The sequence below is a fragment of the Euphorbia lathyris genome, chromosome 1 (assembly GCF_963576675.1).
Source record: "Euphorbia lathyris chromosome 1, ddEupLath1.1, whole genome shotgun sequence".
In the NCBI taxonomy this organism is placed as follows: Eukaryota; Viridiplantae; Streptophyta; class Magnoliopsida; order Malpighiales; family Euphorbiaceae; genus Euphorbia; species Euphorbia lathyris.
This window is the reverse complement of record NC_088910.1, coordinates 108,038,759-108,110,847: the sequence shown is the minus strand read 5'-3', so window position 1 is coordinate 108,110,847 and position 72,089 is coordinate 108,038,759. Positions and strand designations below refer to the sequence as shown.

The 72,089-nt window shown below is 35.2% G+C and overlaps 6 protein-coding genes across 7 annotated transcripts; 5 read left to right on the top strand and 1 right to left on the bottom strand.

Moving 5' to 3' along the window:
- Nucleotides 1-11,148: 11,148 nt before the first annotated feature.
- On the bottom strand, nucleotides 11,149-13,336 carry LOC136213214 (uncharacterized). 2 transcript variants are annotated; one of them, XM_066002815.1, is made up of 5 exons: nucleotides 13,187-13,336; nucleotides 11,945-12,966; nucleotides 11,556-11,618; nucleotides 11,331-11,453; nucleotides 11,149-11,251 (listed from the first exon to the last, which is right to left on the bottom strand). In XM_066002815.1, exons 2-5 carry the CDS (start codon nucleotides 12,107-12,109, stop codon nucleotides 11,195-11,197), a joined length of 408 nt encoding a protein of 135 aa, XP_065858887.1. In that variant the 5' UTR covers nucleotides 12,110-12,966; nucleotides 13,187-13,336; the 3' UTR covers nucleotides 11,149-11,194. The 2 variants fall into 2 exon arrangements, with proteins under 2 accessions (XP_065858887.1, XP_065858886.1); XM_066002814.1 differs by lacking the exon at nucleotides 13,187-13,336 and having other exon boundaries at nucleotides 11,945-13,074.
- Nucleotides 13,337-23,876: 10,540 nt separating this feature from the next.
- On the top strand, nucleotides 23,877-24,365 carry LOC136219027 (lipid transfer protein EARLI 1-like). Its single transcript, XM_066006226.1, has one exon. The coding sequence runs from the start codon at nucleotides 23,877-23,879 to the stop codon at nucleotides 24,363-24,365; it is 489 nt and encodes a 162-aa protein (XP_065862298.1).
- A 21,411-nt stretch (nucleotides 24,366-45,776) lies between these two features.
- On the top strand, nucleotides 45,777-46,640 carry LOC136210548 (14 kDa proline-rich protein DC2.15-like). Its single transcript, XM_066001864.1, has one exon. It carries the CDS (start codon nucleotides 45,954-45,956, stop codon nucleotides 46,443-46,445), a length of 492 nt encoding a protein of 163 aa, XP_065857936.1. The 5' UTR covers nucleotides 45,777-45,953; the 3' UTR covers nucleotides 46,446-46,640.
- Nucleotides 46,641-50,815: 4,175 nt separating this feature from the next.
- LOC136210549 (14 kDa proline-rich protein DC2.15-like) lies at nucleotides 50,816-51,582 on the top strand. The gene has a single exon (XM_066001865.1). The coding sequence runs from the start codon at nucleotides 50,952-50,954 to the stop codon at nucleotides 51,408-51,410; it is 459 nt and encodes a 152-aa protein (XP_065857937.1). The 5' UTR covers nucleotides 50,816-50,951; the 3' UTR covers nucleotides 51,411-51,582.
- A 4,198-nt stretch (nucleotides 51,583-55,780) lies between these two features.
- On the top strand, nucleotides 55,781-56,624 carry LOC136210551 (lipid transfer protein EARLI 1-like). The gene has a single exon (XM_066001867.1). It carries the CDS (start codon nucleotides 55,851-55,853, stop codon nucleotides 56,256-56,258), a length of 408 nt encoding a protein of 135 aa, XP_065857939.1. The 5' UTR covers nucleotides 55,781-55,850; the 3' UTR covers nucleotides 56,259-56,624.
- Nucleotides 56,625-61,524: 4,900 nt separating this feature from the next.
- LOC136210550 (lipid transfer protein EARLI 1-like) lies at nucleotides 61,525-62,328 on the top strand. The gene has a single exon (XM_066001866.1). It carries the CDS (start codon nucleotides 61,590-61,592, stop codon nucleotides 62,007-62,009), a length of 420 nt encoding a protein of 139 aa, XP_065857938.1. The 5' UTR covers nucleotides 61,525-61,589; the 3' UTR covers nucleotides 62,010-62,328.
- Nucleotides 62,329-72,089: the final 9,761 nt, after the last annotated feature.

Sequence of the window (72,089 nt, the reverse complement as noted above, 5' to 3'; positions counted from 1 at the left end):
TTCAAGATTTTTCTCATGCATCAATTTCATTTAAAATGTGCAAATTTTTAAGCGCATTGTCAACTGTATTGCGGGATAGCTAAATGTATCAACTTCAACTGCCTAGGATTCTTTTATTCCTAGAATTAAAAAGCAAACAAAAACAAAAAGCATGAAATCCTAAAATTAAAACAAAAACATGCAACCTAATATAGAAAAACAAAAAGAAATTAAAAACATGCAAATGGCAGAATAAAAAATCATCATATCCTAGTATCTCCTTCCCACACTTACAACATATATTTACTTCCATCATTACATAAAAGTAAAATATAAATTGCAGAAAAGAAATAGGATAGAAAAAACTCCCTCAGGGGTGGCTTTTCAATCCAACCCCGAATTTCCGATACTAAATTTTCAATTCCAAGCTACAGTCCTGAAAATCAATCCGGCGTCGGTGAGTATTCCGATTAGAGGGTTCTGCCAATAGAAAAAAAAACAAACATAAGAATAGAGAAAGCAACAGAAAAGAAAAAGAAAAAACGTTTAAATTTTTTTTTTTCATGTCGGTCTCGGCGAGATGAACAGTGTCTCGCCGAGACGAGACGAATTTTTTTTTTTTTTTGATGTGTCTCGTCGAGACAGCCAGGTGTCTCGACGAGACGACACGAAAAACCCGAAAAAAAATATATATATATATATTTTTTCAGAAAAAAATTTTCGGGAAATTTTTTTTTTTATAATTTTTATATACAAATCTAAACAATTGTTTCAACCTATTCAGTTTACACAGATTATAAACGAAATAGTCCCCGGCAACGGCACCAAAAACTTGATGGTGTTGTTGTCGGGTATTTCGAAATATAATCTAATTATAAATAAAATAGTTCCAAGCAAATTTAATCTAATTATAATCAAAATAGTCCCCGGCAACGGCGTCAAAAACTTGATGCTCGTAAAGTATATAACATTTAATAGGACAAGTGTATCCTATCGCAACAAGTAATATTGTGCTAAGCATGAGATCGAACCACAAAGACTATTCGTTATAACTAGCAAATCTACCTAGAATGATCTAATTGTTTAGAGGGTTGGATAAAAGTTGGGTTTTTGATAACTAATTAACTAATTGAAAGCAATAAAGATAACAAAATAAAGTGAACAATTGACAGGGTAGAAGGTGAATTGACGGATGGCACAATATAGGTTGAGGAATCCTTTGATTAAATCCTATGTATGGGTTTAGGGAGTTCAGATTTATGTTTTACCAATGATTGAAGGTAATTGTCCTAAGTGAAAGACAAATTTGTACGGGATTTGTCTAACCTATTCACATGCATTCGGGTGACGGCTTGATTAGGCATATACCCTAGGTCATGCAAAACATTAGGTTTATTGACAACTAAGGTTAAAGCCGTAGCCCAGCCACAAAGCCTCATTCCTAGTGGTCTCTAGCGAAGTCAGATTTACACAATTTCGGTATAGACGATTCCATGGTCAGGTTCTCATCTATCTATAATCCTATTTAATGTCAGGGTCACAGGCATTAAGCACATTATATACATAAACAGGCTAGTTGATCATTATCAATGTTCATTCTAGCATAAATCCTGTTCCTAACAATTTCTAGGCATTAAGCATGCATAAACTGATCAATCAAAGGTCCTAGATCCCTAATCATACATATTCTTACAATCAATTTCATCCTCATCCCAAATTGGACGGGGATTAATTCATAGACAAATTAATCATAGCAATAGGCATATAAGAATAATGGGAAAAGCTTCAATTAAATATAAAAGGAAAAGATAAGAGGGAGAGATAGAAATCCAAAACCCGCTTGTCGATTCTGATTACAAAAATAGAAGATTTGGAGCTTTTTCCATCAATTGTTCTTGAACAGAAATAACAAAATAGAAAATAAATCTAATCTAGAAACAGGAAAATAAAACTGAAATAAAAGCTAAATCTACATTGTGGAGGAGAGAAAGCCCTAGCGGCTCTCCAATTTATTAAGTGGCTAATCCCCCCCCTAAGGATTAGGTTTAGCTCCCTATTTATAGAGTTAGGGAGGAAACCCTAATGCCTCAAGGGTAAAACGGGACATTTACAAAGTGTTTAAATGGGCTTTTAGGCCCAAATCCGCGCATTCCAGCAAGGGGGAAGGCGCTGGTGCGCCTTGCCCCGCCTCGTCTCGTCGAGACAAGGAGTGCCTCGACGAGACAGGTATTGTCTCGCCGAGATAGGTCCAAAAAGGGGCGATTTTGCTCCGGCTTTTATCTGTTTAGGTCCATGGGCTTCCGAAAAGTGCTCTAATGGTCCCTAATGAATCCCAAAAGTGCTCTGACGGTCCCTGAATAATCTAGAAATGCTCCAATAAGCTTGGGTCTAGTTCGGAAATGCACGAAAGGTCCCTGAAAATCCATGAAAACACCAAAAATACCATAAATAAAGGAAATTACTAATTTTAACTAAAAAGTAATAAAACGATACTGAAATTAAATAGAAACAAAGGGAAAACAAACTAAATTAATCCTAAAAACCCTATATAAATGGGAGCTATCACAACTCAAGTGCAGATTGAAACCACACTTCCAGCACAAAGCCTCATTCCTAGTGGTCTCTAGCGAAGTCAGATTTACACAATTTCGGTATAGACGATTCCATGGTCAGGTTCTCATCAATCTATAATCCTATTTAATGTCAGTGTCACAGGCATTAAGCACATTATATACATAAACAGGCTAGTTGATCATTATCAATGTTCATTCTAGCATAAATCCTGTTCCTAACAATTTCTAGTCATTAAGCATGCATAAACTGATCAATCAAAGGTCCTAGATCCCTAATCATACATATTCTTACAATCAATTTCATCCTCATCCCAAATTGGATGGGGATTAATTCATAGACAAATTAATCATAGCAATAGGCATATAAGAATAATGGGAAAAGCTTCAATTAAATATAAAAGGAAAAGATAAGAGGGAGAGATAGAAATCCAAAACCCGCTTGTCGATTCTGATTACAAAAATAGAAGATTTGGAGCTTTTTCCATCAATTGTTCTTGAACAGAAATAACAAAATAGAAAATAAATCTAATCTAGAAACAGGAAAATAAAACTGAAATAAAAGCTAAATCTACATTGTGGAGGAGAGAAAGCCCTAGCGGCTCTCCAATTTATTAAGTGGCTAATCCCCCCCCTAAGGATTAGGTTTAGCTCCCTATTTATAGAGTTAGGGAGGAAACCCTAATGCCTCAAGGGTAAAACGGGACATTTACAAAGTGTTTAAATGTGCTTTTAGGCCCAAATCCGCGCATTCCAGCAAGGGGGAAGGCGCTGGTGCGCCTTGCCCCTCCTCGTCTCGTCGAGACAAGGAGTGTCTCGACGAGACAGGTATTTGTCTCGCCGAGATAGGTCCAAAAAGGGGCGATTTTGCTCCGGCTTTTATCTGTTTAGGTCCATGGGCTTCCGAAAAGTGCTCTAATGGTCCCTGATGAATCCCAAAAGTGCTCTGACGGTCCTTGAATAATCCAGAAATGCTCCAATAGGCTTGGGTCTGGTTCGAAAATGCACGAAAGGTCCCTGAAAATCCATGAAAACACCAAAAATACCATAAATAAAGGAAATTACTAATTTTAACTAAAAAGTAATAAAACGATACTGAAATTAAATAGAAACAAAGGGAAAACAAACTAAATTAATCCTAAAAACCCTATATAAATGGGAGCTATCACAACTCAAGTGCAGATTGAAACCACACTTCCAGCACAAAGCCTCATTCCTAGTGGTCTCTAGCGAAGTCAGATTTACACAATTTCGGTATAGACGATTCCATGGTCAGGTTCTCATCTATCTATAATCCTATTTAATGTCAGGGTCACAGGCATTAAGCACATTATATACATAAACAGGCTAGTTGATCATTATCAATGTTCATTCTAGCATAAATCCTGTTCCTAACAATTTCTAGGCATTAAGCATGCATAAACTGATCAATCAAAGGTCCTAGATCCCTAATCATACATATTCTTACAATCAATTTCATCCTCATCCCAAATTGGATGGGGATTAATTCGTAGACAAATTAATCATAGCAATAGGCATATAAGAATAATGGGAAAAGCTTCAATTAAATATAAAAGGAAAAGATAAGAGGGAGAGATAGAAATCCAAAACCCGCTTGTCGATTCTGATTACAAAAATAGAAGATTTGGAGCTTTTTCCATCAATTGTTCTTGAACAGAAATAACAAAATAGAAAATAAATCTAATCTAGAAACAGGAAAATAAAACTGAAATAAAAGCTAAATCTACATTGTGGAGGAGAGAAAGCCCTAGCGGCTCTCCAATTTATTAAGTGGCTAATCCCCCCCCTAAGGATTAGGTTTAGCTCCCTATTTATAGAGTTAGGGAGGAAACCCTAATGCCTCAAGGGTAAAACGGGACATTTACAAAGTGTTTAAATGGGCTTTTAGGCCCAAATCCGCGCATTCCAGCAAGGGGGAAGGCGCTGGTGCGCCTTGTCCCGCCTCGTCTCGTCGAGACAAGGAGTGTCTCGACGAGACAGGTATTGTCTCGCCGAGATAGGTCCAAAAAGGGGCGATTTTGCTCCGGCTTTTATCTGTTTAGGTCCATCGGCTTCCGAAAAGTGCTCTAATGGTCCCTGATGAATCCCAAAAGTGCTCTGACGGTCCCTGAATAATCTAGAAATGCTCCAATAAGCTTGGGTCTAGTTCGGAAATGCACGAAAGGTCCCTGAAAATCCATGAAAACACCAAAAATACCATAAATAAAGGAAATTACTAATTTTAACTAAAAAGTAATAAAACGATACTGAAATTAAATAGAAACAAAGGGAAAACAAACTAAATTAATCCTAAAAACCCTATATAAATGGGAGCTATCACAACTCAAGTGCAGATTGAAACCACACTTCCAGCACAAAGCCTCATTCCTAGTGGTCTCTAGCGAAGTCAGATTTACACAATTTCGGTATAGACGATTCCATGGTCAGGTTCTCATCTATCTATAATCCTATTTAATGTCAGGGTCACAGGCATTAAGCACATTATATACATAAACAGGCTAGTTGATCATTATCAATGTTCATTCTAGCATAAATCCTGTTCCTAACAATTTCTAGGCATTAAGCATGCATAAACTGATCAATCAAAGGTCCTAGATCCCTAATCATACATATTCTTACAATCAATTTCATCCTCATCCCAAATTGGACGGGGATTAATTCATAGACAAATTAATCATAGCAATAGGCATATAAGAATAATGGGAAAAGCTTCAATTAAATATAAAAGGAAAAGATAAGAGGGAGAGATAGAAATCCAAAACCCGCTTGTCGATTCTGATTACAAAAATAGAAGATTTGGAGCTTCTTCCATCAATTGTTCTTGAACAGAAATAACAAAATAGAAAATAAATCTAATCTAGAAACAGGAAAATAAAGCTGAAATAAAAGTTAAATCTACATTGTGGAGGAGAGAAAGCCCTAGCGACTCTCCAATTTATTAAGTGGCTAATCCCCCCCCCCCCAAGGATTAGGTTTAGCTCCCTATTTATAGAGTTGGGGAGGAAACCCTAATGCCTCAAGGGTAAAACGGGACATTTACAAAGTGTTTAAATGGGCTTTTAGGCCCAAATCCACGCATTCCAGCAATGGGGAAGGCGCTGGTGTGCCTTGCCCCGCCTCGTCTCGTCGAGACAAGGAGTGTCTCGACGAGACAGGTATTGTCTCGCCGAGATAGGTCCAAAAAGGGGCGATTTTGCTCCGGCTTTTATCTGTTTAGGTCCATGGGCTTCCGAAAAGTGCTCTAATGGTCCCTGATGAATCCCAAAAGTGCTCTGACGGTCCCTGAATAATCTAGAAATGCTCCAATAAGCTTGGGTCTAGTTCGGAAATGCACGAAAGGTCCCTGAAAATCCATGAAAACACCAAAAATACAATAAATAAAGGAAATTACTAATTTTAACTAAAAAGTAATAAAACGATACTGAAATTAAATAGAAACAAAGGGAAAACAAACTAAATTAATCCTAAAAACCCTATATAAATGGGAGCTATCACAACTCAAGTGCAGATTGAAACCACACTTCCAGCACAAAACCTCATTCCTAGTGGTCTCTAGCGAAGTCAGATTTACACAATTTCGGTATAGACGATTCCATGGTCAGGTTCTCATCTATCTATAATCCTATTTAATGTCAGGGTCACAGGCATTAAGCACATTATATACATAAACAGGCTAGTTGATCATTATCAATGTTCATTCTAGCATAAATCCTGTTCCTAACAATTTCTAGGCATTAAGCATGCATAAACTGATCAATCAAAGGTCCTAGATCCCTAATCATACATATTCTTACAATCAATTTCATCCTCATCCCAAATTGGATGGGGATTAATTCATAGACAAATTAATCATAGCAATAGGCATATAAGAATAATGGGAAAAGCTTCAATTAAATATAAAAGGAAAAGATAAGAGGGAGAGATAGAAATCCAAAACCCGCTTGTCGATTCTGATTACAAAAATAGAAGATTTGGAGCTTCTTCCATCAATTGTTCTTGAACAGAAATAACAAAATAGAAAATAAATCTAATCTAGAAACAGGAAAATAAAGCTGAAATAAAAGTTAAATCTACATTGTGGAGGAGAGAAAGCCCTAGCGACTCTCCAATTTATTAAGTGGCTAATCCCCCCCCCCCCCAAGGATTAGGTTTAGCTCCCTATTTATAGAGTTGGGGAGGAAACCCTAATGCCTCAAGGGTAAAACGGGACATTTACAAAGTGTTTAAATGGGCTTTTAGGCCCAAATCCGCGCATTCCAGCAAGGGGGAAGGCGCTGGTGCGCCTTGCCCCGCCTCGTCTCGTCGAGACAAGGAGTGTCTCGACGAGACAGGTATTGTCTCGCCGAGATAGGTCCAAAAAGGGGCGATTTTGCTCCGGCTTTTATCTGTTTAGGTCCATGGGCTTCCAAAAAGTGCTCTAATGGTCCCTGATGAATCCCAAAAGTGCTCTGACGGTCCTTGAATAATCCAGAAATGCTCCAATAGGCTTGGGTCTGGTTCGGAAATGCACGAAAGGTCCCTGAAAATCCATGAAAACACCAAAAATACCATAAATAAAGGAAATTACTAATTTTAACTAAAAAGTAATAAAACGATACTGAAATTAAATAGAAACAAAGGGAAAACAAACTAAATTAATCCTAAAAACTCTATATAAATGGGAGCTATCACAACTCAAGTGCAGATTGAAACCACACTTCCAGTCACTGACCACGTCATTCCCTTGACTACTCTTCCCACCGGTCATACTGATGTCACTGGACAACTTAATGAAGGCTCTCAAAGCTACATAAATGTCACTGAGTCTGGTAAACGAATCATCGACTCAGTGCAGACATTGATCAAAGACCTTCAACAAACTACTCCTCCTGCTGCTGGGTCCTCTACTGTTGAGACTACTCAGCTCTCCCTAGTAACTCAGCTTCTCAACAAAGTTAAGAGATTCAAGGACTTGCTGAGTCTCATCATTACCTTTCAAGCACAGCAAGCTAAGCACGATTCCATCGCAAAGCTGGCTGAGATCCAGCTGACAACAGTTCAACATCTCAACGCTCTTCAAGAACAAGTTCAGACTTTGTCAGCTGCGAACACATGCTATGCTACTTCTGATGAAGTTAAAATGCTCTTTGCTCAGCTTCACACCGAGCAAATCAAAACCAACGAGCAAATAGTCTCCTATTCTCAGTGCTCAGTGGAGCAAATTGGTGAGGCCGTTCGATTGCTGAATCTGAACAAGCAAGAGATGGATACTGACGCTATGAAGCAAAATGAAATGCTGTCTATCACCAGACAAACCTTCAACCACATACGTCACATCAATATTCAGCATCAATACTATGACACCTCCTTACTCAAGACATTCCATCAAGTCGTTGCTGGTCTGACTGATGCACTTACTTGGGTAGGTAAATCTCAAGCTTTCATAGTCAGCATGATCAGCGCTGCTGAGCTTAATATACCCTCCGAGGTCTCAGATAATGGAGTGGCTATCTTTGATGGTGTCAATGAAAGCGCCGATAGACTTAAAGCGCTGTCCACAGAACTGACCAGAGCCGTCTTAACCGACGCCTTTAGGATTCCTCCTCCCGATGCTGACAAAACGGGGGAGAAAGAACAAGCGAAAACACAGCATGAGTCTAGTCAGTCCAAACAGAAGAGAAAGAAATAGATATAGGCTAGCTCAGTATATGCTAAGTATGTAGTCTCTATATGTAGTCTCTATGCATGTCTTGTTCTTTTGTTTGAAAATGCTGACTACCTATATTAATATCAATACTTGCATCTTTTCATTCAAACCCTGAGTTATGAATTATTTTTTTATATACGATGCTGTGTATTAAGTTATTATGTATCTTCAATTACATCAACTATGTTTAATGCCTATAAACTGGTTTATTGTACCCAATACTGATAACATGTTTGACATTGACTTGTATGTTTATAAAACATTGTCTTATAAAACTCATTGAACAACAAATTACTCAGCGCCCTCTGAATGATAAAACCTTCCGCTTAAACACTGAGTAAAATAGAATATGTTCCATGAGCTGACCTATATCTGAAAACTGACCTTAGACTTACTCGATTAAACCTTCAATTGTTTAGAGTAAAACTAAGTCAGTAGCTCAACCCTTACGGGGGAGTTTGCTAAGTTATATTAGGTCAACTATCATGGGGGAGCTCAATACTGAGTTCTTCGCTGAATAGTTTTGCCAACATCAAAATGGGGGAGTTTGTTGAAACACCTTTCCACATAATTTTGATTTGACAAAATTGTTTAAGTATAATTAAAAACATATTCTAAACACCCTAAGTTTAAATGCTTTGATTTATTCTACTAATGTGTTTGTTCAATGTTGAGTTAAAAATTGCTTATAAGACATAAGGATTAAAAGGCCCAAGCCCAATACAAGAGTCAAAGCCCAAGTCAAACGATTCAAGACAACTCGGCCCGCGAATGTCAAAACGTTGTCGTTATGGACAAAACGCAACTCAGCGGAAGAAGGATCTAGAAGACCTTCAGGGAACAACTTCGGAACGAAGCTGCTGAGTTGATTCGACAAAGCGTACAAGACAGCAGCTGGCTAAGGAAAACTTCCAGACAAAGTGTTTCCACTTTGGGTAAAGTTCAGACGACACAGTATGCTGTCTAGTTGACATTACCATAAATGGAGAGACACTCTACCGAGCTGACCAAAAGCTGACCGAGGACAGAAGATACTCAAATCTGATTGGCCGAGAGCTCTGAGCAAGTCAAGATGACAACGACAGGAAGCCGTTTCCCTCCAACGGTTATTTCGAAATTCGAAATGACCGATGTCCAGACGTCTCTATAAATAGTGCCATCAGAAGCTTCATTCAACACAGAACTTGATCAAGCCATTACGCTGACCAAATTTCTATGCAAGTTCTGCAAGCAAAAAGCAAATCAATCTTACACTAAATTTCATATCTTTTGTGTAAAAGTCTAGAGTGATTATTCAATCATCTAAGGTGTCTTAGCAATCATTGTTTAGGACAAACACTTATCATTTCTAGAGATTAGAAAGGAGAGGCTGAGTACTCGGTTATAGTACTCAGCGAGAGATTAGGATTGAGTAGAGGTATAGAGGAAGGTACTCTTGTTATACTCAGTTGCTAAGATTGTAAAAGGTTTGATGCTCTACCGTTAAAGAGCTCAGTAGAGAATTCGAAATCTCGGAACGTGTTCCGGGGACAGGACGTAGGCTTGGAGGCCGAACCTGGATAAATCTGCTGAGTAACATATTTCTAACCTTTAACTCCTTTATATATTTATTGCTTGCTTAAACAAAAACTGACCAAGTAAAGAGGTCAAGCTGAGTTGTGCGCGTTGAATATCCGAGCTCAGGAATAGACTCTAAGTGCTATCTCCTGACTCAAGTAAAGAAACTGACCTAGTCACTAGTTGACTAAGCCAGTATCTTGCTATTCACTCAGCGCCGCTGTCCAAACCTTTTTCTCACGAAAAAGAAGTCTGCCCTAAGCTTAAATTTTTTAAATAGTTCCTAACCCCCCTTGGAACTATACTTGTAACGTTATAAGGGACCAACAACTTATCCCTTAGTGAGTCTCTTGGAGACGCATCAGTAGATTGGCCGACAGATTTACCAAATCAACAACTTCATCACAATGAGCTCTTTTCTTCTTTACCTTTTCAAAACTTAATGTTGTCATGTTCTTTTCCTGCATACATTTGTAAATAATTAGATACGGCGTGTCATAAATTGAATGCTAATATTCAACCAATTACATTATTCATTTTATCTCAATAGATGGCACACTACACAGTTCTTTTGGCCATTCTAAACTGACCCCAATGCATCTTTAACGAACTTAAGTTCACCTTTAAGCGGGCACGACAGATGTTCATCACCATCAATATATGACACAACTTCAATTTTATGGCTTCCTTTGCCCAATGGTCGACCGTGGATTGCTTGCTTCTCTGGATTAAGGTCTGATTGGATTATTCTTCCAAATGCCATAATTTTTTCATTTGCTTCCACTGATAGTGCTACCTGTATGTCGAGTTGTACATAAACTTTGATCTGTTCCAAAAATCGAAAATACAAATAATCAAGTAACAGTACAAATAATCAATTGATACAATTTGCCTCTACATCACTTGCTTTGTCCTTAACTGCGCCAATACCTACAACTTCCTCCTCATGTATTGTGTTCGAGGCCTCTAATACTAACTTTTTCCTTACAAGTTCATAATTGCCTAAAATCTCCCCCATGTTCTCCTCATCTTGATGCATCTACCTTCTCCTGATTTGGCACTAATGATTGTGGGTGCAACTGTTGGTGTTGTATCAATTGTCATCCGCTTTGAGTCAAATTTTTCATCAATCATTCGCACAAGCTTCTCATCAAGATTAACCTCAGATTTTTTTTAATTCCTTTTGATACATTGCATGCAACTTCCTCATCTCTTTCTCCCATTTTTCTCTTTCTTTGGCAAGTAATTCTTGCAACTCCTCGGTTTGCTTCTTTCGCCCCTTCTTCCAAACCGGAAGCTTGAAGAACACTACCAACTTCACTGTACCTACTCCTCTAACTCTACCATCGTGCTCTGGATATCCAATAATTCAGTTAACACATCATTGGATGCCCTTTTCTTTAAAAACACCTTCAGCCTCCTCCTTTTCCAGCTTCAACTACACAATTAGTAAAGATAACATCTGTTGAATAAACGTGATTGCCTAACAGTGTTGATCGAATACATGCTCCACTTACAATTCTTTGTACAACTTCCTCCACTTTAGAGTCTTTATATTTCCCATGCTTATGTTGTCTTGCTTTTACCCAGTAGATATGCCTGCTAATTTTCTCCACTTCATATGTTGACATATCTGAAGTCTGCAACATAGTATAAATGATTGTAACCAATCCAATTAGTAAGAGGCAATCATATAGTAAACAATCAATAATATGTAGGTGTGAAATGGAATTAAACCATACCATTTCAACCCGTATTCCTCGGTAACCCCTGTGAGAGAGCCGATGATTATACTTGTTCTTTTTCTATTTAGAGATTTGCACTTATCAGACTTTCCAAACGATAAACTTAATAAGATAAATCAACCTTACACATTCAGTAACCCATATATGTAAATCAAATGGCAAACCATATGCACATTAGCTAGTCGGTCAGCTACAAATTGATGTCAATAAAGACTTGAAGTTTCTCCATTTTGTAGCCGCCAAAACTAGTACCTCCTTATTTTGACTCCCTAGTAGCACAAATATTTTCTATATAGCACAAATATTTTCTATATAAAATCACACTATTAATAGCAATATAATTTAAGTTAGCAGTAATAAATCAAAGTGTAAGAGTAGAATTTTACCGTTACACAATCCCAAAGTTTTTCTTTATCATCATTGGGCACTTGCCTCCAATCTTTGTATGAGATAACTATCCTCGTGCGTGCTAATACTCCAATATATGATTGCAACCACCCAAACCCTTTACCAATTGGATCTCCATGTTTATTGTACTTTATGTACAACATCTTGTTTCAGATTATGGCATTAGTCAACCATCCCATTGTCACTGTCTCACGCTTTAGCAACTTCAACCCACTAGTTAGGTTGACAACTTTAGGTTCTTCATCCACAATAGATGGTTCAAATTCAAGTGATGTGGCTTGACACTTACTAGTGGTGATAACTGTCTCCTGATTTGTTTCAGATTCCTTGTGCTTTCTTCCAGGAACATTTTGTTTATGTTTCTTTATGTAAAAAGAGTAAAGTCTATTTTACTCCAACTTTCGTATTAGATTCTTTATATTTTCAAATCCTTTACAACAAAACTATCAAAGAAAAATTCCACAAAAATTGTATTAGAATTGGTTAGCGCATAAACTGAAATCAAATTGGAAGAGGATTAAGGAACCAACAAAATGTTAACAAATTATAAGAATGAGAACAAAGAGTAAATTTTGATTAACCCATATTAGAGATGAGAATATTAGCACCATTACCTATCTAGACTTCATCAGGACCATCATACTCAGAGTTCAAGTTCAGGTTACCCATATCCGAGGTTAAATAATGTGTTGCGCTGAAACCAATAATCCATGATTGAGTATACATAGAGCTTGTGGCTATGTTTCATGATGGTTTGACAATAGTCCCATTGTAGTGAAATTTTGGAGAGGAGAAATTTCTAGATATGTGGCCCAAGCCACGACAGTTGTGATATGTTAGCAAAATTTGCTCCTAAATGGGTCGGTTATAAGAGGACGCTCTTAGTTTTGATCGGTAAGTTGTTTCACGGTTCGTAGCTCGTCCACCATGAGTGGATATGTTCTTGGGTTGTCCTCTGCCCCGTCTAGATATGTTCCAAAATTTCTTTAGGAGAAATTCACTGTGGGAGAGATAAATAAGTTCAGGAACCGTATCACAAACTAACTGGCGTTCTTCACTTATAAAACACAAAGCATACAAGTCATCAAAATTGATCGGTTCAAGTCGGGCTTCAATGGCTCAAATAAAGGATTGATAAGATGGACCCAATCCTATTAACACTACGTCAACCAAATCATCTTCATGAACATAATGAAGAGAAATTAACTGATCATAAATACCTTTATATAGGTCGAGATTCTGTCATTCCATCGATGAAGATTCGTCAATTGAGTCCGCAAATTTCGTATTTGCAATCTTGATCTAGACGAATAAGCATATTGTAGCTTATTCCACACATAAGTAGTCACAACACCCGCAACACTTTGTGGTAATAGCTATTCAGTCACTTAGGCAAGGATCCATCTTAACACTTGTTAATCCTTTTGTTCCTATGATTCAAATTCCAGATTAGGGCTATTATCAACTAGCATCTTTGACGGCGGAACAATTGTTCTATCAAGGTGGCGTACAAGTTTGCAACCACAGAGTAAACTAATCAACTAGACTTTTCAAAGAACAAAATTCATCGCATTTAATTTTATAGTAATTTTTTCAGAAATTTTCTATTGACTAAGAACTGAATATAAATACAAGGCCTAATACATTACCAGCTCTCTGAACTTGTCCAAAATAGTAGATGAGTTCCCTAAACTTTGCAAGTGTCTCACCAGCTCCCTAAACTTGTCCATAAAAATAGATTAGCTCCCTGAACTTTGCAAGTGTCTCACCAACTCCCTAAACTTGCTTCTTCTGTAACAACTAAATACAAAAACTTATTAAACCTAAATTCTAAAAATACGTCTTCATCTAATCGAGATGCAATGTTTTCGCTTCTCCTACCTTTCAACCTGTTATAAGAGTTAGTGTTGCAGGTTTGAGAGATTTAATGGATGAGGATCGGGAGTTAGTATTATGATTTTTGTATTTGGTTATTACAGAATAAGCAAGTTTGGGGAGTTAGTAAGATACTTGCAAAGTTTAGGGAGCTAATATACTTTTATGGACAAGTTTAAAGAGCTGGTGATACGAAATAAGCAAGTTTAAGGAGCTTGTGACACACTTACAAAGTTCAGAGAACCAATCTACTATTTTGGACAAGTTCAGAGAGCTGATGATGTATTAGACCTAAATAATACAATGAATATATGTGAACGTAAAGGATTAACAAGTGTTAAGTTGCGGGTATTCAGTCACTTAGTCAAGGATCCAACTGTAATTTCTTTCGGATCTTCTTGTTTTCTCACAAGTCATACCATCGACTTTGTGTGTTTTACTTTTTGTTTTATTTGGCTGTTATATTTCATTTTTGTCACTTTGTTAATATTCAAAAGATTAGATCTATATTATTCTCTTTATTCCTTAAGTTTACTTTTTTGTTTTCTTGCTGATATTTTCTTTCTTATGATTATATTTGTATATATCCTTTCACCGAAACCTAAATTTTGTGGCCATGGTTTATTATAAAAGGACTATTTAAAATTAAATAATTTGATTTATGGAATGTTTAACTTAATTAAAAAATTTAATTACTGTTGTATTATGGAGTAAAAAAAATCTCTTTTTAAGCGGGTGTGACAAAACAATATTAGAATTAATGACGTTTTTATTTTTATTAAACAAATTTTAATTGATGAATTAGATTACTAACAAGTTGTTGGAATTGCAAAAGATTTTAAGTAAATGTTTGAAATTTGAGTGTAGTATATAATCAATATAACCCAATATTTGGAAAAAATATAAATATGATTCCATCGGTTTGTAAGTAAAGAAATGTGACATTTCTTCTAGTAAAAGAGCGACTGTGTTTTACATATAGTTAGTAAAAAATATATATAAATTTTTTCTAACATGGTTTTATCATGTCATCATGTCAATATGTAATATTATTAAATCAATATAATATTACAATATTAAAAATAAATATTTCATTGTACTATGTCAATAAAATCAAATAAATCAACGTGCGATATCATCGTGATGCATCAAAGAAAAACACTATTAATCATATTTTTTTAACTATGTAAAACACATTTTATTTTTTTACAATTCTTTTTACCATATTTCTCGGTTTCCAAATCAATAAAGGCAGCTCAAATTTTGAAAAGGTTATGATATTAATTAATTATATTGAATTAAAAGCACACAGCTTTACTGCATGCATAGTAATTAATTAACAATATAAATTAATTATTTATTAAAAGTTAAATTATAATCATTAATTTTATAACTAATAATTGAGATGTATTAAAAATGATAACTGGAGAGAACATGAACTTGTATCCAATTCCATTTGAAGAAGGATTTGATTAGGTTATATTTGTGTAATTGGGACCCGAGAATGTTAAGGTCACAAATGCTGATATTTATGTTTATCTAAATAACGAATTGGTGGCCACTGTTTCACTCTTTTCGGTCCCTTTTGTCTGCTGCTATTTTCTTGCTTTTATCCTACTTTTCTGTTTATGTATTCTCTTTCTACTTGGATATATACATTTCATCCATCCTTATCAAAGTTTAGCATCAGTTTTATAAAAAATTACTAAATTTTAATTTGTTTTCATAGAATTATTATTTCCAATAAAATTATTATAACCAATTTAGGTAAAAAAACCACTGAAAATAGGATTTGGAAAGAATTTTGTTAGGTATAAAACACGTTTCATTTTTAACGTTATTTATCTTTCTATAATATCACTCCTGAAAGGAATGTTTTGCTCTATTCAATAAATATTATTTTTATTTTTATTTAGTTATGTAGATTATTATTTTTTTTATTATTTTGCATATTATATTTTTTATTTTTATAATTTATTTTTTTGATTAATTTAAAACATATATTAGATATTTTATAAACTAACAACACCATATTTATTATAATTTTATCAAACACGGATAATTAATCAGCTAATAATAAATAACTAACAATCATGACTAACAGCTGAACAAACAATCCTTTTAAAAGATTTGAGGAAAAAAACACTTAGAGTTAAAGAGGTTCAACCTATTAGTTTATCCATAGATAAATTAATACACCCTAGATCAAGTTGGCAAAAAATGAAGATAATGGTGCTGTATAACTATTATTTATTATTGCTCGAAAATGATTTGAATTAATTTTTTCACAAAAATCAAATTAAGGTTCAACGTTGAAAATTATGTCTTTAATTAGTTTTTTAACAGATGCAATTTTAAGCTAATTAATTGTGATAACAGCTATTAGCTAATAACTGTTGCGGTTACTATTAGCTGTTTACAGTTGCAGTAAGCTCTTATCTGTTGCTATTAGCTGTTTATTATTAGCGGTTTAATTACCAACCAGTGTTTGGTAAAATTATATTGAACTGTTGCTGTTCGGATTTAAAATGTCTAAAATAGACATGTTAAATTAATCAACGATGAAATTATAAAAGGAAAAATGTGAAAAAATGCTCATAAAATTGCCTTTGGCTGCCAACATTAGGAGTATAATTGCACAAATTTAGACGTTAAGGGTAAGATTGTTCCTAGCTACAAATATTTGAGTTATTTTTGCACCTTATCCTATTATAAACTAAAAAATGTGTTACACAAATTAATAAAAATAATCTATATAATTTTTTTTTATTGAACGTAATAAAACATTGTTCTCCCGGTAATTATGTTGTAGAAATATAAATAATATTAAAGAATAAACATATTTCGTGGAAATAAAAAGGATAATTTTGTCAATAACATATAACTACAAACAACTGTTTATGAAAAGCTCTAAATAGGAGCTTTTCATGAAACGCCCAAGAACGCTGCAGTTTCCAGAGAAAATGCTAAACGTTGTGGTTATATAAACCTAACCAAACGCTATATTTCCTGCGGTTTGGAGTGAAACGCTAAACGCTAATCCGAAAAGCCGAAAGAAACACCCTCTAAGTTTTTTTCCCAAGTAAACGCTGATTAATTTCTATTCGGATGGTAATTTTATATTGAATTAATTGATTTTTTTAGAGAAATTAATTGTTTTTTTTAAGGCATAATACATCATTTACCCCCTGAATTTGTCCAAAAAGCTTGATTGGTTCTCTGGACTTTTAAAATATCCCAATAGCCCCTTGAACTTGCATAAAATGTTCACTTAGTCCCTGAACTTGTGTAAAATGTAATCAATTGATCACTCGGTCGCAAAAAAAAGTAAGTTAAATGCGGAAGATATATTTCACGCATCGAATGTTATTACATAATTAAAAAATAAATTAAAAATGAAGTTATTACTTGCTCAATTATACAACTTGTCTTTTCTAATATTAGAACTGCATACCTCGATTTTGGCCGTTTTACTTTTTTTAAGACTCATATAATATATTTTCGCATTTAACTTACTTTTTTTTATGACCGAATGATTAATTGATTATATTTTATGCAAGTTCAAGGAAGTATGGAAATACTTTTAAAGTTCAAGGGGTCATCAAACTTGTTGGACAAATTGAGATGACAAATGATATATTAAGTTTTTTTTTTTTTTAAATATGTAACTTTTAATATATGTCAATAAGATATTTATTGATGCTTTCGCGGAAACTAAAATTAATGGATTTATTTAACCGCACTGTTTTTCTTTCCAATCACGGAATGAAATCTTATTGATGATAATCATTATCTGTATCTTTGATATTATGAATAAAAGTCAAAAAATGTATAGAATAGAATAGAGGTGTCATGATTTGATGTTGAATTAATTAAGTAAAGTGTGATTTTGAAGGTGAAGGAAATATGGCTCCACAAAGGTGTGAATACTAGGAAATTTAATTAATCAATGTAACTTCATATTTTATTTTTTAATTCATTTATGAATTATGAGTGGAGCCCAAGGTAGGTTATGATGCGCCCGTGACATTCCCATATGAATAAGCCAAGACTCCACCCTAAAATAAAGAGACAATACGTTGGAGTTTTATCAATTTGCTGAATCTGGAAATATAAATTAATCAACCTTATCTGTTTGTTTTAGTGTAAAATGTATTCAGAATGATTACATATTTCATATTACTTTAATCAGCATATTTTCATCGTCTTATGAGTATAAAAGCTTAACAAATTCGAATGTGCCAGCTATTTCTCATTTTAGAGAAATTTATAGATTTTTTTTTTATTTTTTTTTAAGAAAATACTTGTATTTTCATTAAACCAAAATACAAGGAATAAAACTTCACATAAGTAAAGGCTAAAACCAATACAAGATGAAAACTACTACAAAGAGCAAAGAAAACCATAAAAGGTATAAAAACATCAAACACCAATATAACATATACTTCTCGTAAATCTAAATCTGTAGAAAAACATCTGCAATACACATTTCATCATTTAGGCCATTCCGAACATTCAAATCTTTTTTTTTTTTTGTTGCCACGCAAATTTATTGATCCACGGATAAGATAAATCGTTTCCGATCTTGCTATATCCGAGAAAGGTATAAACGACAGAATAATAGAGAGAGATATAATAGAGCAGATATAATGCAGAAAGATAAAGAAGATCCGATAAAATATATGATACAAAAAAAAAATGAATAACAAAAAATACAGAATCGGTGGAAGGAGGTAAAAAGAAGACAAACTTCTTTCGTCCTCCTTATAGTAGATCAACAAAACAGGACACTTTGGTACCTTAAAATCCCTAGCAGTAATCATTTTATCCTTGATATTTTTCTTAAAATATATATTTATACTGCATTCTAAAATTTTATTTTTAATTTTATATTTATTATTCTCTCCATTCTGAATTATGTGTGGTTTAAGAGAGAGAAAAATTCTAAATTCTAAATACTTTTTAATTAATTTTACTCCTTTCTCAATTTTACCCTTACTAAAATTCTCTGTTATTAAGCGTATCTTTCAAAAAAAAAAAAAAAATACATAGTTTGATTCTACAAGGAAGAATATTGAAATTTTATAAGAGAATGTTAGGTGAAAATAGAGAGAAGGTTGAGCCACTTTACAAATTTATCTATTTTAATTGTATTGTAATTAACGAGAAGAGAGAATATGATAGGAATGATGGTCATCAAATAGTAGATTATATAGCGTAGTATTGTCTTTTTAAATCTTATTTAATGACTTTTTAATTGACAAAATTTTGTTTTAAATGGCATACGATTCGAAGGGAGTAACATTCAATCTAGTAAAGCAAGATAAAATAGAAAAGAGTGTTAGACGCCGTTTGTTCTGTCGGAAAATATTGGGTAAAAAAATTTTTGATTAGAAAATAATTTTTTTTCCGTGTCTAATTATAATAAATATCGGAAAATGGGAAGAAAAGATAGGTGGGTACTATTTTGAAAAGGCTAAAAAGACCTGAAATATCCGTTTGTTTTACCTATTGTTTGCTATTGGAAAAAACTGTTTTTCTAAACAGAAGAAATTTCCAACTTTTATAAAATACTTCTTTTTGAGTGTAAAAATCAAACAAGAGGTTTTCTGACCAAACATATAAACCTCTTTATTTTGAAGTGAAAAGACAAAATAAATATAAAAAGGAGCAACCAAATATGTTATTATTTTTCAAATTGTAAAATATTTTTTCATATTTTTCATATATTTTTCTATTTACTAAACTAAAATTTTTTATCTATTTATTTTCATAAGCAAACAAGTACCAGAAAATCAATTCCGTCAAACAAAAAGAACCATATACTTTAAGCATTTTCATGTAATCCTAGATGGCTAAACCTCACCTATATCGAATCCTTCAATTCTTTGTTGAAATTCCAATAAGTAGAACTATATTATCTTGAGGTTTTTCCGAACCTGACTGAAGTTGCCCATCTAATAAATTTTTCTTATTAAAAAACAAAACAAAACAAAAAATTTGTGCAGTTTTCTTATAAAGAAATTGTTTGGTAGTGTAACTTTGTTTTACATGAGACCAAGTCTTTTAGATTAAAATATAAACAATATGAATCTTGATTGCATTTGTTAATAAATTTTAAATATATGATACTTGCAATGAATCTTGTGGTATGCAAGTGTGGGTTATAAATATAATAAAATTATTCTTAAACTTTAATTAAGTCATTTAATCATTTCTAATACAACTTGGTTCTAGGATTATATATTTAAATATCTCAAAACGACATACTATCAGTCAAATATAGTAACAATATTATTGTATTAAAAGACATCCACTGATTCATAATTAGGGTACTAGATTTTCATAATTAGGGTAATTTCGATTCCACTGGTACATACCTCGGCTAATGGAAATCTTAACCCTATTAATCCGACATTTGGGGATATTTAAGAGCCACATGTATTTATAATCAACTTATACTACTGGTAGAGGAGATGATAATTTATCAACGTATATTCTGAAAGCCACATGTATTTATAATCAACTTATTTCTCTTAAACATCAAATGAGTGAAGAAGTTTAGTTCATGCAATGTTAATGGTACTTGGTCTCTCGTATCATCCCTTGTTCGAGCAATTGAGGCTCGTCTTAAAGCAATCATATTTGATGTCTTTACGGGTTTAGTATTGAGTGAATAAAGACAACTTGAAAGGGATTATGTTACTCAAAATTTTCCTCCTACTACTATGTACACATCCCTAAATTTTGGATAGCAACATTCCTATCACCTCGATCGTCAAAATGGATCCAATATGGTAGAATATTTTAGCACCAATCTCATGGTAACAGACACAATATTAGCTCCAATCTATACTCAAAGACTCACTAAGGGATAAGTTTACTCCATCGTTATCAAGTAATAATCTAGATAAGTCCATGTATCGAATCCACATGATTTATACCAGAACTACCAGACTACTTGATTTTGAATCGTTATCTAGACGATGATAAGTTGATTTGAGTTTGTTTTCTATATTAACTTACTCCTAAAGTGATCCGGAGCAGATCATAAATTCCTAGCAGTGAGATGGATTCATAAGATAATACAAGTATTCAACCAATATTAAATTATAATTAAGAGTTGAATCAAGATTGAATAAACATAGTGTGACTAAACCGACTTATCCTTATGATAGCACTTAGCACACAATTCCTTTGTTACAGGTCGTAATTAACTCTAAGGATTCAAAAATTTAGGTATATGTTACTGTGGTGTTGTCAATTCCTATAGTTTTTGCTATAGATAGCCGAGTTTGACTCTTTAATATGGGCCAACAGTTAATGTTTCGACTTTTGAATGATTTAATCATAATATATAAACATAATAAGTGAAGAAGTCAATAAACACGAAATTGAAATTATATGGAACTTGTATTAAAGATGGCAGAAAAATGTCACAATCTTACAACCAATTCAAAATTCATAGAGAGATCTGATTAGTTGCAAGAATTAAAGAAGAAGGAACGCCTTTTGAAAACTTGTCAACTCGAGCAGTCTTCCGAATGGAGTTTTTGCAGATGACAATGGTAGAATGTGGGAATCTTATATGATTGTCAAGGTGGAAGGAAATTTTTACAAATAATTCTTGATGTCTTGGAATGAATATCCAAGATCTTTAAACAAGCAAAGAAACAATCATAAGTATGAAATTCAAATAAATATATAGGTTGAATATCTTAAAGGATTACAATCTCATTCAAAAAGAAGAAGACTTAGTCAATTTAGATTGATTCGCAGGTCCAGCTCGTCGAGCTGGCCTATTTGGATGGGAGAGCACTTCCCCTTGAGTTGGCCCCCAACGAAGGCTGGTTTTTGGTCTCCTAATTGGTCTTTGGTTGGCTGAAACATCCCTGAAAATACTCCACTGAAATCTACAAGAAAATCATATTAGAATTTACAGAATATCCACTTAATTAATTTCTCAAATAGTCTTTAAATACCAACTCAAATTCAATTTTTGGTAAATTAATTATGTGAATTCGAATATTGGGTGAAAACTAAATTTTGCATTCTTTTATTAAAAATAACAAGAATTAAGCAAAAACATGAAAAAACGTTATAAAAAATAAATAAAAACTAAAAGTTGATGAAAGAGAGATTAACGTAATTAAAATGACATAAAAGAATCAAAATGGTACGAAATAATCCCAAAAACTGTACCAAAAGATATGGGTAAAAGACCCATATCAAGCGTCGCTATTGATAATTCATTTTCGATTACAAAAATTATATAAGACTCTATAATGACGCACACTACTTAAGAATGTCGTTGTTGATCCATCAATAGCGATGCACATGATTATGAGCCCCACTATTATTAATTTCATTGAAATTAGAAAATCATACAAGGGTCAATAACGAGGAGTATTGTACAGATCATCGCTAATGAGGCGTCACTAATGGCTATTTTCCACTAATGTTGGGGCGATTCTTGACTGTTATTACACCAAATAAAATACTATAAAGCCATACTTTACGGTGCACAAATGTCTAACTGTAAGCTTGTCTCTAGTCCTACCAATTCCAGTGAGAAATTGAAATTAACAGATGGGGACCCATATATGTAGATTTGACCCACTATCATATAGCAACATGAGAAGTTTGCAATACCTCACATTTACTCGGCCGAATATTCTATAAGGTAAATAAAGTTTCTCAATATATGCATTTTCCCACAGATACACATCGGACACTACAAGAAAATAGCTATTTAGCTACCGAAATTTAGTTGGTTGCTAAATTTGGTCACTAATTGCCTATTTGCTTGTAGTGGGAGTTTCGTCAAAAGAATATTACACGATATTAAATGGTCTTAGTCACGCCATTTATTTGACAAAGGGACCGATTCCTCAGTTTCACTGTTTTTCAGATGCTGATTAGGGGTTGTGAGGATGTTAGGAAATCTACTAGTGCATAAGTTGTGTTTTTGGACCGTTGTCTGTTGTCATGGGCCTGTCGAAAACAAGAGACTCCATTTCGATCCTTGATTGATGCAGATGTCATGCAATTGCTACGACAACCTCAAAGGTTATTTGGCTCCAAATGTTACTTCTCAAGATTGGGTATTCACTGCAACGCCACCTATTCTTTGATGCGATAACTTAAGTATTATTTATTTCTCTACCAATCCAATTTTTCACAATCAAATCAAACACTTGGATATTGACTTCCACTATTTTCATGATAAAGTACATTATAAAACAATGGTTGTTCGATATATCTCCACTGTCTATCAAACAATAGATGTATTCACAAAACCACTAGCCCGATCTTGATTTATCTTCTTATAGGACAAGTTGTCCGTTGTTTCTGATCGGGTACAACTTGAGAGGGTATTAAGGATTGGTACATGACTAGGAGTACCCTATTAGCTTACTGTTAGGGTGATAAGGATTGGGACAAGCCATGCACGCATTATGCATGGTGTCCAAGTAGAATACTATTAACTTATGATTATCAAAAGTAGAGTCGTATTAGGAAGTCTCTTGTAAATTTCTCTTTGCTTTCGAATTGTTTGTGTGCATAAATACTAAGTTCATAATCAATGAATGTTACGTCAAAGTTCATAATTATTCCTAAATTAATCAGAGCCGAAATAGCTAAAACTATCAAAAGTTCAAGAACCTTAAGGTACTTTATTCCTAACTTATTGTAGAATCACTTTAATAATAAAAGGTTAGCCCATCTCCCGTCTCACCATCTCAAAAGTTTCGGTGAATGAAGTTGATCTAATTTCCAGTCAAAAGATATATTATTATACATATATATTCTAGGACTAATTGATATAAATTTCTAGATGGCACCCTTAACAAATTAAGAATAATTAGTGAATACTTTGCTTCCACTGTGCAAATCAAAGAAAAACAAAAGTAAAACCTTTGAGAAACATGATTTCATCACCAGCTATTAGGCCAATGGATTTGGAACAACCCTAGCATCATGATAAGATTAAGGTTAATTAATTTGGAGGAAAAAGTTAGGGGTTGAAGAGAAATGGCAGCCACAAAAACCACATCACTTGCTCTATTTCTCATACTAATTAATCTTGTGCTATTTCCATTTATGAGTACTTATCACCGCGGATCTCCATCTCCATCTCCATCTCCAAAGTGTATGGAAATGGCAACAACAATGCAGAACACATCTCCATCTTCGTCTCCGTCTCCGTCTCTGTATCCGTCTCCGTCTCCAAAGCATATGGCAAAGGCAATGCCGACAACGGTTGAAAAATTCCCGAGGGATGCCCTTAAATTAGGTGTTTGTGTGCATGTGTGGAGTCCATCACTTGGCATAACCATAGGCGACCCTCCAGCCAAACCTTGTTGCGCTATCCTCTTTGGGCTTTTTGATCTTGAGGCCGCTATTTGCCTTTGCACAGCCATCAAAGCTAATATTTGTGGTGTCAACATGAACTTTCCCATTGCATTCACCTTTCTCCTCAATGTCTGTGACATCAAGATTCCTCCAGGCTATATTTGTTGATACGCACCCATGTATACCATAATTTTCTTAGTTTTCAATGCATAATGGTACTCTTTCTTTGTCTGAAAGTTATGTAAATTTGTATATTCTTAAGTATGACTTATTAGTAATATACTGTATAAAGTATAATCGTTTTGTTATATCATGTTTCCCTTAGTTATGTTTAAGCATTTTCTACGTGAAACGAAATAAATGTTTATATGTTACTATTAAATATTATGCTCATGCATAGAGGGTTTAAGAGAAAGAAAGTTGATGTAATTTAAATCAACAAGGTAAATTTACAAACCAAATCTTGAAGGAATCAATAAGATTTTCAATTTGGGTGAAGAAGCCTAGTCTCAAAGGAGCAAAATATCTATTTGATTTGACAAAAGATTCTCTTGTTACATGAGAAAAAAGATTTGATTTGATAAAAGATTTTCTATTACATGAGAAATAGATGAATTTAAACTCTATAATCTAAATATTAAAAATACATCAAATCAAACATACATAAAACCAAACCTATAACAAAAAGAATGGTCAAAATGTCAAATTACAAATTAACTAACCTAATACATAATTGTAATTTAGCTTAAGAAACACAATAAAAGAAAAGGTAAAAAAATGAAGAAATTAAAATATAATGACAAACTTGAAAATCGACTAATCGCACATTTGTGAATAAGTTGAAAATCTACATGATGGAAACCCATCCAGAATTAGTTGGGCATTAACCATCACCAATTTTGGGCCGATGACCATGGAATGGGTCAGCGGCTTCAAATTTTATTCTTTCTTTCAGATTGAACTTTGGGTTGTAGATTCACGACCCCGGTCGGCGGCTTGAGGTTCAAAAACTGCATTATTAATCACTTTTTCGATGCTTCCTTGTTGCGTCTATGGTCTCCTGACTTCTTTGGTGGCTTGTAATTATTCTTTGAACGTAGTTTCGTGGATTAATATCTTCATTATAACATCTGATATTTCTTTTTTAGTCCTTTTAACTCAGCTTCTTCCATTGATCTTTTTTTATCACTTTTGATCAACTTGATATCCTCATCATACAATCTCTATTGAAAGAAGTTGACCCAAGTTATTTATTGAGTATGGAAGAAGCTCATCGATCTTGAAAAGACTTAAACTTTGCATATCTCATGGAAGTGTTATTCCCATGCAATTCAGAAGGACCACATGATATGTCTTGGTATCCGTCTTCCACTTATCACCAACATAAAATAGAATGTCTCGGTGATACTTGCCAATCCACTCCTTAGTTATCCCACAAACATTCTTCTTAAGCCTCGAACTATTTAGAGTAGACAAACCCCATACTTTCGTATCCTTCTCGATACTAACCCAAACACTATTCCGCCATTCTCGATTGCACTATCCATCTCTTTGTTCACGCAGACACCATTCATGTTCACCACATATCTCAACAACCGACCTTTTCGGCTTAAAATTGTAATTCATGATGTGCATATAGTTTGTGTCCCCTTAGCAAAGCAACACTTGTCATTACACAAGTAATCCAACATTCCTAACTTCTCTTTGACCATGCTCTTGAGCTATAACTTCATTCTCATCAAGGAACTCTTCAAAACATACAAAATTCTCTAAAAGAGTGGGACTAAGCTTCCCCTTGATAGATTCTTGTACCTCTCTTAAAGTGGTGCACTCATAAAAAATTAGGCTCCATTTCTCTCATTGGTTATTTATCTTTCCAAGTTCCCCGACTCATTTAACTTGCAACTCCCTATCACACTGGATACACCAACATCTCTCCCATCTCTATTGTTGAAATACATTTCCACAGGATTTTGATTTGACAAAATTAATTAAGTGAGATTAAATATTCTATAACACATTAAGTTTAAATGCTTTGATTTATTGTTACTAATGTGTTTGTTCAATGTTGAGTTTATAATTGTTATAAGACATAAAGATCATAAGGCCCAAGCCCTATATGGAAGTCAAAGCCCAAGTCAAACAAGGCCAAGGCCACTCAGCCCGCGTGTTTCAAAACACTTCCGTTGAATATTGAAATGCAGCTCACCAATGAAGGATCGAGAAGATCCACGTAGACAACTTCGGTATGAAGCTGCTGAGCTGTCTCGACAAAACGTACAAGACAGCCGCTGACTACAAAGCAACTTCCGGACCAAGTATTTCCTCTGTTGGTAAAGAACAGAAGACGCAGGAAGCTGTCTGTTTGACATTACCCGATTTGGAGGAACATACTGCCACACTGACCGAAGAACAGAAGATGCTGGAATCTGATTGGCTAAGAGAACTGCTGAACAGACTGAGTGAAAGCGACATGAAGCCGTTTTCCTCCAACGGTTATTTCGAAATTCGAAATAACCAGAAGCTCTCACAGCTCTCTATAAATAGAGCATTCAGAATCCACATTCAACAGAGAACTTTGAGCAAAAGCCGTTACGCTGATCAAACGTGTACAAAAGTTCTTCATCAAAAGCAAAGCAAATTCTTACACCACAAGCTTATTCATTTGTGTAAAAGTCTAGAGTGATTGATCCTCAATCATCTAAGGTGTTCTAGCAATTGTTGTTTAGGACAAATCTTAATCATTTCTAGGAATAGAAAGGAGAGGCTGAGTACTCGGTTTTAAGTACTCAGCGGAGAGATTAGGATTGAGTAGAAGTATAGAGGAAGGTACTCTTGTCATACTCAATTGCTGATATTGTAAAAGGTTTGAGGCTCTACCTTTAAAGAGCTCAGTAGAGGATTTGAAATCTCGAAAGTGTTCCGGGGACAGGACGTAGGCTTAGAAGAAGCCGAACCTGGATAAATCTGCTGAGTGAAGTATTTCTAAACCTTAACTCCTTATTTATATTGCTTGCTTAAAACAAACTAAAACTGACCAAGTAAAAGAGGTCAAGCTGAGTTGTGCGCTGCCAACGAATTAGTTCAGGAATAGACTCTAAGTGCTATTTCCTGACCTAAGCAACGGAACTGACCTAGTCACTAGTTGACTAAGCCAGAGTCTTGTCGATTGATCAGCGCCGTTGTTATAAAATCTTTTCTTAAGAAAAAGAAATTTGCCCTAATCATTAAAAAAAGGTCAAATAGTTCCTAACCCCCCCTTGGAACTATATTTGCAACCTTAAAGGGACCAACAAGTGGTATCAGAGCCTAAAAGCTCATTACTAAAGGTCTAACAACCTTGAGTTGATCCATATCATGGGTGAAAACAGCACTCGGTTTCTCCCTGGAAACCAGACAACTCAGATATTACCTGAGGGGTTGTCCATTACAAGGCCTCCCCTATTCTTCGGGTCAAACTATACCTTTTGGAAGAATAGGATGAAGAACTTCATTCAAGCTACAAACATGAGTGCCTGGCTATCTATAGTCCAAGGCCCGTTTGTACTTGTGAAAGTTGTTGCTGGCCAGTCAGTTGTTAAAGCTGAGGTTGAATGGACAGAGGATGATCTCAAGAAGCTACAAAATCATGCTTCGGCTATCAATATGCTTCACTGTGCGCTCGATGCTGCAGAATATAACAAAATCTCAGGTTGTGAGTCGGCACAAGAGATCTGGAAGAAGCTGGAAGTCACCTACGAGGGAACAAACAAAGTAAAAGAATCCAAGGTGAATCAGCAGATGAGACTGTACGAGCTGTTCGAGATGAATAATGATGAGGGCATCTCAGACATGAACGCAAGGTTCACCAACATCATTAATGAGCTCAAGAGACTTGGGAAAATCTTCACTGAGGAAGAACAAGTCAAAAAGATACTCAGGAGTCTTCCAAAAGACTGGCAAGCAAAGAAGACAGCAGTTGAGGAAGCTCAGGATTTAACCACCTACAAATATGACGAACTCATCGGTTCATTGCTGACCCATGAGATATCCATGGAAAACTTTAAGGTGAAGGAAAAATCTGATGACAAGAAGCAGAAGTCACTTGTCATGAAGGCTGACTCCACTGACGGGAGTTCAACTGATGATGAGGAGATGGCCATGTTCACAAGAAAGATGAAGAGGCTGTTCAGGAAGAACGATAAATACTCTAAAAAGCCTTACAAAAAGTTTGATAAGTATAAGGCTGACTCAAGCGACATCAAATACAGAAAGGAAAGCTCAAAGCCCATTACATGCTTTGAGTGCCATCAAGATGGCCATATTAAGTCAAACTGCCCCACGCTGAGGAAAGACAAGAAAAGTGGGAAGAAGGCAATGGTGGCTACTTGGAGTGACAGTGATGAATCTTCATCAACAGAAACTGAGGCCACCGAGTCAGCAAAGATATGCTTTATGGCTGACGAACTTGCTGAGCCATGCATTTCTGAGCATGCTGACTAATCTGATGAGTCAGATAATGAAGAGCAATCTAATGAGGTAATCTCACTCTCTCAACTCAGAAATGAAATGGGTAACGCCCTGAGTGATCTCTATACACTTGTTAAAAAGTGTAACAGGAAGATTAAAGCACTCAGCCGGCGCTGTGATGAAGTATAAGAGGTCAAACTGAGTGACCTCAGATATCTTCTTCAGGACAACTCAGTTTTGCATGAAAATATGAAAACCATTCATGAGTCTGTCTCTGAAGTCCAGTCAGTTTCAAAGAAACTGAGGAAGGATGTCACAACCATTCAGAACCAATTAAAGGTTCCAAACAAAAACAATTTTCCGCTGAGAACTCAGTATCAAGGTACACAGTACCAAGGTACTCAGCAGAGACGAAATCCCCAGCGAAGAGTCCAATGTGACTTTTGTGGGAAGTTAGGACACACTACTAAAGTGTGCTGGCACGCTCAGCACTGGGGTGCTGACAAGTCAGTAAAAAATCCTAAACAGAAGGTCAGTTGTGACTTCTGTGGAAAGAATGGCCATACTGTCCATGTATGTCGCCATAAAATAAAATATGATGCTATACCTGTTGCACCTAACAAGTCAGGACCCAAAAAGAATTGGGTACCTAAAAGTAACTAGTTACAATGCAGGTAAGCCTGAGATGTGCCGAGAAGTCAAAGATGTGGTATATTGACAGCGCATGCTCAAGGCATATGACGGGTGATGAAACTCAGTTCATCACGTTTGAACGTAAACGAGGAGGGAGTGTAAGTTTTGGAGACAACAAGAAGGGTAAGATAGTAGGCTCAGGAATCATCGGAGGTAACCCTACTATTGAATCTGTCTCCCTAGTCAGCGGACTCAAATATAACTTACTCATCGTAGCTCATCTATGTGACAATGGGAGAAAAGTTATATTTGATGCTACTGGATGTAAAATATACGAGGGTAAAACTAATGAGTTAATTTTAACTGCCCCTCGGATAGATAATGTCTTCATGCTGAACCTAGAAAAGAAGTTTTCAAAAACTGTATGCTTAGTCACAAAGGAAGAAAATTCCTGGCTATGGCACAGGAGACTTGGTCATGTAAGCATGGACCTCCTGGCCAAATTAGCAAGAAAGCAATTGGTTGAGGGACTGCCTGAACTTAGATTTCAAAAAGACCAACTATGCCACGCTTGCCAAGCTGGAAAACAAACCAAACAATCTTTTCATAGTAAAAACATTGTCTCAACTAAACGTCCGTTAGAGTTACTACACTTGGATCTCTTTGGTCCAGTCCAGCCGCTAAGTCTGGGTGGAAGAAGATTTTCCTTGGTCATTGCAGATGACTTCTCTCGGTATACGTGGGTTATCTTGCTGACCAGCAAGGATGAGACCTTTGAGACATTTTCAAACTTGGTTAGAAAAATTGAAAATGAAAAAGACCTAAAAATAGCTCATATCCGTAGTGATAACGGTGGAGAATTCAAAAACCAAAAGTTTGTTGAATTCTGTGAAGCCAGCGGCATTGACCACAATTTCTCCGCTCCTAGAACGCCTCAACAAAATGGGGTTGTTGAAAGGAAGAACATGACTTTGGTTGAAATAGCCAGGACAATGCTGGATGAGCATAGGCTTCCAAAGTATTTTTGGGGAGAAGCTGTTAACACAGCATGCTATATTCTAAATAGGGCTCTAGTCAGACATATACTTAAGAAAACCCCTTATGAACTTTGGAAAGGACGAACGCCCAACATTGGATACTTTCGTGCCTTTGGCTGTAGATGTTTTATTTTAAATACCAAAGATAGCTTAGCCAAATTTGATTCAAAAGCTGATGAGGCTATCTTTCTAGGCTACTCAACAAACAGTAAAGCATATAGAGTTTTTAATAAGAGAACCCAAGTATTAGAAGAATCTATACATGTGCAATTCGATAAAACTGACCCTGCAGGAAGATACCAGCCGCTGATAGAAGATGAACCAAACTCAGCACCTGCTGATCAAGAACCAGCTACTGAGTCCTTCACTAAACGGCTGACCAAGAGTAAGAGTGAACCTAAAATTACTTTCACTGACCAATCTACTTCTGCAAAGAATGTTGAAACACGAGTAGAACAAGACATGAATCTACCCAAGGAGATAAGAGTCCCAAGAGGGCATTCAGAAAATGCAATTCTTGACTCAGCTGGAAATACGCTGATGACAAGGAATCAACTAAGGAAGTATCTCGGCAATGTAGCTTTCGTCTCAGTTCAGGAGCCGAAGAACTTTGCCGAAGCTGAGCATGACAAATTCTGGATGAATGCCATGCAAGAGGAACTCGACCAATTCATGAGGAATAATGTATGGGAGCTAGTGCCACATCCAAGGAGCCAAAAGACCATTGGAACGAGATGGGTCTTCAGGAACAAGCTGGATGAACAAGGAAACGTAGTCAGAAACAAGGCAAGACTTGTAGCTCAGGGCTACAGTCAGCAAGAAGGTATTGACTATGGTGAGACCTTTGCCCCAGTGGCAAGGCTAGAAGCAATTAGGATTTTATGTGCATATGCATCTTACATGAATTTTAAACTGTTTCAAATGGATGTTAAGAGTGCATTTCTTAATGGAGTAATAAACGAGGAGGTCTATGTAAATCAGCCTCCAGGATTTGAGGATCCTAAGTTCCCAAACCACGTTTACAAACTCAAAAAGGCTCTGTATGGCCTCAAGCAAGCACCACGTGCTTGGTATGAGAGGCTGACCAACTTTTTACTGACTAGAAACTATGTCAGGGGTCAAGCTGATACAACCTTATTCATTAAGAGAAAGGGTAAAGATACCCTGCTGGCTCAAATATATGTAGATGACATTATATTTGGTGCTACTAATGAATCTATGTGCAAGGAATTTAGCAAGCAAATGCAGACTGAATTCGAAATGTCAATGATGGGAGAACTCAACTTCTTCCTTGGACTTCAAATTAAGCAAGGAAAGAATGGCATATTCATCAGTCAAGCTAAATATGCCAAGGAGATATTGAAGAAATATGAACTAGAACATTGTAAGCCAATATCCACTCCTATGGGCACTGACACTATCCTCTGTGCTGATGAAAATGGTAAGTTAGTAGACAACAAGTTGTACCGAGGTATGATTGGCTCTTTACTTTACTTAACAGCAAGTAGACCGGACATTCAGTTCTCAGTATGTTATTGTGCTAGATATCAGGCTAACCCTAAGGAATCCCATTACATAGCTGTAAAAAGGATCCTTAGATATTTGCAAAGCTCAGTTAATGCAGGTTTATGGTATCCAAATACTCATGACTTTACACTCATTGGATACACTGACGCTGACTATGACCAAGACAAGCTGGAAAGAAAAAGCACATCTGGAGGATGCCATTTCCTAGGAAGCTGTCTTGTAACTTGGTTCAGTAAGAAGCAGGCGTCAGTAGCCCTGTCCACAACTGAAGCTGAGTACATTGCTGCTGGAAGCTGTGTTGCTCAAGTCTTATGGATTAAGCAACAACTTGAAGATTATGGTGTTCAAACAAAGACAATTGAAGTTAAATGCGACAACAAAAGTGCAATTGACCTCTCAAAGAACCCAATCCAGCACAACAGAATGAAGCATGTCAGCATAAGACATCACTTCATCAGAGATCATGTACTCAAGGAAGAAATCAAGCTGACTTATGTACCAACAGATGAGAAGCTCGCTGATATCTTTACAAAGCCTCTAGCACGAGAGCAATTCAGCATACTGAGAGAAGCCATTGGTATGTTTAATCCACTGTCTTAAATTCCTAAGTAAAAATGTGATATGATGCATGCTGAATGAATGTTAACATGCTGAGTGTTGTAAAGAGTATCTGTCAAAATCACATGCCCAGAAATAAATGCACACTGAGTGAGTTATCTCATGCCGAGTAACTAACCTCTATAACTATCCGTTGAACAAAACTGACTACTCAGAATATGAAACGTTTATATCAACAAACGCTGAGTAAAAGTAATTATTAGCATTTAATGCCACCACACGCGTAATGACACCTGTACTGCGCATGCGCCGAATACGTCTTAAAGTGTCATAAATGTCAGATTTTCTGCCGATTGGACAACCCAAGGGCAAAACCGACCAAAATTCAAATGGAAATCCAAGTTAAAAATCTATAAATAGTGGATATTAACCCACTACCTTCTCTTCATGCGCACTGAACTTTAGAAAGCTTCAGAATTTTCCTTAAGCACTTAAGAGCTTCAGAACTTCAAAAAATGTCCTTAAACAAAAGTACCTTCTCTCCAACCCTCAAATCCACTGATCAGGCTGGTCCTTCAACTAGCATGGTAAGAAGGATGATCAAGGTACACTCTTGGGCCAAGAATCAAGAAGTACTAAGGAGTCGATACTTTCACTCTGGTTTCGTCTCTTCTGAGAAACCATTCTGTGAATGGATCAAAAAGAACAAATGGAAAGGTCTCTTCTCTCTTTCCGGACAAACCTATCCCACGATAGTGAGAGAGTTCTACTCCAACCTGCACGTTGATGCAGATGACTCTGACTACTTAGAGACCACAGTTAAAGGTCAAAAGATAGTGATAACTCCTGAATATCTAGCAACACTGCTAGATATACCAAATACAGGGATCCAGTTCAGGACAACAAAGGAGCCAATACCAAAAGCCATCGCAGAAAAGATGAAGGGGTTCTGTAAACCCAGAGACTACAAAGGAGAAGTACCCAGCACCTGCATGGGCAAAAATCAGAAGATGGTCCACTTCATGCTGACCAACTTCATCTTTCCTAAACTCAGCTCACCCTCATCCGCCTCCAACTTTGAACAATGCTTCATCTGGCACATGCTGACCAGCACTCCATTCAATCTCCCTGTCTTTCTGGTCGGAGCTTTTCAACGAAGTGGAAGGAAGCTCCGTTTGGGTTCTCTCATCACAAAGATAATACAGGACAAGAATATAGAGACTGTAGGTGAAATAAGTTCATCAGGAAATGTTATCTCTGCAGGTCTGCTGAATGAACTATCACATAGTCAACCCCTGAAAGGATATGACGGAAATGGAAGCACTGAGAAGGAGGATATTATGGCTGAGATTGAGCAACCCATTGGAGAAATGGAAAATCTAACAGATCTGGAGGATGCTATAGCTAATGTTATGGCTGAAACTGCTCAATCTGATGAGGGTACAGAACCAACACATGAACCTCAAACTGAGAAGAAGAAGAAAAAGGGAACCTGCTCGAAGGATATTCGTACTGTCCCAAGAAAGGTAAGGCTAATGGAAAGAAACAAAAAGAAAGCTGATCAGGACCTAGCTGAGTCAGCTCAGAAGAAAATGAGAACAGAAGAAGAAACTGTTCTTGAGCCCCACATTACCCAAGAGGGTTCTCCACAAAAACAAGCCTCTGTTCCTCAAAGTGAGAAACAAGCCAAAACCCCTGCTAGTCCAAAAGAAGCTCAAATCCCACCTCCAACTCAATACCAGAGCAACTCAGCACCTGAAGTCAACACACCCCATAGTCCTGATGCTACTCAAGGCACTCAGTGCGAGCCCACTTCTACCAAATTTGCACACCTAGGTGCTACTGAATCAGGACGGCGTGTCATTGCCTCAGTTAACACTCTGCTTCAAGAACAAGTTCATTCTCCACCATACCATAACCAGTCCACTCAAGATCAGTCCTCTCATCCATCTGTAACTCACCAAATTCTGAGTGAAATCCATGACTTGATCAACCATTTCTCTTTGGTTCAGACGCAGCAACCAACCCAAGCTCAAATGACCAAAATGACCGAACTCATGTTGACTATGGTCAATCACATGAATTCTTTAGAGGGTCAAATTCGTCTGCTGCAAGAACTCACCAAGTCCACTCCCCCATCCGTCAATTTGCCTACGGCTGCTGGCAAAACGGGGGAGAAAAGTGGCAATTCAAGAGAAGGAACTCAACGTTAGAAGTTAGGGAAGAAGTTAGGAAGGAATTTAGTAGTAGTTAAGAATTCCTTATGTCTGTTTGCTCTGTCTGTCCTTATCTTTTTTTTAAAAGCAATTCAAATTCAATATGCCTAACTTCTTTTGTTATTTATCCTTCAAATGCTAAGTATTATCTGAATGCATGCTGCGTAAAAATTAATGTTTGAACTTGTCTAATATAAACCATTGAACAAATAAATTACTCAGCGCTCTTGTACTATACAAATCTTCCGCTGAATACTGAGTAAAATAGAATATGTCTCATAAGCTGACCTATACTTGAAAACTGACCTTAGACTTATTCAATTAAACCTTAGAATGTTTAGAATAGAACTAAGTCAGTAGCTCAGCCCTGACGGGGGAGTTCACTTAATCAAAAGGGTCAACTATCATGGGGGAGCTCAAAGCTGAGTTCCTTGCTGATTAGTTTTGCCAACATCAAAATGGGGGAGTTTGTTGAAACACCTTTCCACATGATTTTGATTTGAAAAAATTAATTAAGTGAGATTAAATATTCTATAACACATTAAGTTTAAATGCTTTGATTTATTGTTACTAATGTGTTTGTTCAATGTTGAGTTTATAATTGTTATAAGACATAAAGATCATAAGGCCCAAGCCCTATATGGAAGTCAAAGCCCAAGTCAAACAAAGCCAAGGCCACTCAGCCCGCGTGTTTCAAAACACTGCCGTTGAATATTGAAACGCAGCTCACCAATGAAGGATCGAGAAGATCCACGTAGACAACTTCGGTATGAAGCTGCTGAGCTGTCTCGACAAAACGTACAAGACAGCCGCTGACTACAAAGCAACTTCCGGACCAAGTATTTCCTCTGTTGGTAAAGAACAGAAGACGCAGGAAGCTGTCTGTTTGACATTACCCGATTTGGAGGAACATACTGCCACACTGACCGAAGAACAGAAGATGCTGGAATCTGATTGGCTAAGAGAACTGCTGAACAGACTGAGTGAAAGCGACATGAAGCCATTTTCCTCCAACGGTTATTTCGAAATTCGAAATAACCAGAAGCTCTCACAGCTCTCTATAAATAGAGCATTCAGAATCCACATTCAACAGAGAACTTTGAGCAAAAGCCGTTACGCTGATCAAACGTGTACAAAAGTTCTTCATCAAAAGCAAAGCAAATTCTTACACCACAAGCTTATTCATTTGTGTAAAAGTCTAGAGTGATTGATCCTCAATCATCTAAGGTGTTCTAGCAATTGTTGTTTAGGACAAATCTTAATCATTTCTAGGAATAGAAAGGAGAGGCTGAGTACTCGGTTTTAAGTACTCAGCGGAGAGATTAGGATTGAGTAGAAGTATAGAGGAAGGTACTCTTGTCATACTCAATTGCTGATATTGTAAAAGGTTTGAGGCTCTACCTTTAAAGAGCTCAATAGAGGATTTGAAATCTCGGAAGTGTTCCGGGGACAGGACGTAGGCTTAGAAGAAGCCGAACCTGGATAAATCTGCTGAGTGAAGTATTTCTAAACCTTAACTCCTTATTTATATTGCTTGCTTAAAACAAACTAAAACTGACCAAGTAAAAGAGGTCAAGCTGAGTTGTGCGCTGCCAACGAATTAGTTCAGGAATAGACTCTAAGTGCTATTTCCTGACCTAAGCAACGGAACTGACCTAGTCACTAGTTGACTAAGCCAGAGTCTTGTCGATTGATCAGCGCCGTTGTCATAAAATATTTTCTTAAGAAAAAGAAATTTGCCCTAATCATTAAAAAAAGGTCAAATAGTTCCTAACCCCCCCCCCTTGGAACTATATTTGCAACCTTACAAGGGACCAACATCTATATCCTTCAATCTTCACATATAACGTGATTTTTTCTTTCTCTCATAGGAAATATCAAATACCATTTTGTTATCACATTCTTCAAGATCTGAATCCATGTTTTCCTTAAACATAAAAGTGAAATCATTTCTATTGAGCATTTTCTCAAACACGTGGAGGGAATCCTTTCTAACACGAGCTTCCTTAATAATACCACACACAAAACCAATCTCTCTAATGTTCTCGCCTACTAAAACTCATTCCTCCTCATTCATACAAATATTCAAATTCTTGTGTACAATCTCGTTACCCATAAACTCAAAATGAGCATTTAAATCATCTTCTATAACAAAAACATCCAACTTTCTCACTATCATTTTCATTATCCATAGCTTCAATATGAGAAAACGAAAAATTAAGGTTTACCTCTTGAGAATGTAATGAAGGAGAAATTAGTGGTGATGACTCTTTAAGAGTAATAATTGGGTCTTCTTAGAATGATGAGAGAACCTCATTTTCTTCTCTATAAGAATTGCTCAAAATCTCTTCTCATCTATTGTCTAGCGTTTTGAAGATCATTTATCATTTATCATTTCTTCACTTAAGCTTTAAATATCATTTTATTCCAGAAATTTTTATCTCTCCATCTTCCTCTATTGTCTCACACATTCAATATTTTTACTAAAGTACTCTATTGATGGCCTTACAAAATTTAATTGAAATAAAGTGCTTAAAAAGTCTTAGAATGGGAGACGATCAAGTCTTTCCTACCAAATGATGCATAAAGGGGTTGAGAAGGGAAGTTGATTTTAACCTTAAGCCAACAAAGAAAATTTTAAAAGTCAAAGCTTGAAGGAATAAAGAAAATCCCCAATTTGGGTGAAGAACCGTAGCGTCCAAAGGAGCAAATTCAACATTGGATTGACAAAAAGATCCTATATTCATAAGAAAAGATGAATTTATGTCCCTATCATCTAAAGGGTATAATTACATAAAACCCAATTAAAAACAAAGAGAAGGGTCAAATTACAAATTGTAAATTAGATAGAAGAAAGTATTCCTTTTGTGCTCATTGCCACAACACAAGTTTTAGAAGAAGATTTTTATTCGCCATCCTTTTTCAAGGATGCGCACATGTTTGTCTCCTAGTGTGATGAATGTCAAAGAATAGATAAAATCTCTTCCAGAAAAGCTATGTCATTGGAAAAATATTATGGTATGTGAAATCTTTGATATATAGGGAATTGATTTTATTGGACCTTTTCCAAGTTCTGATAGAAACAATCACACTTTAATGGTCGTAGATTATGTGAGTAAATGGGTAAAGCGCTAACAAGCCCTACAAATTATGAAATGGTAGCTGTTAAGTTCTTAACAAAGTTGTTCTATATGTTTGGTGTACTTAGAGCAATCATCAGTGACTAAAGCACCCACTTTTGCAATGTTCAATTTGAACAATTTCTTGGAAATTATGGTGGGATCCATAGGGTAGCTAGCCCCTATCATCCACAAACTAGTGGACATGTGGAGATCTCCAATAGAGAGATCAAGCACATTTTAGAGAAACAATTGGTTGTTCTAAAAAAGAATGTTCTAATAAGCTTGATAATGCCATGTGGGCATATATAGAACAACTTACAAAACACTTATAGGGATGTCACCATAAATATTGCTCATTGGGAGATCTTGTCACCTTCATGTTGAGCTTGAAAGCACTATGGGCTCTAAAATTCTTAAATTTTGATGAACATGCAATAAGTGATAGCCGAAAGTTACAATTAAATGGACTTGTTGAGTTCACGATGTTATCCTATGAAAATTCTCTACTATAAGGAGAAAACAAAATGGTGGCACGATAAGCACATTCAAGTGAAGGAATTATTCCTGAGACAAAAAAGTGTTGTTGTTCAAATCTCGTCTCAAACTATTTCTAGGATAACTAAAATTTAGATGGTCTTGTCCCTTTACTGTAACTCAAGTGTTCCCCCGTGGAGGTGTTGAGATTTGAAATTCTTCCAATGAACTGTTCAAAGTGAACATGAAGAGGTTAAAAGCTTACCTGGTAATTGTTGGTCCCTTATAACAGTGCAAGTATACTTCCAAGGGGGGGCCTTTTAATTCTTGTGTCTTATAAACAATTTAACTCAACATTGAACAAACACATTAGTAGAATAAATCAAAGCATTTAAACTTAGTGTGTTTAGAATATGTATTTCAATTATACTTAAACAATTTTGTCAAATCAAAATTATGTGGAAAGGTGTTTCAACAGTAATAAGAACAACTAAGTGAAAAGTTTCCATCTTAATAAACCTCTAAAAAGAACAAGCAAAACACTAGTGTCAACTACAAACACCAATTGGAGAACGGTTTAAAATTTTCTTTTCAGCATTAATATTTCCATATCTAACATTCCCTTCTTGAAGATGAGTGAATAATTCAGTCTATAGGCTAAAGCAGCCATGAGCTGGCGATAGTAAGTCATGTTCGTCCTTATGATATAAATGAAAATATATTTGATGGATGTTTAATGGTTTACTAATATATTATAGAAGTATCTAACTTATATTTTAGTTGAATAATGGTTAGAAGACTCTGATTAGGAGATGGACACAACATTAGAGATATGTGATTAGGTGTGCAGACATGAGTAATTTCTTGGTAGAGGTTTTTAGCAACATATATGTTAAAATGCTTTATGAATCTTAACACTTGAAAATAACGTGGACATAATGAGACTTAATTTCAGTATCAATCAGTTCAATAATTTATCATTACTTATTATAATTACAATTATTATTATTATTATTATTATTATAACCATTATTATTTTTATAAGTTTTTTATTTTAATTATTGCTATTTTTAAAGGATTATATTACCATTTCAGTTTCAATAGAATTCAGTTCAGTAGCATTCAGTTCCGTTCAGTCTAGTTCAATTTTTTTCAGTAAAAAGAATAGAGTTTTTGTTAAATGTTTCTTAAAAATATTGAAAAACGTGAAAAGATGCCACAATTTCTGTGAGAGAAAATAGAAAATTTCATTAATTTCTCATCTTTTAGGTAATAATGGGTTTAGAAAAATATTAAAGGCTATATTTATATTTATATGAAAACCATATCGGATTATAAAATTACAATTAAATCATATTACAAAACTTAATTCTGAATATGTCATTATTTTCTATATATCACAAATAACATATGATTTTATGTCCTAATTTATAAATTTTAAATTTCAATTCATAAATCCTAAAGCCTAAAAAATATATCTTAGACCTCTAATTCATAAAACATAGTTCTTAATATATATGAAAAATAATGATTTTCTTAATTTGATATTATTTAAATTAGTACTTGACATAGTTATAAATAATTTTTGAAATATGAACTTCTGTGTAAATTTCTCAATATTTAAACGGTTCTAGCCCAATTAACTCTTTTATGCCTATAAAAGCATATTTGGAGGCAAAAAAAACTCATTGATTTCTCAACAATGCCTATTAAAAAGCTGAATTCTCAGAACAAAGCTAGTAAGGGGGTATTTGGCTGCTCCTTTTCATACTCCTTTCTGCATTTTCACTTCAAAACGGAGAGTTTGAGGTGTTTGGTTAGTGACCTCCTGTTTGCCTTTTACATCTGAAAAGCAGCGTTGAGTGTTTGGTTAGTGACCTCCTGTTTGCCTTTTACACCCGAAAAGCAGCATTTTACAAAAGCAAAGAATCTCTGCTTTTTTGGAAAATGAGCATTTTCAAACAGCAAACAACAAACCGTAACAACAATAGCAAACAACAGTAAACAGCATGTTGGAATTAATCTAAACATTTTATTTGCTTTATTTGTTTTAAATTGCATTTGAATAAATCAACCAACCTTGCTTGTTTATAGCAACAAGAACAAGTCAAAGGTAGTAGTAGTTTGTTTGGAATCTGATGGATTAAAGAGTGGAGAAAAAACATGATCGTTGACCTGTTTTTTAGCTACCAACTTAGTAGATCAGTTGGGTTTAAATACTATATGTAATTCCTTTTGAGTGCAAGACTCTTATGTATTGTATTAATCCTAAAGCAATTAAATCAGTAAGTTACAGTTTCTTTCTTAGTTAAACTCTGTCTTTCATCCAATATTTGGTATCAGAGCTTCACATCCTGCTAAGTAACGATGGAGAGCAGTAAAGGCAAAGAAAGTTCGTTTGGTCTAAGCTATCTAATGCTGACAAAAACAAATTACACAGCATGGGCTATGAAAATGAGAGTGTTTATACAAGCCCATGGTGTGTGGGAGGCTACCGAGCCTAAGGATCCCAAGATTGTTTGTGAAGATAAGGTAGACAAACGGGCACTGGCCATCATCTATCAAGGGATCGCTGAAGATTTGTTACTGTCAATCGCAGATAAAAGGACATCCAAAGCAGCATGGGAAGCGATCAAGACAGTACATTTGGGTGCAGATAAAGTAAAGAAAGCTCAGGCTCAAACACTCAGGTACGAGTTTGAGTCACTCACTATGAAAGAAACAGAACAACTAGATGATTTCTGTATGAAGTTGAGCAGCCTGGTGATAAACATACGGGCTTTAGGAGAGACGGTTGAAGAGGCGTATGTCGTCAAGAAAATTTTAAGATCAGTGCCTGCAAAATTCTTGCAAATTGCTTTAGCCATTGAGCAATTCGGGAATTTAGAGACGATGTCTGTAGAAGAAATTGTAGGGTCTCTCAAGGCTCATGAGGAAAGACTATGCGGGCAACCTCAAACAAATGGTGGACAACAACAACTCCTGCTCACAGAAGAAGAGTGGTCAAGACGTGAAGGCAGCGAAGAGAAACTTCTGCTCACAAGAGATGAGTGGTTGAAAAGAACAAACAAGGGAGGAACTGGTGGCAACAGTGATTATCGTAGCAAAGATGGTCGTGTGGTTCGTGATAGAAGCAAAGTAAAATGTTTTAACTGTCACAACTACGGGCATTTTACTGCAGAGTGTCGTAAACCAAAACGAGACAGAGAATACAAAGCTGAGGTAAACTTAGCTCAGATCAAAGATGATGAGCCTGCACTACTGGTGGCTGAGTATGAGAGTGGTGCAGATGGACAAATATTGTTGTACACTACTGGGAATGTTGATAAATCAACTGGCATAAGTAAAGAAAGTGAAGTCAATATGTGGTATCTCGATAACGGCACCAGCAACCATATGACTGGGCACCGTGAAAAATTTAAGGAGTTGGACGAGACCATCACAGGCCAAGTCAAATTTGGAGATGGATCCCTGGTGCATATTAAGGGAAAAGGGTTAATATCGATGTCATGTAAAAATGGAGAAGAGCGAGAACTAAAGGAGGTGTATTATATACCCACACTCCGAAGCAACATAATCAGTTTGGGACAGCTATCAGAGGAAGGAAACAAAGTCGTTCTTGTTGGTGATCTTTTGTGGGTGTATGATGAAAGGGGAAAGCTACTTATGAAAGTCAAGAGAGCCTCAAATAGACTATACAAACTCCGCATACAAGAAACTAGAGGAGCATGCCTGCTGACCAAGACAAAAGAAGAAGCTTGGTTGTGGCACATTCGGTTCGGTCACGTGAATTTTCCAGCGATACAGTTGATGCAAAAGAATCAGATGGTACATGGCTTGCCAAACTTGATCCAACCTAAGGAAATATGCAGTGGTTGTCTCCTATCTAAGCAAGCACGTAAGCCCTTCCCTTCTCAATCTAATTTTACTGCTAAGATATCTTTAGAATTGATACATGGGGATCTTTGTGGCCCTATATCTCCTGTCACACCAGTTGGGAACAAATATTTCATGTTATTAGTTGATGATCATACTCGTATGATGTGGGTATATATGATTAAAACTAAAGATGAAGCATTATCAGTGTTCAAGAGATTTAAGGCTCTGGTAGAAAAAGATGGTACAAAACAGGGAATACAAGTGTTTCGAACAGATAGGGGCGGAGAATTTTGTTCAAATGAGTTTAACAAATTTTGTGAAGATACAGGAATACTAAGACACTACACAGCGCCGTATTCTCCACAACAAAACGGTGTGGTAGAACGACGAAACAGAACGGTGGTAGCCATGGGAAGGAGCATGCTAAAAGAGAGAAAAGTTCCACCACAAATGTGGGGAGAAGCAATAAGACACGCTGTGTACGTGCTGAACAGGTTGCCCACTCGCTCTCTGTCAGGAATGACTCCCTATGAGGCTTGGTTCGGTAAGAAACCCTACGTTGATTATCTACGTGTTTTCAGATGCATTGCTCATATGAAAATTCCTAGTGTTCATGTAAGGAAACTAGACGACATGAGTAAACAGGTTGTGCACTTTGGAAGGGAACCAGGTACTAAGGCTTATAGACTATACGATCCAAGCACAGGCACTGTGCACGTAAGTCGCGATGTTGTGTTTGAAGAAGCAAAAGGCTGGCCTTGGAACGATGCAGAGGCTGAAAAGGCTGCTTCAGGAAATTTTCATAATAGTGGGGCATGCAGATGAGACACAACGAGATGGCGGTAGTTCTGAAAGTTCTGAAAGCACAGCCTTATCGACTGGAGAAACTATGGAGTCAACGCCTCAATGACAGAGGACAAGCAACGAATCAGGATCAAACTCGAATCTGGTCACACCACAGTCAAGGGAATCAGTTATGCACAATACTGAGGAAAGTGAGGAAAGCAGGTCTGAGACGTCTAGAAACAACAATGAGCCAAGAAGATTCAGATGCCTCAACGATATATATGATCACACTGAAGAAACTGAACTAGTGGAAGAATTACTGCTACTGGGCATTGATGAACCAGTTGTGTATGAACAAGCTGTGAAGAATAAAGTTTGGAAGGTGGCAATGCAAAGTGAAATCGATGCTATAGAGAAGAACAAGACTTGGGTGCTGACTGACTTGCCAAAGGGACATAAAGCCATTAATTTAAAGTGGGTATTTAAAATTAAGAAAGATACAAGTGGTGAGATTATCAAACATAAGGCGCGAATTGTTGCAAAGGGGTATGTTCAGAAGCATGGTATAGCCTATGAGGAAGTCTTTGCTCCCGTTACAAGGCTGGAAACGGTTCGTTTACTGCTGGCGCTCGCTATGAAAAATAATTAGGAAGTGCATCACCTTGATGTCAAGTCAGCTTTTCTAAACGGAGAGTTGCAGGAAGAAGTGTATGTGTCTCAGCCAAGAGGGTACGAAAAAGAAGGACAAGAATCAAAGGTGTACAGGCTATTAAAAGCGTTATACGGTCTACGCCAGGCACCAAGAGCGTGGTACGCTCAACTGAATAAAGGCCTTCAGAGACTTGGCTTTATCAAATGTCCCTTCGAACATGCTGTGTACACCAGGAGGGATGGAGATGAGTCTTTGATCATTGGGGTATATGTCGATGACTTGTTGATTACTTGAACGAGTGTGTCAGTCATAATCAAGTTTAAAGAACAGATGAACAAAGAGTTTGACATGAGTGATTTGGGCAAACTGTCATACTATCTTGGGCTGGAGGTTGATCAAGGTAAAGGCTATATCGAGTTAAAGCAAGCTGCATACGCTAAGAGAATATTGGAGAAGGCAGGGATGAGTGATTGTAATCATGTAAAGTACCCGATGGATCACAAATTACAGCTGAGCAAGGATGAAAGTGGAGTACATGTAAATTCAACACAATTCAAATCGATGGTAGGAGGCTTGCGATATTTAGTACACACAAGGCCTGACATAGCTTATGCCGTTGGTGTAATCAGCAGATTCATGGAAAGACCTACTATGCTTCACCTGAATGTAGCGCAACGAGTTCTACGTTATGTGAAAGGTACATTGAATTTTGGCTTAGTATATAAAGAAGGAAGAGGTAACTATCTTTTGTCAGGTTTCTCAAATAGTGACCTAGCTGGAAATATAGATGATCGTAAGAGTACAGGTGGAATGGCCTTTTATTTGGATGATAGCCTGATCACATGGATATCACAAAAGCAAAGGTGTGTCGCACTGTCCTCATGTGAGGCGGAGTTCATGGCAGCAACAGCCGCTGCTTGTCAAGGAATATGGCTGCAAAGAGTTCTCAGTCAAATTTCAGATGTGAAAGCTGGTCCTGTCATGTTGTATATTGATAATAGGTCAGCTGTTGATCTAGCAAAGAATCCAGTGTTTCACGGGAGGAGTAAACACATAGATGTCCGATATCACTTCATTCGAGAATGCGTAGAACAAGGTTTGATTGTCATTAAACATGTGAGCACAAATGAGCAGAAGGCGGATATATTGACCAAGGCGTTGTCTGCAATAAAGTTCGAGAAGATGCGGAATCTACTGGGAGTTAAAGAGCTTCACTGAGTTTAGATTAAGGGGGAATATGTTGGAATTAATCTAAACATTTTATTTGCTTTATTTGTTTTAAATTGCATTTGAATAAATCAACCAAGCTTGCTTGTTTATAGCAACATGAACAAGTCAAAGGTGGTAGTAGTTTGTTTGGAATCTGATGGATTAAAGAGTGGAGAAAAAACAGGATCGTTGACCTGTTTTTTAGCTACCAACTTAGTAGATCAGTTGGGTTTAAATACTGGATGTAATTCCTTTTGAGTGCAACACTCTTATGTATTGTATTAATCCTAAAGCAATTAAATCAGTAAGTTACAGTTTCTTTCTTAGTTAAACTCTGTCTTTCATCCAATAGAGCAAACCATAACAGCAAACAGCAAATCGTAACAGCAAACAACAAACAGTAAACAGCAACAGTAGGTAAAACAAACGGACCCTAAATCTCGACAATAGGTTGGTATACTTTTCAAAAATTTAAGACCATTCTGCTTCCACTATTTATGATTAGACAATCTCTTCTAGAGCTAGAACAATATATAGGCAATTTCAAACAACATCTTTTGTTATATTTTCACAACCTTCCGATCTCGAGTCTAAGTTTTGATGATTATAATAATACATTTCATGTGTTTTCAAAAATAAAAGATGCCTTTTCCAGATAGTTATAATTTTAAATTCAAAACCGTGCCGAAATCCGAATATCAAATTGAGAGGAATAATCCATCTCAAAAGTTTCTTCTAATGTTGGCTTCAACTTAGATATTTGTTACAAATTCTTTAGTGAGCCAAGTTTATTTAATTTCCAGTCAAAAGATTAGTTATTAAACCTATAAATTAGTGAGTACTTTGCTTCCACGGTTTAAATCAAAGAAAGACAAAAGTAACACCTTTGAGAAACATGTTTTCATCACGAGTTATTAGCCCTATAGATTTGGAACAACCCTCTCACCATTAATGATGACAGCTTTCAATTAATTACAAAAAGAAAAACGATTTTCTGTTATATACTATCATTTAAGAAATCTAATCATATATCTAATGAAGTAATGAAAACGGTCCATGCTCTAGATTCAAAGTGTGAAAATATCTGCAATATGGCTTTGTTTCTCATACTTTTTCCCTCAATTAATTCCTATATAAACCGATCTCTCCCATCATTATTCTTCACCAATAAAGATTAATTAGTTTGGGAAAAGAAAATTAGGGTTTGAAGAGAAATGGCAGCCAAAAAACCCTCATCAGTTGCTCTATTTCTCACATTTAATCTTTTGTTCTTTTCATTTGTGAGTGCTTATCACGGCGGATCTCCGTCTCCATCTCCATCTCCAAACGATATGGCAATGGCAACAGCAACCGCAACCGCAACCGCAACCGCGATGGCGAGGCGGAATACATCTCCATCTACAAAGCATATGTCAGTGCCAATACCGATGACATCGTTGCTCTCTCTTGAAAAATGCCCAAGGGATGCCCTTAAACTAGGTGTTTGTGCGGATGTGTTGGGTCCATTGCTTGGTATAACCATAGGCAACCCTCCAGCCAGACCGTGTTGCGCTATCCTTTTTGGGCTTGTTGATCTTGAGGCTGCTGTTTGCTTTTGTACAGCCATTAAAGCTAATATTTTGGGGATCGACATTAATATTCCTCTTGCATTGAGCTTGCTTCTTAGTGCCTGTGACAAGGATCTTCCTCAAGGTTACGTTTGTTGACACGTACTGTCAACATAATTATCTTAGTCTTTAATGCATGATGATGTTTTTTTTTTTTTTTTTGTTCCTTTTTATAGTTTGTCAAAGACACAAAGGAATGTAAGTTTGTGTCTTGTTAATTACGACTTGTTAGTAAGATTCTAAATAGAGTATAATGGTTCGGGTGGTCATGTTTCCTTAGTTCTGTTTAAGAATTTCAATGTGAAACTTATAAAAATGTTTATATGTTATAAGATAAGTACTAATAATCTCAATATTATTGCCTTGACCGAGATACACAAATAAATATATATTATATAAACCGGTCCTTAGCCTACTAGGAATACAACTTAATTTCCTATACAAAGACTAAAACCTTTAACACAAGTTGTATATGGAAGTAATTGAATCCTTCCTCAATACAAACACTATTAGGACACAAAATGTATCTTTATCACCCCCTCAAGTTGTATAGGACGAGAAATAATAGTAAGCTTGTCCAGCAAGAAATAAAACAAATTTATCCAAGAGGTTTAGTAACAGTAGCGGATCCAGGATTTGAGGGAGGGGCAAAACTCTATATAAATTTTTTTTAGACAAAATAGCAGTAATTGAAAAAAATATACTTTAATACATAATTGCTCTTCGATACAAAATATCTTAAAAAAAACTTTTAATGCTAAGTAGATCGACGATTATGATGTGGCAATTGACATCTACGATCTGTCATTGCTTGAAAACGATGTGTTGCCTCTTACTATATTGCTTCTTTTTAGGGTTAAGGTGCAAAAATACCCCTAACGTTTTGGGTCAGGAGCAATTTTACCCCTAACGTCGGTAAAATTGCACCATTTTAGACATTAGGGGTAAAATTGATCCTGACAGAAAACGTTAGAGGTATTTTTGCATATTAACCTTTCTTTTTGGACTAATTAATTTTTTTTTTTTTTTTTGTGGAATGAAGGGTGGCAAATGCCCCCTTTGACCCCCTACATCCGCCCCTGTTTAGTAAACACATTAGCCTTTTGATCCGCATTTCAAATATATCGCACAACCACTTAGAGCAAATCTGATATCAAACAAAATAAAAATCAATCTCCAAATGTTTATTAGAGTTATAAAAACATGACTGGTTATGCCACTGTGCCAATCCTTTCTAGAATAAAAAGGGATCAAAATAATTAGGTGAGAGTTTATGGAATTTCCTGAGAGCTAGTGTGAGCTATCAGTAAGGTTAGAGTTTAAGGAACACCATATCTCCCACTTGGAACACCCTATCTGTGCCATGTTGGTATGCCACTTGTTTCGTTGGATTCTGAGAAAAAGGTAGGCAATCTTTAAGAGAAGAACTCATTTGTTGTCTGTCACTAAGAAACTCTCCAACAGCTGCTACAAGGGTGTCAACATGATGCACAACATGTAGTTTTGGAATGCTACCATATCAAGCTTGATAACGGCTCATTGTTAACGCTGTTTTCATTGCGGTTTTCCATCTCGATTGGCTGAAGGTTCTTGTTTCGTTTACTCCTATAAATAGAACATTCAAGCTCAATATTAATTGGAATACAAGATGCAGCTTTTGATCTAGTATACATAGGCTAAAAAGATAAAATAAAAATTACAATTTTTACAACTCAAATTCTCAGTTATGAACTTAAAATTCCAACAAGTATAGGAATTCACAGTTATGATCCTAAGATTTCAACATGTATGATGAAAAATCACAACTATAGATTCAACAAGTATAATCAAGATTTACAACTATAATTCAACAAGTATATGAAAAAAAATCACAACTATAAAGTTCAACAACTATATAAGAAAAAACACATTTATAAGATTCAACCAGTGTAATCAAAATTGCAGCTATAAAATTCAATGAGTGTAATCAAAGTTAATAGCTATAAATTCCACAAGTATAAGAAACTTTTACAGCTAAAAAGTTCACAAGTATATGAAGAAAATTACAACTATAAAATCAACAAAGACAAATATTAACAAGTATGTATTCACAAGTAAATGCCTAAACTAACAACTTAGGCCTTTGGTTCAATATTACTGGGAAATAAATCCCCAGCAACGACGCCAAAAACTTGATGCGTCTTGACCTCACGCTCAAAGACTCACTAAGAGATAAGTGTACCCTGTTGTTATCAAGTAATAATCTAAAAAGTCCAGGTATCGAATCCACATGATTTATACCAGAAGTACCAGACTAGTAGGTGTTGGATCGTTATTTAGGCAATAGTAAATTAGCTTTGGGTTTGTTTTCTAAATTATTCTACTCCTAGGTTGATCCAAAGCAATTCCATAAACTCTTAGAGTGATATGGAATGATACGATAATACTGAAATTCAACTGACAAACGGATATAATTAAGGAGCTAATATGAGTTGCATAAACTTAAGGTGATTAAACCGACTTATCTTTCTAAAGTTCCTAGAAGGTAATTCCTTTGTTACATGCTCTAACTAGCTCTAACATTCAGAAATTTGGATCCGGTTACTATGATATTGTCAATATCTACAGTTTCCGGTATAGACAGTCGAATTAGACTTATAAACCAAGTAAGTATTTGGACTTTTGAATAATTTAACACAATAGCAGAAACATATAAGCAAAAAGATCAATAACACAAATGGAAATCAAACTGAACTTGTATTAAAGATGAAAGGTAATTATCACAGATACAACCAATTCAGAATTCTTAGAAGGATCTAAAAAAAAAACAGAGTTCAAAGATTGTAAAAATCCCTTTTGGAACATGTTGACTTAAGAAATCGTCTTTCTGAACTTGGAGGATAAGACTTGAGAATCCTTGAAGAGGAGATGGATGAAGCTTTTTGGTGCTTTAAGGACAGATGGAGGTAGGAGAAGATGAATTCTCAAGGGTACAAAGTTTAGGTAGATGACAATCTACAAGCCGTTTTATAAGCCAAATAAACCCTAATTAAAAATACCAAGTTAACGTTACAAGCATTCAAAATGGAGGTAACAGACTGAATCCCAATTAAATTAGGATTGAACCAGTCAATTTAGACTGGTTCGCAGGCACAGCTCACAAAGCTGGGAGTTTAGCTCGTCGATCTGGACCTGATGGCAGACGAAAGCCAGCCCTGGTGGCCAGCTCGACGAGCTCGGCCCCAGGCTTGCCTTGCGAGCAAAATAAAGCGCAAGCTCACCTGTAAGGGGGCCAAACGCGAATATTTTTCTTTTATTCCTTGGTCGGTCTTGTATTTCTCAATAATGCCTCCTAAAAAGCTGAATTCTCAATCCAAAGCTCGTAATCGGTCATTGGTTAGTATTTCCAAGGATTATGGCTTTTCAAAATTTAAGACCAGTCTTCTTCTACTATTTATGATGAGACAATCTTTTATTGAGCTGGAGCAATACATAGATAATTTCAAACAATATGTTCTGTTATCTTTTCATTCGGACCTGACCTTGAGTCTGAGTTTTGATGATTATAATCCATTTCAATTTATTTCAAAAGTTAAAACGCCTTTTCACGGATAGTTATATCCGAATATCAAATTGAGATATATTCGAAGTAATAACAAAAAAATTAAACTGACATTTATGCCTCTCGGATATTCTTAATTCAACGGAAATTCAAATCACCCATTATTCATACAATTTTAAAAATTTCATCCAAAAATATCTTTTTCCATAAATATTAGTATGTGACTAAAAAGATAAAAAAGGCTATTATTTAAAGACCTAATTTACTTGAAGATTAATATAAAAGAATTTTTTAGGCTTAACAATAAGCTTAAACTTTTAGTTTAATTAGTTCGTTTACATTCTACACTCTAGCTTGAAGGTACTTTAATTATGGTTGACTTGAGTGCTGCAGTCGCTTAAACTATATCTCGAGTTCGAATCCTACGGTATGCGGTAAAGGGTGACCGACGAGCCTCAAACCGAGAAATTGGATAAATTAAAAAAAAATACTTTATTCCTAAATAACATAGAATTACTTGAATCCGCATACTGATCAAAGGCTGAGGTTAATTCATCTCTCTCTCCCATCCCAAAAGTTTTTATAATGATTTTGGGTTAACTTACTGTTGTATTTGTTACAAATTCTTAGTGAATGAAGTTTATTTAGTTTCCAGTCAAATATGATTAGGCCAAAGAAGTAAAACCTTTGAGAAACATGTTTTCATCATGAGGAATTACGCCAATAGATTAGGAACAACCCTAGCTATAAACGAATAGCATCATTAATGATAACGGCGTAGAATTAATTACAAAAGGAAAAACTATTTTGTTTAAGAAATCTAATTATATATCTAGTGAACTAATCAATAATCAACTACTTGATTGTATATGTGTAATGGAAACGGTCCCTTCTATATTTTCTCAATTAATCAATACATTCAAACTTGTTTGTGATTTTTTTTACCTCAAGTATTTCCTATATAAACCGATCCCTTCCATCATTATTTTTCATTCATAAATATTAATAATCTCTCTTATATATACCTCAGTTTGGAAAAAAAAAGAGTTAGGGTTTGAAGAGAAATGTCAGCCAAAAAACCCTCATTACTTGCTCTATTTCTCATTTTTAACAACCTTTTGTTCTTTTCATTTGTGAGTTCTTATCATCACGGATCTCCATCTCCATCTCGAAAAGATATGGCAATGGCAATGCCGATGCCGAACACATCAACATCAAGAAAGCATATGGCAGTGCCAATGCCGATGACTTCGTTGCTCTCTCTTGAAAAATGCCCAAGGGATGCTCTTAAACTAGGTGTTTGTGCGGATGTGTTGGGTCCATTGCTTGGTATAACCATAGGTAACCCTCCAACGAAACCTTGTTGCTCTATTCTCTTTGGGCTTGTTGATCTTGAGGCTGCTGTTTGCCTTTGCACAGCCATTAAAGCTAATATTTTGGGTATCAACATTAACATTCCTATTGCATTGAGCTTGCTTCTCAGTGCCTGTAACAAGGATCTCCCTCAAGGTTACATTTGTTGACACCTACCATCACATAATTATCTTAGTTTTTAATGCTTGTGCTGTTTTTTTTTTGTCCTTTTTATAGTTTGTCGAAGACACAAAGGAATGTAATTAACTTATTAGTAAGATTCTAAATAAAGGATGATGATCATTTTTCCCTTAGTTATGTTTAAGCGTTTCAATGTGAAACTAATAAATTTGGTATATGTTATAAGATTAAGGACTAATAATCTCAACATTATTGCCTAGAAACAACCGAGAAACACAGCTCAATATATATATGTATATACAAAATAGTCCTTAGCCTACTAGGAATACAACTTTATTTCTTGTACAAAGACTACAACCTTTAACGCAATTTGTACCTGGAAGAATTGAATCGTTCCTAAATACAAACACTACTATGACAAGTAACTTATCATCCCCTCAAGTTGTACAGGGCCTAAACAAATTGTAAACTTGTTGTGCAAGAATTGAGAACGACTCCATCCAAGAAGTTTACATAAACCGCTTTATCCAGATGTTGAAATATACTATACAACTAGTTCCTTAGAAGGAACCCGATTTCGAATAAAATAAAAGTCAATCTCCAAATGTTTAATGGAGTTATGGAAAACAAGGTTAATTGTAAGATAGACTACACTTAAATTGTCACATTAAAGAATAGGTGGAGATGTCAATAGAAACCCAATCTATTTCATTAACATTTGGCGTCATACTAAGCTCCAAATACAAAAAATTAGCTTTCGGGAAGACCAAAAGAACAAAGAGGATCACAAAAACACATTAAAGCCACTTGTACACATATGATCATCCAGACAACCACCTCAATCCGCATCAAAAAAGGAATGTAACCGACTAATCGATCCTCCTTTATGACATTAGTAACCCATAAGACATGGTGTGATTCAAGTATCTAAGAATTCTCTTCACCGGGCCCAGGCCCAATGAGTAATTGTTGGTGCATGCATCAACTTGTTGGGCTTATGGAGACTAAAATATATAGGCCCAACTGAAGCGATGGGCCTAACTGCAGCGATTAGGGTTTCAGGACTATAAATGTAACCTCTTTCTCTGTAATTCGTATCTCATTCATTATAGTAAATATCCTGGCTTGGTAGTGCGCTCAGACGTAGTCATTCATATTGAGTGGCGAACTGGGTAAACAATTCGTGTGTGTTTGCTTATTTTCGTTTATCGTAATTTCAATTATTCCTAACACAACTGAGAGACTTTATTCACAGCAAAGGAAATATTTGGTTGGGTAAACATCAGGTATTGGAAGCTTCCAACAATACTTCGCTAAAAGGAGGGATTGACAAAGGTTTACTAACAAAAAAAAAGTGTCTATTTTTTTGGTATTACATATGATTAGAGACCACAACAACGAGAGGAAAACAGAACAGCAGGAACTAAGATAGCGAAACTAAAACACAACAGAAACCACAAAAAAAACAACAAAAAGAAATGGTAAAACCTGGCTGCTTTAGGCAGCAATTCGCCGGGGTAAGGCGTTTCCCATCCTATCCCTTGATAGAACCTCCCGCATATCCGCAGGCGCTGTATTCAGGTCTGTAACACCGAGTGGAAACTCATGAGCTTTATTAGCTAACCAATCCGCACTTTGATTCCCTTCCCCATGAACATGGCTAAGCTGAACTTCACAAAAGTTGGATAACAACAATTGTGCTTGTCGAATTAGAGACCTTGAGGGATGATGCAAAGGGCATTTTTGAGATATAAAATTGACCACTTCCATACAGTCAGATTTGACCAGCAGATTCTTAATCTCTAGATTCTTAGCCATTTTTAAACCAGAGATAATACCCCAGAGTTCAGCTTCAAAAGAGGAGCCTAACTCATTTAATATTTCAAAAAAAAAAAACCTAACCCATTTAACCTGATTAACACAAGGGTCTGTTTGGTTCAGCTGTTAGCGGTTTGTTATCAGCTGTTTAATGATTAGTGTTTGGTAAAATTAAGCTGTTAGTATTTAAAATGTCTAATATGGACATGTTTTAAATTAATCAATAAATTAATTATAAAATAAAACGTAAAAAATTTATTGAACGCAACAAAATTTTGTTCTTTTGTTAATTATGTTATAGAAATAGATTTAATGTTAAAGAAGAAATATATTTTGTTGAATTAACAAGCATAATTTTGTTAATAACAAATAACTACAAACAGTTGTTTAGCTCCAAAAATAAGCTTTTCGTGAAAAGATCCAAAACGCTGCAGTTTCCAGAAAAAATGCTAAACATTATGGTTATATAAACCTAACCAAACGCTATATTTCATGCGATTTTGAGTGAAACATTAAACGCTCCTGCGAAAAGCTGAAACAAACACTCTTTAAATCAACTAAAGATATAAAACCCATTTAATATTTTCCAACATTTATGAATAAATCAGAATTTCCAAATAATACTTTTTAAGAAAATGTAAAAGTCAAATATACGAACCAAATTCAGTGTTTTAGAATTTTACCAAACTATTTATCTCCTGTTTAGTATTGAAAGGCAAAAAGAATGCAAACAACCCGACACTTAGCGACATTAACTAACTAGTACATCAATTACTTACATGTCTCTGTTTGGATGAAAGTTTGAGAAGGTTCATTAAAGGGATGTGAGAGGAAGTTATTTAGTGAAACTCCATATCGCACTAATTTGGTGGGACTTAAATTGGAGTTACTCAAGATCCCACCAATTTGGTGGGACTGAAATTGAAGTTATTTCAAAGTTTTCTAACATTTATTTAACCCTCATTTTAACTAAATAATTTCACTTTAATTAACCTCCCCTAAACCTAAAACAAGCAGACCCTCAAATTCTTTTCTACATGACAATCTCACTAAAACTGTATACACGAACATCCACAAGTCTTGCTTGACCTAGAATATCCTAATCAGGACTTCTTATTACAGAAATCACTCTATCTATGGTCTTAAGCAAGTCCCTCATGAATTTTGCTGCTAAGTTATTCTAGATTTCATCCTTTACTTAGAGAACTTCGGTAAACTATACCAACTTTAGTCCAGCTTTGGTGTAATAATATAGGAGAAATCTATCTCACTGTTAATCTCGTAAGTTATGCTGGTACAAAATACATTAACTTGGATTATCATTCTGTTCGCAAGCAGATTGCATAACACTTTCTCCATATGTTTGGTTTATTTCCACTGATGACCAAGTGATAGACATTCTTACCAATTCGTACACGCTTTCCTTTACTATAGTCACGTCTCGCCATGTTTCCTTCATATCTACTTGTTGCGTATTATTAAGTTAGATAGATTATTTTTATCCTTATCCCTCAAGGGGTTTATCTCTATCTGTTAGGGTTTCTTCATGTCTTGTACACTTCTAGTATGTCTTAAAGACTTTATATCTTGTATGTATATACTTATACATCGAATTCTAATCTCCTTAATACATGTACATCATAAACAAAGACTATGTCATTCAAAATCTTGCAATATGATTCCTGAGATAAAGTGTTTGAGATATACTATGTGCTTAAAATTTTAGTTTAAATAGTTCCTTAATATGGTATTTGAATCTCTTTAATCAAGTGGTGGAGGTTTCATTCCTTACAACCCTATTTAGTGATTAAATCTCAACACATATTGGTAAAATGGACATGTTTTGTAAATGCTTCAACTTATGGAACATTTGCGTAAGGATTGTTTCAGATATAATAATAAAATGATATTATTAGGACTAGCGATTTAAACTTTTAGTTCAATTGATTTATTACTTACCATATAACAAATATGTATCATCTCAAATATTTTTTTAATCTTATTTGAACTATCTACATATGAATAGTTAAAATCCATGGCTAATATTGTCTTATTTCCCTGAAAATCTATTGAAAAAAAATTTACAAAATTGAGTTAGTATTTCAACTATGGAGATCAACATTGTGAGGAGAATTCTACTATATTCATAGAGTAATAAAATTGATCAATAAAAAGAGAGACCTACAATTTGAAGTATTGTAGAATTTCTATCGCTTGGAGTTATCATAGTTAAATCTCTTTTTACCAAAAATTATAGGGAGCAAATACAAATAATGATGAGAGTAACTATTAATTAATCAATAGGATAAATATAGTGAGATGGAGGACAAAATATTGCAAGCTAAGACAGATTAGACAGATCTATGGACGTATATGAGATTGTTGAAAAGAAAAGAACTTCCACACAACATTCCAAATCCTTTTGCCCGTAAAAAAAGAAATAAAATTGCTGTATAATGCCAGCTAATTAAATCCCTAACAAGTATGCACATGTGGATGCATGGAATTATTCTGATCCAACTTTTTCCCTCAATTATTTCCTCTTAATCTCCCCTATATAAACCCATCTCCCCCATCATAATTCTTCACCCATCAGATTAATACTCTCACTTATAGCTAATTAGCAATAATCAGAAGCTATAATTGAGAAAATGGCAGCCAAAAACACTTCAGCACTTGCTCTCTTTTTCCTTCTTAACATTCTATGCTTTTCCTTAGTTAGTGCATGTGGTGGAGGTTGCCCATCTCCCAAGCCAAAGCCCACACCAAACCCCAAACCTAACCCGTCCCCGGCTACCGGAAGTTGCCCTACGGATGCCCTTAAATTAGGTGTATGTGCTACTGTTCTTGGATCATTGCTCAATGTGACTGTGGGAACTCCTCCGGTTAAACCTTGTTGCTCTCTCCTTCAAGGTCTCGTTGATCTTGAGGCCGCCGTTTGCCTTTGCACCGCTATTAAAGCTAATATTTTGGGGATTAACCTTAACCTTCCCATTTCATTGAGCTTGCTTCTCAATGTCTGTGATAAGAAGGTTCCCAAAGGTTTCCAGTGTGCCTAAGCGAAAAATTCTACTATGGTTCGGGACTAAGTGATCATCATAGACTACTTAATAGAAAGATGAGCGAAGGTTAAACAATTAAGTACCATAAGTTTATTTGTTTTCTGCCCTTTGTCAACTTCTGGTTGCTTCAATTTCCCATGCAAGATGTTTTTATTTTATATAATTTATTTTTGAGTTTGTGAAAGTTTAGTATAATTATTTAAGATTGTAAATCAAGTACAATCATTTGTTTGCTTGTTAATTTGTATTATTGGAGGGATTATAATTGTTATTGTATAAGATTCGTTTCCCTTAGTCATGTTTGACCATTTCTATGTGAAATTCATAATTCTGGTAATAAGAATTAAGATCGGAATTGTCTTATGTTTGAATATTCTTTCTTTTGAAATTCTGCAGTGGTGATGTAGCACATGTGAATATCTTCCAAAAAGTGGCCTTTAGTACAGAATAATTCTCCTTATGGATTACCACAAATATTACAGGAAAAAGATTGTAATAATTAGGGACACACCAAAGTGCACAGAGACCAAGGGTGATTGAGTCTGAATTATAAGGTGTGAGGCTACATCTTTACTAGGCAATTTTGTTAAATGGGTTATTTTTACTTTGGATCTCTTGTATATTAAAATTACTTTAGATCCAAAGTAAAAAAATATAGCTGTAAAGAGTTCTTTTTTGTAACAAAATTAGAGGTCTAGGTCATTTTAAATGTTTTTACTGTGTTTGGTGGTTAGAAGTTTGAAAGAGTTTATTAAGTTTAAAAAACTAATTTTGAAAAAACTAATTTTAAAGGCTTTTTCAATTAGCTTATTACTCTATTTCTTTTAAATGATATTTTTATCCCTATTTATTACTACCTCCGTTTCATATTAAATGTCTTTTTAGAGATTTTTTTTGTTTCATATTACATGTCATTTTATAAGATCAGTACACGTTAAGTCATCATTTTTTCTGCTATAAAACGCGGGTTTACGAAAATTAATTAGCATAATGGACTTATTATAGAATAAATAAATATTGAAACCAATAAATAAAGGGCAACAATGTCTTTTTTCTAATATCCTTAATTTCTGTATAACTCTCTAAAAAGTCATGTAATATGAAACGGAGGGAGTACCATCTAACCTCAAATAAATACTTTATAATGTCTTTATTTGTCATTTTACACAAACAGCTATTAACAATCAGCTAAATTTCACCAAACAAGTTTACATAATTAGCTAGTCAAATTAGCTAACCAAAAAACTAATCAACTAACCCCTAATATAATCAGTTATCAGCTATCAGCTATTTGGTAAGAGAAAAAACCGGATTGAGTTGACATTGTTTTGGTGTTTAAACCTCATAAGATAACTTAAACAAAAATTAAGATACTGAAATAATTTTGGTTCGTCTTCCCTTAATAACAGCATATGTATTTATCCGCAAACCCCTTGGTACGTATTAAAAACCTATACAAGCTATACATTAATCGTGTATTATAAACAAGCTAATCTACAAATTCCAAAGTCATGTTCACTCAGACAGATAAGACATATTCATGGAAGTATATGAGATTATAGAAAATAAAGGAATATATGAAACATGCGCACAAAATTCCAAATCTTATTCCTCCTAAAACAACAAAAAAAATTGCCTGTATAATGCCAGCTAATTAAATCCCTAATAAATCTACACATGTGGATGGATGGCCTTATTCTATATGGAGGACATGCATGCTTCTTATTGGATCTCCTCGAATTAGTTCTGGTTAAGACTCCTCGGAAAATTCTATTTTTTTAGGATATGTTCGGGCATCATGATATCCTGTTGAACAAGATATAGAACCGTTTTTCTCTCCATACCTACCAACTTTTCTAGCCTCTTTAAGTTCTATATGTATTACCTCCATTTGTGTCGCATGCTTTGCCCTGCCGATATTCATGGATTCTTGAATAGATTCAATATTGTAGATTAGTTGCTTAATTAGACTGTCCATAAATTTGGGTTTCTTTTTATCCAGAGCTGGAGAAATGTGTAATGGCGCTAATGGATTATTTCTAGAGTCCATTAGGCCACAATTAGGTTCGACCTATGTGCTGGAAGGTCTGGCTGAATTACGAAACTGTGAACATGAGCCATTTCGATGTGCTTGAGATTTCCCCAGCTTGAAAGCCTGGCTGAATTACAAAAATGTGAATATGAGCCATTATCACGATAAACGTTCATGCTCACCGCACCAAATGATGTCTTCAATATCGAATATGATCTCTGAGCTACTTTCGGATGACCTAAATCACAACAAATGGTTATGGAGGGGTCAGAATCCGGTGTAGTACCTCATTCACAATTAGCAAGGTTATTTATAGATGATTTCATACCTAAAGTGTAAGTGTACTTTACAAGTGTCATTTCCTGATTGGTTTAACTAAACACCTTCTTATGTGTAGACCATTGGTTAACTTCGGATCTTAATCTCTTTATACAATTCCATAATTTTGACATAATCTAGGGATTAGAAATGTGGCAATGAAATCCAAAGCTCCCATTGATGCACGTGTAAAACTGGATGCCTTCTTCCTAAAGCTTTCCACCTAACGGTCTTGGTTATCCTTCCTAGCTGTTTTGCAATATTGGCCTAATATCTCACTTTGACTGGCAGTGGCGGAGCCAGGATTTCGTATCTAGGGGGGCTAATTTTATCCCTACGGCTAATTTTCAGAAGTCCAGCCTAAAGGGTTGGGCAAATTTTTTTTGCCCTCCAGCATAAAAAAACTGTTTCGTTTTAGTACATAGACATATTTAATTTTCTGCTATAAATTCAACGATAATTTCCTAAATTAAAACCCCTAAATATGTATATTATTTTTTATAAATTGAATATTTAGTACATAGACATATTTAATTTTCTGCTATAAATTCAACTATAATTTCCTAAATTAAAACCCCTAAATATGTATATTATTTTTTATAAATTGAATATTTACATTGACAATTTTATATTTTGATTTAAGAGAAAAGTTTACAATAGAAAAAATAATATTCATATTTTGATTTAAAAGGAAAAAATTAAAATGGAATCAAAATATAGTTTGATTTTAGTGAAAAAATTACAATGGCAAGAAAATTTTGATATTTTGATTAGGGTGTAAGGGAAAGGTGAAAAAATTACAATGGCAAGAAAATTTTGATATTTTGATTAGGGTGTAAGGGAAAGAAAAAAATATGGGATATAATTGGACAAATACTGAGCAGTAGGGGGCTCGAACTTGGAACAAAGGGTAGCCTTATCAAATACTACTTAAACCACCAGAGCAAGCCCATTTTTTGTTACACTATTACAGCCACTTTTATAAGTATTAATTCCATTATTTTGGGGGCTACCCAACACTAAAACTATTCCTCAAGGGTGGTGCCGGTGACCGGGGGGCTGGAGCCCCCGGGCTCCGGGCTGTCTCCGCCCCTGTTGACTGGGCCTTCCTAAAGCTTTTCTTAACTAGCTGAATTTCTTCACTGAGTAATAAAGTAAGAAGATTAAAATATGTAATAGAACCCAACATAATGACCTATAAGATGAGTCAATTCGTGCTATTATACAATCCACGAAATCATCTGTACTCATTGAATGTTCTAAAGCTGTTAGCTAATCAAAAACACTTTTAAGGATAAATTATTAATTTTTTAGAGGGTGAGAAATTGATTTCTAAGAGCAACTCGTTGCTAAAAAGACCAATTTGCAATTTGTTGGACATTTCCAACCACTAGAGCTGTCATGAAGAAGGTCGCCAGAGTCTAGAGACTCACTGAATCGAGCGAGTCTCTTGGCAAAATTGAGAAAAAACAAAATCTCACTTGCATTTGAGGCAGTGAAAGACACGCATACTGTATATAGAGACAGTGACTTTCAATTACAAAGTTAGGTGATTCATTTTATGAATTCTGCATAAAAAAGTAGTTGTGTCTTGGGTCCACCACTCTTTATTAACAAGGCATTTATTCTTATTTTAATAAATGAAGAGGTTATATATATTAAAACAATAAAAAAGTATATACAGCATACTTTTTTTTTTACAATATATAACTTAATATTTCACGGCAACTTTTTATTTTCTAACTTATATTTTAAAAAAATTCTCATAAATACATTTATTTTAATTCAAAAGAAACCACATCCATTCCCAATATTTTAAGATATTATTTATTTTTAAAAATAAATTTGTATACTTTTCGGAAAAAATAAATAAATTTGTATAATAAACACAATTAATTTAATGTATTTAATTTGTTCATTTTTTCCAATTGTATATTTTAAATGCATTACAAAATAAACTAATTAATTAAAAATAAATAAAATAAAATATTATATGACGTGTGAGACCTATTGAATAGTAGCGATAGTGACTAACCATTAGAGTGTATTTTGATAGAGAGTGTTTTGAAGAAGAGATTGTAAGAAATGGATGATGTGGAATGGTTGGAGGGTGTGCAACCCTCCAACCATTAGAGATGCTCTAATATGTAGAACATGAGAACACTTTTTGCAGCCAAAGTAGTATGAAGCCTATCTCATGCTTCTTTTGAAGTTCCTGAACAAAGTAGTTGAGGTAACATATTTTCAGACATTGAGACATAAATCTAAGCGAGAATTTGAGAATTTTGAGACCCACTCATCTACAGCGACGCTAGACGGAGGAGTAGAGACTACATGCTGGAATAAACGAACACCAAATATTTGTAAATTCACCTTTCCATAGAGGAAAGTTATACTAGGAGTGAGTTTCACTGACAAATTGTATGAGCTGCTTGAGTAAAAATTTTTTATTAATAATAGCACAGATGGTTTTACATATTTTGGTGTTTAAGCCCAGATGGCTTTCACAACTTAAAAAAAAATAAGATAATGAAATAATTCCGGCTGGTCTTACATTAATAATCGCATATATTTATCTACGTATTAGAAACCTATACAAGCTATACACTAATCATGTATTATAACCCAGCTAGTCTAGGAATTCCGAAGTCCTGTTCACTAGGACAGATAAGACAGATCCATGGAAGTATATGAGATTATAGCAAATAAAGGAATATAATAAACTTGCACACTAAATTCCAAATCCTATTGGCCGTAAAAAAAGAAAAAATTAGCCTGTATAATTACAGCTAATTAAATCTTAATATATCTACAGATGTGTGGATGCATACCTTATTCTGATCCAACTTTTTCCCTCAATTATTTCATCTTAATCTCCCCTATATAAACCCATCTCTCCCTCCATAATTCTTCACTCATCCTCAGATTAATACTCTCTTATAGCTAATTAGCAATAATTGAGATTTTGATCAGAGAAAATGGCAGCCAAAAACACTTCAGCACTTGCTCTCTTTTTCTTACTTAATATTCTCTGCTTTTCCTTAGTCAGTGCATGTGGTGGAGGTTGCCCTTCTCCCAAGCCAAAACCCACACCGAACCCCAAACCTAACCCCAATCCAAACCCGTCCCCAGCTACCGGAAGTTGCCCTAGGGATGCCCTTAAACTAGGTGTTTGTGCTAATGTTCTTGGATCATTGCTCAATGTAACCATCGGAACTCCTCCTGTTAAGCCTTGTTGCTCTCTCCTTCAAGGCCTTGTTGATCTTGAGGCCGCCGTTTGCCTTTGCACAGCTCTTAAAGCTAACATTTTAGGGATTAACCTTAACCTTCCGATTTCATTGAGCTTGCTTCTTAATGTCTGTGACAAGAAGGCCCCCAAAGGTTTTCAATGTGCCTAAGCGAAAAATTCTACTCTGATTCGGGACTAACGAGTCATCGTGAACTATTTAGTAGAAACATGAGTGAAATTAAGTACCTTAATTTTCTTTGTTTTCAGCCCTTATCAACTTGGGTTACTTCAATTTCTCATGCAAGATGTTTTCTTTTTTACATATAGTTTATTTTTAAGTTTGTGAAAGTTAATTATATTTGTGGCTTATGGGACATTTACGATTGTAAATCAAATACAATCATTTGTTTCTTTGCTTATGAAATTAATAATTTTAATTTTATGTTGCTGGTAATAAGAATTTTGACCTGAATTGTCTTCTGTTTGAATATTCTTTCTTTTGAAATTCTGCATGTAGCAGCACATGTGAGTTATATCTTCCGGTAACAGACTCAAGGATCTATTTGTAATTATTTATATTGAATAGGGGCTTTTAAGTACTTTTACTATATTAATTAGAAAAATCCTCAAATCTTCCTTAACCTAATATCTTTATTCTTTCTATAAATGGTTCCTATCGGGTTTAAACTGATTACCAATAATCTCTCAAAAAAAAAATTTCATAATAAATAAATATCTAGTTGCCAAATTTAAACAATTTGAATGTCGGTGATAAGGAAAAAAAATATTTTCTTCTACACTTTGGAGGGCCAAAAGTTAAAATTAATGGATCAAATGTCACCAAATAAAAAATAGGAGGGCCAAAAGTTAAATTTGGCTAAATATAAGGGCATACAATATTATTTACCAATCTAATGAAAATATCTGATTCTCTTTTCTCCATCTCCCTTCCAAAATGTAGATAATAAATATCCTTAATGATTACCATAAATATTACTATTACAACAAAGGGTTGTAATAATTAGGGAGACATCAAAGTGCATAAGAGAAAGCTGATTGAATCTGAATTAAAATTAAAAAGTGTAAGGCTTCATCATTACTACCCAATTTTGTAAAAATTGATTATTTTTACTTTGAGATCTCTTATATATTAAACTTACTATGTATATGCTTTCCCAGCATAAAAAATTAATATCTTATGAAAATATTCTTATCGGAGCCCTTCCCTTTGTTGTCATGTTACAGGGTATTTATATAGATTTGAGTGATAACCGTAATAGCTCCATTTTAATGCTTTTTTAATAAAGTGTAATGCTCTTTTAATGCAGCTTAACTCTGACCTTTAACCTCCGAATTGTTATTGCTTTTAAGGTATCATTAATGTTCATTAATTAATGATGTCGACCCCGCCGTATAACAACGCGGACGGACCCCATCCTATCGTGGCGGATCGTCTTATGTAACGGACCTTGGATCTAGGATGGTCAAAGGCGTGTCACCGTATGCGTATCCATCATCTAGCTGCAGTACGCCATATATACTAAATTGGCGGATCTTTTTATGTCTTTTCTCGTGTTTGATCCTCTTTTTAGAGAATATTCCCAACGAGATCTTCATGATATCATTGCGGATGTTATCAAAAATATTTGAGATAACAGATATAATCAGGCAATCATCATCATCAATGACAGTGGAGCTATACTTTAAAAATAGATAAATGAAAAAACATTAGTAGAAAAGAAACTTAACCAAACGAAGGATTATATGGTGCAGTAGACGTGTAATAAAATATATCGGTTTTAGATTCAAATCTTATGTATGACAAAAACAATTATTAAGAGAGCATTTTATTAAGATTTAAAGGTTGCATAAACATGACTCGAATTTAATTTCTAAAGTTAATAAAAAAAATAGGTGTTTGTGCTAATGGGATAAATTACTACAAATTTTTATTAGGAAATAGTAGAAAAATAATGTTTGTAGTTTGTTCAATTTGTAAATAAAAGTATGTGGTTTAAAAGCTTGCAAATAGAGGTCTGTGATGTGATTTAATTTACAAAATAAGGTATTTCAGATTACACTGTTAAGTTCTGATTCTAACTAATGACATTTTTATCTAGAAAAAAAGTGTTCTTACATATCGATAAAACACGGTCCTTCCTTCAAAACACATCTCCCTAAATCGGAACCATATATCATACGGTGGAAATTTTACGTTTTTTACTGATTTCATAGTTTATGAAATAAAATTGATATTGAAATTCATTTTACACAACTGCAGTTTAATTTTTGGGCATAATTTAAAAAATAAAATAAAAATGTTTTTTATTGTATCAGAACATAAGAATGTAATATGAAATATCTTATTTTGTATGGACTTCTATTTACAAACTTTTAAACCACAGATCTCTATTTACAAATAAGGCAAATCACAAGCAATATTTTTGTATTTTGTCCTTTTTATTAACTTTAACAATTAAATTAGAGATTGTTTTCTAATAAAATTATGAGATCGGAAAATTTAAAATTGGTAAAAAAATTTAATAATAAAATTTATTCTTAAATTATATGTATTACATTATTAGTTTTTAGGTCCAATGATTTTTTTGACATAAAATATAAAATAAATCAGTATTATATATGATTTTGAAGACATTCACATGCAGATATATATCCAAGATTATAATAAAAGTTTTTCTAAAAAAATTATGCATACGTATTAGTTTATGTTTGTATGTCATATAATTTCTTAGATAGTAATTTTCAATTATATAAAGGGAATATGTAGACACACGGTTTCTAGAAATGAATGCAAGTTGACACTAATTACTACTACTAGTTAGTCTTGATAACGAGTTAGAAGCAAAGGTCAACAAGGAATAGTAAGACGTTGGGGGATTATCATTATAAAAACGAGGTAAATTACAAAACTGATTCAATTCATAGATTATTTATATATTAAGACTCGTTACATTACTTCTTACCAAATTAGATATTTTCAGGTTGGATTTTTCGAAAAATAATTTTGTTATATATATTATGATTTAACCAATTTTTTCACTTCAACACGATAGATTCGCAGTTAAAGATTTTTCTTAAGCAGTTGACCCTACGGCAAAGAAAAATCGTAAATTGTTAATCATAATCTTAGAAAACATATCGAGTAGCGGCTCTACCATGTCAATAAAGAAATGGATTGACTAATCATTTTCAGATTCCGAAGCAATTTGCATAGACACAAAACATGGTTGGATTAGATTCTACTGGGATATTAGATGACATGCAGAGGATATAAAAATTAATGTTGCGTTTGATTGAATTCGCAAATAGATTTCAATTTCAGATGGAGACAGAAAAAATGGATGAAGTAATATTATAAGTGATGGAACCGGTAGAGATTGCATAGAGAATGGAGGAAAGATTGGTGCGGTTAAAAATACATATAAAATATTATTTTTATAGATTTATAAGGACAAGAACAGTAAGTGCTTGAAGTGGTAGATCATATTGCAAAAGTTTCTCTACTTATAATATAATTAACTTGCATTTTACATTCCATTTGTTCATTAGCATATAAACTTAAATCTACTATAGATTTTTATATATAGTAAGAATATTTAGGAAAAGTTTAATTTAAATGTGTGTAATTTGATCAAAGATAATATAATAAATATAAATATGTAATTTACAAACCTATGCGGGTCAAAGTTTTGATTTTTAATTACTACTAGTTGATAAAAATTAAGGCCACGGAATATTATAAAGTCAGTTATAACCACCGTGATTATCTAGCCCGTGACTCAAACCAAATTAACATCCGAATGTGTATATATTTCAAAAACAGAGGAAATGGAAATATTTTTATTCAGCTTTGTCCTCATGCTTTTGTATTTTTAAATGCCTGTGTTGACCGCACTTTAAATTTAGAATAATTAATATATATTACTGCATAATAGTAACTAAAATTGGATTTAAAATTTCGTGTTCGAGTCGTATTTGTGTCGTGTTTTTTTTTTAAGCTAAATATCATTAATGAACCAAAAGTCGGCAAAAGTTTAACACAGAATGAGGAAACCCACTAGGTATAATATCAAAGTAATTCTGACTAGCAAATTGAGAGGTCGCTCTAGCAAAAGCATGAGCTAAACCGTTTGCTTGTCTTCTAATGAAACAGATAGTGTAACCGTTTTGAGATGATAAAAGTGTGCGAAATTGCCCAATAATATCACCAAACTCAGATTGATCCAAACTTCCTGAAGTAATAGCTTTCACAGTGGTCAAGGAATAAGATTCAAATACAATTTTACTATAACATGCCTCCATGGTCCATTCAAGTGCATGTAAGACCGCCCAAGCTTCCGCCTCCCTAACTTCCATAATTCCTTCCACCAGATTTGTCCGGGCCGAGATAAAAGCACCCTATGAATCTCTAAGTACTACACTACCTCCTGTTTTTTCAAGAATTGTAAATATGCTTGCATCTGTGCAACAGGAAACAACATCAGTCGGTGGTCGGTGCCATAATTTCTGACATAAATCCTCTCTAGGTATCGCGGAAGGAATTATACTCCGCTCCCTAGCCGTTTTCCAGTCTGCTAGACAGCGCCTGCTCCTGCCAACGACTCCAACGGCTGTTGTGGATTTTTGATTCCAAAAGTAGTCATTCCTCGCCTCCCACCATGATCACAGCAGCATCATAAAAATCTCAAAATTCCTTGCATTAGCTAATCTGCAAAAATAGAAAACGAAGGCAGCAAAGTTATATGCATCTAGGCTTGATTGTTCAATTAAATTAACAAGGCTCGCCTCTCTCCAAACTTCCAATACTTTTGGACATAGCACAAATAAATGCCAATTATTCTCCAAATCCCGAGTACACATAACACAATCATCCTCCATGTTAATCCCCCGACTCCTAAGACGATGACGAGTTGGGATACAGTCACGAACAAGCCTCCAACAAAAATGTCTGACTTTAAATGGCATATTAGCTCTCCATATCGTTTGTCAATCCCCCTCAATTCTATGATGTGTACTACTTGGAATTTCCTCCATTCCAAGGCGGTATGCACTATGAACCGAATAACACCCATTACGGGAAGCATTCCATATAAATTGGTCTTTTCTTCCAGATACACGCGGAGTTGACCGGATGATGGCCATTACATCTTGTTCCGAGAATATTTCTTGTAATAGTTCAACATCCCATTCAATTGTTCTAGGGATAAAAAGATCACTTACTTTTAAATTTTCCAACCCTTCAACCATTGCAGTAGAGATCGTCAAAGAAGGTGAATCTCATAACCATGGATCTTTCCATACATTAATAGACGTACCATCTCCAATTTTCCACTGCCCCCCTTTTTGCAACAATAACTGAGAACCCCAAATACTTCGCCAAATATAGCTTGGTGAGTGACCCAACCTAGCTTTTAGAAAATCCTCATTTGGATAGTATTTTGCTTTAAAAAATTTACTGACCAAAGACTCGGGGGCTGACTGTAACCGCCAACCTTGTTTTCCCAGCATTGGTAAATTAAAGGCAGTGAAATCTTTAAATCCCAATCCACCATCATCTTTGTGAATACATAATTTATCCCAAGCCAACCAATTTATTCATCTCGACCCAACCCTCTTATTACCCCACCAAAATGAATTCAACATTTTTTGAAGTTCTTCAGCAGTTGAAATAGGAAGCATAAAAACACTCATAAAATAAACCGGCAAAGCCTGACCTGCTGCTCTGATTAGAGTATCTTTACCAGCTTTAGATAAAGGCTTGGATCTCCAAGATTGAATTTTCTTCCATAGTTAATCTTTTAAGAATGCAAATATTACCTTCTTCTTTCTACCAACGAGTGAAGGTAGACCAAGATATCGACCTGTGTTGATAGGTTGAGAAACTTCCAAAATAGATGAGATCCCCTCTACCCGCATTGGATGTACATTATTACTACATAGTATGCTAGATTTAGAGAAATTGACGGCTTGTCCCGAAGCATGCTCATACAAATTTAACAACTTTTTTAATTCCCTACACTCCTCAACATTAGCTTGAACAAACAGAAAAGCATCATCAGCAAACAATAAATGAGAGATTGATGGTTCCCTTTTATTCACTTTAGCTCCATGAATAACCCCCCTACTCTCTGCATCCAACATCAAAGCAGACAGCCTTTCAACACATAATAGAAATAAATAAGGTGATAGTGGGTCTCCTTGTCTCAAACCTCTCCGGGGGGAAAAAGGACCAACAATTTGATCATTAACTTTAATAGAATATTTAACTGATTTAACATAGAGCATTATATATCCAATCCACACCTCCGAGAATCCCAGCTTCATGAGAACTTTTGATAAATAATCCCAACTCACTCTATCATATGCTTTGCTTATATCTATCTTAAGTGCAACCTCCCCCTTTTTCCTTCCAATATTTCTATTCATACTATGAATTATTTCAAAAGCAATCAAAATATTATCATGAATAGATCTACCTTTAATGAAGGCAGATTGAGATTCTGATATGAGATTAGGAAGCACTTCTTTTAATCGATTTGCAATGACTTTTGATATGATTTTATAAATCACATTGCATAAAGCAATGGGTCTTAAGTCCTTCATAGACAAAGGTTGTTCACATTTCGGGATGAGGGTAATAATTGAATCATTTAAAGTAGGAGGGAACTTACCCATCTCTAACCAAGACTTACCTGCTTGAAAAATCGAGGGCCCTATCAACAGCCAAAATCGTTGAAAGAAGCCAGCATTAAAACCATCCGGGTCGGGGGCCTTATCCGGGTGCATGTCAAAAAGCGCCACTCGAAACTCATCAAGGGTAAATGGTTCAGATAACTTATTATTATCCAGAGGGGTGATCTTTGTTTTCATTAAACTGAAAACGGATGACAAATCACTGCGCCTACCAGCATCATCAAACAAATTATTAAAATACGAGGTCGCCTCTTTGCATAACTCATCCGTACTCGACGCCCAGCTCCCATCATCCCTTTGTAATTTCACAATTTTATTCCTCTTTTGTCTACCATTTTCATAAGCATGAAACAATTTTGTATTGGAATCGCCATCTCTAAACCAATCAATTTTTGCTCTCTGCCTCTAATGGTCTTCCCATTTTAGAAGTCTATCAATCAATTTTATTCTTACTGCTTCATATTCTTCAGCCGCTACCCCAGAGTCCGCCTCTCTTAATTGATCAAGTCTAGCTGAGCACTTACTCACCTCCTCACGCTCAGCACGAAGTAAACCCCTGCCCCAACGATCAAGTGAACTTGACACAGTAACTAATTTATCCAGCAACGGCATAAAATCGGCCTTATTACAGCTCTCCTTCACCGTTTCCTCTAATGTTGCCTCTCTAAACCACTTCCTTTCAAACATAAATCTCTTACACGGTCGACTCTCAATATCTGTAAGTGTGTTTACCAGAATCGGACTATGATCCGATAGGGGCCCATGATATTAAGCAAAGAGGCTTCAGGGAAAAGAAGTAGCCAGTCAGAATTGGCCATTACCCTATCCAGCTTTTCTTGCACTTCATTCTATTTACCTCTATGCATGATCCATGTAAATGGATAACCCCTCCAAGGTAAGTTGAGTAAACCACAATCACTTATCGCTTCTCTAAAGCCTTGAAAACACCAGTTAGGGTGATCGTGTTCACCTTTTTTATCTTCTGGAGAAAGTAGATCGTTAAAATCACCAATAATCATCCATGGTAATGACGAAGCGAAGGCAATAGAGTGCAGCAAGTCCCAAGAAATTCTTCTTCTAGCCCTCTCCGGGAATCCATAAAATCCAGTTAATCTCCAGTTCCCTTTAACTGAATCTGTAATTTCCATATCTATGTGATTATTAGAAAAAGATAAGAGTGAGCACTCCCCAGCCTCCCTCCATAGAATACACATCCCACCACTACGACCTACACAGTCAACCACAAAGCAGCCAGCAAAATTAATTTTACTCTTAATGAATTCTATACGTGCTTTACACACCAAAGTCTCAGATAAAAACACCACATCCGGTTTGTGAACTCAAACTAGCTCACAAACAACAGGAATTGCCCTGGCATGTCCCAAGCCACGACAATTCCAACTCAAAATTTTCATATGGCTGGGCAGACCCCATCGATCGGGCCTGCCGGTGATCCGTTTTTTGGAACGGTCTCCATATTAGTAATCTTCTTATTTTCTGTAATGTTTCTCTCATGTCCATCCTGTACATCGCACGCCATCATGCTATTTGATTTGTTTGCATTAACACTCACTGAATCTATATTTATCCCTACTGTTTTCGCCCTCCTTCTTTTCCTTTCCTTTGGGATAATTAGCACCTCATCCATAACCATCGCATCAGAAGACCCAATCTCTTCCTCTCTTCTAGTAGCCGTAACACCAAAGTTATGGGCTAAGAGAGATAAGTTACTAAGTTGCGTGATTGTTTGCTCCATTCTTCCTTGAAAATCTGTAGCATTCTCACCTTCTTCGCTCAACCATCTTTCTCCCCCAATTGCATTGAGGCGTCTATTAGGTTCCCGGATACTTGCATCCCAGTTTCTTACCACAGAATCCAACGGCTGCTCAAAAAACTTGGAACAATGCCTATCGATATGCCCAATTATCCCACAAATGAAGCAAAAGCAAGGCAATTTTTCATATTTAAAGGTTGCTGTCAGCCAATTGCCCACAGCTCTCCTAACTTTCTTATCTTTTTTCAGAGGTAATTGATAAGTGTCCAAAATGGCAAGTTTACTAGGTCCTTTTTATGGATATTTCCCCTTTATTTGTATCATTTTGGGCCTTTTTACTTGTTTTATTGCATAAATGCTTTCAGGGATCAAATTGGAGAAAAGAAGGCTTGGAAGGCTGTTTTGGACCCTTTTTCACTCAAAGTTCAGTTTTGCGATCACCACTGGTTTAGTCTTGGCCAAGACTAAGGGGGTCGACTTATTCAAATCGCCAAGTCAGTAGAATCAGAAACTAAATCAGAAACTAACTTATCTCCACAGTCTCAACAACATGTTTTGAACGAAGGAAATCCCTGAAATCAAGGAAGGAACTTAGAAGATTGAAGATTTTTGTAATCAACACTATAAAGGAACTCCACCATTGTTTTCTGGATTCACTTTTGATTTTGACAATTTTATCTTCACTGTTAGGGTTTTGTAGGCTTCAGCATTATTTTCATATTACTTTACATTCACCATTTTCGCCTTTGTAAGCTATCATAGTCGATTCATGACTATGCATAGCTAATTTCCTCATTCGATTAAGGCATTAATCAAAGGCTAGCATTATTGCCAATTATGAGATTGTTGTTCTTAATTTCAGTAATCTAATTTTATTTGATCTGTTCACATATTTATTAATCTATAAAATCAGACCTTCAATGAAAGTTAAGGCCATAGTTCGGTCGGGCTTCGGCTTTTTTATTTATTGAAACAACGTTAGGCCATAGGATTTGTAATCATCCGAAATCCTAACTATGTTCAAGCGCATAAATCTGTGACTTAGTTTAAATCGAAATCGCTAAGAATTCGGTTAACTTAGATTAGGTCCTTCTAATCCCTAATGCTTTCGACAGATTAAATTCTAAGCGCTAAGCTAGAACTGTCTGGCCGAATAGGGGCTTGTCTTTAGGTGCTCTAGGATTTGCTTTACAATTAAGGAAGGATTAGGTCGGGAATGAATAAGGAACGACTATAACCAATCCAGATCATATTAATTATGATATCATCTCACTTTCAATGATCAACAAGGAAATAATTGTTATGCCTGTGAATATCCCTTGATCGATATTCTCTCATATAGTAATCACCAAGTTTAATTTCATTTCAATTTCACGGAGCTTATTTCAAGTTAACAACCAAACAATCATTTTCCCCCTTAATTTACATTAATTAGATTTAGTTATATACGTATTGAATCAGTATTAATCCTTCGGGTACGATCTTTACTTACCATTTCTACAAACCAGTAGTTCGGTCTGTAACAATTATTTATCTGGTGGATTCGACACCCATCAAATTTTGGTGCCGTTGCCGGGGATTAATCTAACTTGATTTTATTTCATATATGACCAGGTCTGAACTTTCTAAACAACTCCTCTTTGAATCAGAGATAGAGTTATTGGCGAGAAAACTTCGTAAAGAAGTGAGGTTACAAAAATCACGAGCCATTGGAATTCCTAGTTTTAGCGAAGAAGAGGAATTTTCCGACGAAGAAAGCGA

What these genes read in the sequence shown, in the direction of transcription:
- LOC136219027 (XM_066006226.1), top strand. Translation starts at nt 23,877, where the DNA reads ATGGCAGCCACAAAAACCACATCACTTGCTCTATTTCTCATACTAATT.
- LOC136210548 (XM_066001864.1), top strand. Translation starts at nt 45,954, where the DNA reads ATGGCAGCCAAAAAACCCTCATCAGTTGCTCTATTTCTCACATTTAAT.
- LOC136213214 (XM_066002815.1), bottom strand. Translation starts at nt 12,109, where the DNA reads ATGTTGTACATAAAGTACAATAAACATGGAGATCCAATTGGTAAAGGG. An exon ending in AACTTTGGGATTGTGTAACG is followed by an intron (nt 11,619 to 11,944) that starts GTAAAATTCTAC and finishes ATCTCTAAATAG; the next exon opens with AAAAAGAACAAGTATAATCA. An exon ending in AGGAAGTTGTACAAAGAATT is followed by an intron (nt 11,252 to 11,330) that starts GTAAGTGGAGCA and finishes CTAATTGTGTAG; the next exon opens with TTGAAGCTGGAAAAGGAGGA.
- LOC136210549 (XM_066001865.1), top strand. Translation starts at nt 50,952, where the DNA reads ATGTCAGCCAAAAAACCCTCATTACTTGCTCTATTTCTCATTTTTAAC.
- LOC136210551 (XM_066001867.1), top strand. Translation starts at nt 55,851, where the DNA reads ATGGCAGCCAAAAACACTTCAGCACTTGCTCTCTTTTTCCTTCTTAAC.
- LOC136210550 (XM_066001866.1), top strand. Translation starts at nt 61,590, where the DNA reads ATGGCAGCCAAAAACACTTCAGCACTTGCTCTCTTTTTCTTACTTAAT.